Raw genomic sequence first — 72089 nt, forward strand, 5'->3', positions numbered from 1 at the left:
GACGAAAGCACGTGAATATTTACATTATTAGCCTTATTTTTACACCAGTGGTTGCAAAGATGGTGCTCTCCATACATATGTGGAACTATGCTTTCTAGCGCCTGTATTAATTCAGCTTCTCCTTTTTCTTCAAGATTTATTGAAACTCACTTTGCACTGGAAAACAAGCTTGCAATGGAAATTATTTTCTATTGTTAATTGTTCTTTTAAAAAAAAATATTCAGGACAATTAAAATGTAGAGTAAAAATATGTTTGTACATCAGTCCAGAATTGCTTGCCTCTTTATGCAACTGAGCACGAATATCGGGCTCCATAGCTTTTACACGAATTGCTCCATTTTTTTGGCATCTGTGAAGTTGACCATATTTAATTGTTTTCGTGTAAACTTTGATAAGTTTTCACACAGTTATTGTTACTTTCAAACATTACATATGTTGCAACAATATTTGTTACTTATTTATAAACTTGAACCCATATAATAAAACAGTTATTGACTGTTAAGCCATCGGATATGATGTGATATTCAACGGAGGAGGACAATATTGACCTCTTCCAGTGAATACCATAGCATATCCAATGGCTCAAGGGTCAATAATAATATAATTTTCAAAACGAAATTAACATAAATAATTGACAAAAAACTCAATAAAAATATTGCTCTTTTTCACTCTAACTTTTAGAAATTATTAAACTTATATAGCAGTCATAGATAATTATCACTCACACGGGTGTGTTAAATTTACATATATATTATTTTTTTATGTGTATTTATTTTATGTAATAAGTTGCTTTGAAACAAACATAATATTTTGATGGCAAATTTATATTTATAGATAGATTTATTGATAATATTTCTTTAGTGCTGATATTTACGAGATTATCCCATTTTTGTTTTCATGCAAAAATATAGCCAAGGGAGACAAACAGATACTGATTAAGTACGGCTGTTATATACATTCTTATTACAGAAACACAACCTAAATTATAGATTTGTACCAGCATCGTGTTGACTTGTCAGGAAATTATCAGTAGCGCGGTACGGTGACCTCGGAAAAGGGCGCATAACATGCGAGATTGTCGGCTTATATGGAAATTCCAAATGAATTCATATTATTGTTTGTTTTGATTGATAGAATCCTGTTTTACGGCCCTTTCAGTATTTCAGTTATGTCAGGCAGGTAGACAAGCTTACTGCCGCTCATTGGCTGTTTTTTTATTAAAAATATAAGCATTCTTAATTTATTAAGACCTATTATACAGCCATTCTATTCAAACTTATTCTTTCTAAAATACGTGTAAAATAAAAGCTCAGTACATAATCCAGGATCGGGAACGGATTTAGCATCTTTTTGAGTGATCGTTCTCTAGTGATACTGCTAGTTTATATTTGGATCAACATTGCAAACTTTAATATATTTTTTATTGAATTTTAGGAAAGACAATATTGTGAAACAAGCCGCGACGGCATATGGACGAACATTCATCATTCTATATCGTTATGTCGTCATGTAAACGGAAGGGGCATGTCCGTGATGGCATGTTTAAAATTCATAATTTAGTCGTTTCTATTCAGGCTTTTTTCCCCGTCCTGTGCAACAAATAACTAATAACAGAAATATTTAAATGAAATGAGCCGCGCCTTGTGAAAACCAACATACGGTGGCTTTGCAGTCTGGTCAGGATCCATGCTGTTCGCTAACGGTTTCCTAAATTGCAATAGGCTTTAAAAGCGAACAACATAGATCCTGACAAGACTGCGCAAGCTGGTGTGGATCAAAGCTAGTCGCAAAGCCACTTTGTTGGTTTTTTCATGGCGCGGCTCAAATAACATATGTTAAAACAGGTAGAACGGTATCCATTTATGTAAATGTTTTGACGTGTAATCTTTGCAAACAGTACACGGCGGAATCTTAAAATTCATACGTAACATTCGAATTTTAAAATTCCGTTGTACTGCTTGCAAAAGAAAAATAACGTATATATATAAACTGTCAACTTTTAGGACTGCCTACGTGGTCTGATTCACTGAGATATCTCACTGATGGAGGACTGTAAGTTCGAGCCCCGCTACCGAACATGGCTCTTTATGTGAGAACACTTGGTAGTTTGTGTCGGAAGTTAGGGGTTTAGTACTGGTCGTTCCCAGGAACAATGTTTAAGGAAACTACCCGCCATACTGTTGAAACGAGCGTAAAAACTTGATTCAGAAAATTAATCAACTTTTTTAACAGTCTTATTACCGTTTCTATAAATCTGCCTTTAATTGTATCATTAATACAATTTAAACGAAATTCACATTCGGATAGAACTGTGCGGAAAAGGTTCTGTAAAATCATTCTAGGAGTTCGTCCTCAGACTTCCAATGCTGCTGTTCTTGGTGAGCTTGGTCGTTTCCCTCTTTCTGTTATATGTAAGAGCGATCTCTAAAGTATTGGTTAAATATAATGAAAACTCCCCAGTCACTTGTACACAAAATTTTTATAGAACAGTGTGATTTGTTAAATAACAATATTGAATCTACTTGGGCTTCAGCTGTTAAAAGACAACTGGATATCTTAGGATATAGTTATTTGTGGAATAATCAGAACTATGATATTAATTATATGCCAATGTTAAAACAAAGATTACGTGACCAGTATGTACAAGACTGGAATGATGTGATAAGTAACCAGTCCAAATTGTTTTATTATAGAAAGTTTAAAAAGGTGTACAAATTTGAAAAATATTTAGATGTAGTAGGTAACGATTTACATAGAAAAGAAATGTCTCGTTTTAGGCTTTGTTCTCATAATCTTGAAATTGAAAGTGGAAGATTTTCTGGAGTTGAAAGAAACTTACGTGTTTGTAAACTTTGTACACAAATGTAGAATCTGAATATCATTTTCTGGTATGCTGTCCAATTTATAGAAATCTTCGTCAAAAGTATGGTATTGTTCAGTCATTTCCATGTATAAATAAATTTGCAAGGACATTATCTTCAAGTAATAATAAAAATATAAGAAATACAGCCAAATATGTATATTATGCTATGCAATTAAGAAAGGAAAAACTTACAGATATTGCTGCTTCTTAATGATTAATATATATATTTTAGAACCTATAGTTGTTTTTTTACTGTATATTTTGTGATATCTTGGCCATCCTTTTTATTTCTGTAAATGGCCAAAGGTATATTGTATATGCCGATATGCCAATAAATCTGAATCTGAATCTGTATTTTAATTATCCCATGCTTACCTAATGCAGCTGCAACGTTTATTAAATAGGGGTTCCGTAAAATGCCGTGGCATTTTAGATTTTACATTTTAAAATGTAGTACACTATATAGACCATACTTAGTTTTCGGAAAATAGGTTTTTTCCAGTAAAGTCTTTGTTTTGAGTTTAACGCCATTTTTTCAACAGTTTTTCAGTCATATAACGGCGGGCTGTTAACCTAACCAGTTTTCCTGGATTCTGTACCAGTACAAACCTGTTCTCCGCAAGTAACTGCCAACTTCCCCACATGAATCAGAGGTGGAGGACTAATGATATCAGACACAGTGTCGTTCATCAAATAGTCACGGAGAACATACGCCCCGTCCGAGGATCGAACTAGCGACCCCGAGATCCGTAGACCAACGCTCTTACCTATTGAGCTAAGCGGGCGGGCTTCAGTAAAGTCTTTTTCCGCATATTTTGCAACCATTGTCAAATACATTACCAAAATATGCATAATCGACGATTCTTCTATTTTGCTTTTCTCCGTTTTATTATCACTCCCGACACTCCCTTTCTTCAAAAACTTAACTTTTCTAGCCTTCTGAACTGTCCGTATTTATCGCGACTTATTTTAGAGAGCAGCTGAGTTTGAAAAAGGTGCATGAAGTGGCTATTGAAATGAACATCAAGAACTTCTAGTAATTTAAAAGATACGCACTTTTCAATGAAAATATTTTGGAATACTGCATGTTATGAAATGTGTAATATTTTTACGATTAGATTGAAATATTTAATTCATGTCTCATAACTGCTTGTTTATAGGTTTCCAGGTAGAATTATGACAAGCCATTTAAAATAAACACATGTAACGTTACATAACGATTACATGTCTTTTAACGACGCTGCAGTAGTCAAGTTCAAACGGTTTTACTACAAAAACGCTTCGGTGAACTTTTTTCTATTTTGGCATAGATATTAACAACATAATGAATTTTCACATACAAAAATTTGGCAAAAATTCCACGGGCCAATTTTTTGCAAAATGGATCAGAATCGATTTTCTTCCTGAATTTTCTTAAACAACCAAATGTCTGTTTTCGAACCTCCTTCGAAAATTCAGATAGAAAATACCTGTTCATGTTAATAATCACTAAGAAATTGCTTTATTCTGTCGTTTGATATATATCTAATGCATTGACGCCAACAATACGCTTGTAGTATCGAGTTTTATACTATTTTAGTGCTACCATTAACGGACGTAAAAACCGCGAAAACGGGTCATGTTTGCGACGTCATGGTAACGTCATACGAATGTTTATTGCTCTAAAAGATGATGATATCAATTGGAAATATCTTCAAGTTTATTTTGGTATATAAGACAATCAGCAAATCTTAAATTTTGACAAAGTACCATTCCCCCTTAAATAAAATTGATGTTGTTGTAAACTTTTTTGTGATTAACTTGTTCTTTCTGAAATTTTGATGCACAAAATCTGCGATTGAAAAGGGGGTAGGGGAAAATTTTAGACAACACAGCGAAAACAAAGTCGGAGATCCCCGTATTTGTTCGCGCATTTTACAGAAGATAAGTTTATATGATATTTTACTTTTTAAAAACAAATCTATGGGACAGTTTTAACACACTACTTAGTCATTCCGCTCGAAAACAATAATTTCCTAGAAAGATATTTTTGCATAAAGTAAGCATTCCTTCGGCGAATAGTCGGAGAACATATTTGAAAATTACATCACCATATAGGTTTTAACGGGCCTGTTACATTAAATGAAAAATAATTACTTTTTTAATTGAATGGTCGCCTCTAAACTACATTTATCGCTGATAAAACTGCAACGTCACAACTATTTAGGGCTAGGCAAAAACGTGATATTTCGACGCCATTTGCGTAAAAAGTGTGCATTTGACCTTTTTAATAATTGTACATCGGGTGAACATCAGCTTTTGCTATTATTTAAACATGTTGTCAAGGATGCAACTTATTTTTGAAATTCCCGCTCAGTACGCCTTCTTTACCTTAAGGTATTAGGTCACTAATAGTAATGTTTACAAAATGGCTTTTGCTTGGTATATTCTGAAAGGTAACCATGTTTTGCACTATTTTGCAAATTTAAAACAACTTTTACCGTGCCGTTTTTTTATAAATTTTGAATAACTTATGGTATCTCCTCATGCTCAAGTTGAGACAAATTTCAAAGTGATAGCCACTATCCAAAACGTTTGCAGAGAACTCATTTTACCATTAATTTAAATAGAAGAAACATCAAAATATTGGTAAACAATATAAAACACAAAATAAAAATGCCAATATCATTTGTTTCTATGGTGCCTCAAGTAAACGGATTTAATGAGACAGAATTCATACAACAACATTGAAAAAATAAGGTCGAATGATGCGTTTCTGTTTTGGATTTTGCTTACTACATTTAAAAATGACCTTAGGGAAGATTTAAAACCTACCTAAATTTCTTCCACAATATGTAACCTAAGAGTGAAAGCAAAATAGAGAACTTTCACCGCATGTAACTCAATATTTTTTAAAGATGTGTACCTCTACCCCTTCTGTTTAAGAAATTGCTTATAAGATTCACTTTTTTCCATTTTTGTACAAAAAAACATTAATAAGTCTTGAAAGAAGTAAAAACTTACTAGTAAAAAAGGAAAATAAGGGGAAAAAATTTGGTCCCAGTAGGGCTTGAACCTACGCACCCCTAAAAATTGCAGTAAAAGTAGGTTTATGGTAGGAATTGAATACTCTTCAAAAAGGAGGTTCTCTATTAGTGATCTAATACCTTAAAGGTCAATGGCAATCGGGAATACTGTTGCAGTAGTGCTTGTTAAAGAATGATGGCAAACGTCTCTATTGCCTTACATCTTCGTAACGTGTGACGTTATAATCACCAAATCTCACAAAGGGATTGATCGTTGTAAAGGTAAGAGATATTCAGCTTTAGGAATATGATTAAACGGTCAATTCACTGGGTATGATTTTGTTATATTATTTGTTGATATTGAATGGCACGCTTCTCAATTTAACTAGTAACTTGTATTCCCAGTACTGTTATCCCTCAATCCTCCACTTCTGACCAAACTTTCACTTTAATTAGTTCCTGTATGCCCAAACATTACAAACCCTATACAATAATTGCTTTTACAGTCCTTAAACAAGTTATAATCATATCATAGATTCCCTAAATACACCTAACTTCACTTTCATTCCCTCTCCCAGTAATTGTTTTCATTTTCTTACACTTAATGATACATTTCGTAAGGTTTATATGTTTGTTTTACTCTACCTTCTCTCGCACATAAAAAAAAACCTATTTCTATTTTTACATCTGTCAATCTGTCACATCTAATTAAAATTCACAAGAGTTCTTAGTTATCCCTCGTACTCACTTGCATCTACCCATATCCCCCTACACGCACTTTGCTTGCATTTCTTACATTTCTAACACGCACTTATACATTACATTATTTCTTGGATTTTCATTCATCAGCAGCTTCCTGTCCACCCCCACGCCAAACACACTCGTGCCCCCATTTCTCATCTCTTAGACATGCTTATATGTTGCAATAATAAAGTCTCATTGTAAACATTCTCGGCAATTTTTGCTACTTTGCTAAGAATGACTTGATCTTTGAAAATGTATCTTCTTTAAAGAGATAATCAGGAGGTATGTAAAGAATGAAGCAAAGTAGTACCTTATAACTTGAACACCTTATCGGAGACCACTTTTTTAATTTGTTTGTTTCCTTGAGTTTAACGCCGTTTTTCAACAATATTTCAGTAAAATCACTGTTTGAACGAAATCGAAGTAACAAAAGATACCATGTAAAAAAAAAAAAAAACACTTTACTCCTACTTTCAATATAATGTTAATTTCTGAAATATGCAAAGGACATTTTACGGACAATCAAACTTTGATCCTGGTAGTAAACATAAATTATATGCAAAACTATATCTAAAAGTTAAAGAAATTGCTTAATGTGAACATATTGAAACAATTCAACTATATTATTAAACAAAACCATCCTATTAGGCCTCCAGAAGTTTTAAGCCGTTTTACAGTTTCATTATTTTGTGGTGTCCTAAATTCATTCATGGATATCGTTTTTGTTTTGTCAGTTCTGTAGGAATTCAGTGAAACCTAGATTTCTTTCAAATTCAACCTGATAATACTTATTAAGGTATAGCAGAATAATATCATCTCCATATAGGCCTGTCTATCTCTGAATGATAAATTATATTTAATATAAGTATTATTACATTGTCTAAATGTCATTCGCTACTGCATACTTTTTTCTTTGCTATCTGAACATCGAGCTGAGCTGGCAATGTTGACAACAGTCTGTAGACATATGGGCTAATTAAAAAGAGCAGGGTATTGCTTAGAGATAAACGTAGCAACAGCTAGAAACTGTCTGTAAGGAACTAATCTTTTATGTGTCAATTATTTCCGCTTCATTTGATTTACATCATGACTTTTGCCTATTAGCTGTCTCCATATCCGTACCAACTTACAGATTCGTTCTATTCTCTCTGATTATTTAGTACAGATTGAGAGGACAATATAATCTTCATTGCTTACAGTAATTGGATTCACAGTCAAGATATATATAGCTAGTTGCCATCAAATTAAAGCAAAAGATCATTTCTAATTGCCATGTTGTACAAAACTAGACAGTGATAAATGTTGACACTGTCTGTTGTTCAGAACCATACCATATATGGGTGCTACTGGGACGTTGTATTATCGTCATGCCTCAATTAACGAATATAGGAGACTTCGTGTAACATGATTTCAAAATTATAAGTTACGTTAACGTCACATACTAAAGCGTTTTGCATCGAACACTAAACTATTGAAATATCTACAGTATTTGATTATATCTTTATAAGCATATATGTGAGTAATTTGGCAGCCAATGTTGGAAACTAATTGTGCTCCTGATGATGGTATTTCGTACTGTCGGTACACTCTATATTAAAAAAAACACACACACAACTAATTATGTTTGCCTGATATAGGCTTCATAGATACTGATTAACATCATTGGTCATTGTGACGTTCATATATAGTAGCCAGCTCAGCGGTACAAACAGTATCTGGGAGGTAAGTGTACATTATTTTCCAATTTGTGTACTAAACTTGCTTCATTTTCAATTTCAATCATTTTAATTTTAGGACGGCCTAAGGTCTCATAAAGTGTATCGATGTGCTTTGAGCTAATGTCTAAAAAATCCATACGACTGCGGAAAAAGGAAACACTTAAATTTCTGATAGAATTATGAAGGTAGCAGATTGTTTAAACTAGGTTTCTTGTATGATCATTGAGTGTCAATGCAAATACTTATGGTGTGTCTATAGTTTAGACAGTATGTAATATATATACATAAATGTACGTCAAGAACTTGTCTCATCCAACAAAGGCCGTTAAGATGAATATTCGTTATATTTACGATAATTCAAAACCAAACATTTTTGCCTTGCCTCAATTCCATATCAAGTCATTGTTTTATTACAAAAGGTGATAAATACTTCTATTTTGCACTATAGTACACGTCGATTTGTGGGAATATGGGCCGCCATGAGAAAAATATTGAGAAATATAGAGACCTATACCACATTGTAGATTGAAGTGAGTTATCGTTATTTCCCATGTATGTCTTGCCAGACAGGCGACTGGAAAAAGCTATGACGTCATAAATATGGCGGCTAAAGAGAAAAAAATAAAGGCAGAAAATGTATGATTACTGAATAATTACAGGTGACAACGTCTTTGAAAACTATGTTATGATTGTAAAACTGATATATTTATTGAAGGTAATGTTTACTCTAGCAGATAGAACACTTTTATGAAAAATAAGCTGGAATTAATTTTGCTTAAAATGAAACAATATCCATTACTATCAGAAAATGACGAAAGTGACTAAATAACGATATTAAATGAGCAAATGTCTGTTAAATGGCACAGTATGCTCGATTAAAAATTTAAATAGTCTAGTTCTCTATCACTTTCATAGTCAAATAACATAATTATATATATCTATACACCCTTGTTATCTGTATGAGTGTGTCAGATCGGCTTAACGCCCCGACAATGTGGTCAGAACGCAAAATAAAAAAAAATATATGTTATATGGTGCAATCTTAAAAATGTTGTTTCTAATGATATAACAGCTTTTAAACGTAAACTATTTGATAGTGTAGATTCTTCTATTAAAACTGATAAATCCAATTAATACATACTTCCCCGTAAACCTGAGTTAAAGACATCTACATGTTCGAAAGGAATCATTAGAAGATTTCTCTATGTACGTTTAAGTCCAGTATACTAGATGTCTATGATGTCATCGTCGTTTAACGCCTATAGTATATTTACGTTTTACGCAAGGACATTTATAGTATTTAAACCTACAACTTGAGTCCTTCTAATGAGCAGGATTTGGCCACTAATCACATCTCTGAAGTTTGCATTACTTTTTCAAAGTTCACATAGATGATCAGCAAGATTATGATGGATTCCTTAATTGCATATACAATCACATTAAGCTCGTTTCATAGATAATGTAACCTCTTTTACATTTACCAATACTAATTTATCATGTCTAACTGATAATTTACCCCGCGTGAAACAATATTGCAACTAAGTATATGCAAACTCTGAAAATAAAATTCCTAGAAAAATTTAAATCCAACAATTACAAGGTGTGCTGTTAGTTGTTTCATATGATTTCTTTACTTTTTATACCTATTTACCTAATAATCTAATGAATGACAAAGGGACTGCTTAAATTAAACGCATTTTAAGATAATTCACGCATTCTTGATGATGCTTTCAAATACGGACAATCAGTTGTTGCTCGAATAGTTGACATTTTATGCCAGGGAGGTACAGTTATTAAATGTAGACTACAATACTGCATCGCTTGGGACTGACATACATGTATCTCCATATTTAAAACTGATTTAAGTACACTGATTTACCCAAGCTTTTATACTATTTAGATGGGTGGGGGATGTTTCCCATACAATCTTTTGAAATATATCGGACCAGGTAGATATCAGTAACTAGGTGCGTGGTTTGTCTCACCATAGCTGTAGGTCATGTTGTCTGTCGGTTATATGCGACGTTTAATAAGTACCTTTTCCTTTACCTTTATGTAATCGTCATATCTTTGCAAGAGCGACTTTCAAGAATTCAATGAACGTTATCAATTTGTCCTTTTACAGAAATACAGCTATTATCAACTGCGAGAATATTCTATCAAATGTCAGTATCGTAATTCAGTGGTTTTTTTTACATTTAATAGCAATTTAAAACACTTCGGTTCCTAAGTGTATCAAAACAATAGTTATTTATCAAATTCAATGGAAATATTCCAAAATGTATTTGGTAAAATTATGAAATGTTTTATCATATGCGGTTTTGACCTACTTACTCCGAGATTGCATATTTGGTGTTCAGTCCTTTGTCAGCTGGATGCTAGATTTTCCTATTTGATCGTGTCTAACGAAAGAGGTAGACGACGCCATGATAGTTCTTAAAGCCCACTAATACTGAGCTGATTCGTCGGATCCTTAATAATATTCTGCTGTTGTTCTGCCTTCTGCAACGGCATGGAGAACATGCGTAAATGGTTTGTTTAAAGCTTCAAGAAGATCCCTTAGAAGTGTAGACACAACTAATCAAAATAAATAGACTCGGTTCGACTAAGTTTGTTCATGAGACGTTTTGAAAGGTGAAATACCCTCACGCTCTTTAGCACCAGCTTAAGCGGAATCTTATTGTGATAATATTAAATGAACCCCATAAAACTAAAGGACCAGAGGTTTTACTTATAAATATTTACCCAATCATTTTTGTTTCTCACATAACGTACCTTTAGTTTCTCTTTCGTGAATAAGACATTCAGCAGTCGAGGGCTTAATTTTATGTATACTGTTCTATCACATATGATGGGGATATAGAGTGTGAGCACTGTTGCCCAAATACTGTTTTACGCACGCCAGCGTTGTTTTACAACTGACTGTTCCAAGGCCTTGTCGCACTGCGTTCTTTTTCTTTATTTTACGTTTTGAGCTTTCTGTCTATATGCTTTACTTTGTTCATGTATTTATCATGTTCTAAACTATACATGCACTGCTGCAGTGTTAAGGTTTAAAGAGGCGTTGCAGAGTATATCACATATTGGATCTTTTGAGAAATACATTCAGTTGCAGAGAAGGAATGATGAAAAAAAGACAATGAAATGACTACCCCATAGCCCTGATGCCCTTCCTTCTGCAAATAGCTGAAGAGGTAATGAATAATACTGTTTGTAGATAGCTTTGTTATCGCAGGGCTGAAGACGAATTATTGTATGTTATATTTCTTGTAACTTTCGGATATTAACTTATTTCATATTCAACACCATAAGAATAGTCGAAAATAGTTAGTATCAAGAGGTAGAAGCGACGTGTAAAAATGCATTGTTAATTAAGTGGGTGGGGTACAAATTAAACAGTTAAAATAAATTGAATATATTGTTTCCTGAGAAAGTGTAAATAGATATTTGAAATGTCCCACTGGCTTGTTTAATGACATGATATTCGATATTATAAGCAATTTTACTGATCTTTTTTCAGAAATTATTCAGCAGTATTATTTTCGTAATCGGCCGCCATATTGATGACGTCATTTCCGGATCCAGTCGCGGTCCCCATAAGAGATACATACATATTGTTTTTGTCTTAGACCAAGGAATAATTTGGTATATGTGGCTATATTTCTCAACTACTTTCGAGCGGGATTACAAATGGCCGTGGACAACTATGTTTGTTGAAAAAATACCCAATGGTTAGCATTCATTTTTCTCGTTGTGAAAATATTGCTCTTGAAAATAGCAGTAGTACACATCCGTATTATTCAAAAGTCCCTTTATGATGTTTCCTGTTTTTAGATCACTTGTCACGTAGTGACAGGATGAGCTTTTGTGATCGCTCTCCTCCGTCGTTCGTTCACAACAGAGACCACATTTTGCGATTTTAATCAAACTTGCACACAACTATAGTATTGGCATAATATATCGGCTCCTTTCGAAAGCTGGTCAGATACCCTCATGGGTTTCAGAGTTATGACCCCTTAAAGGCCCAAAATGTGCTATTTTGGCTTTTAACCACGATAGAGACCACATTTTGCAATTGATTTTAATCAAACTTGCACACAAGTTTTTGAAAACGGACCAGATCCCTTCAGGGGTATACAGTTATAGTTTTTCAGCCATGTAGAGGTTTCATTTATGCTTTGATTTGATACAAACTTGCACAGAATATTTTATCTTGATAATCCTTCCCAGGCAAGATTGCAACTGGAATCATATGGGTTGTTCAAAAACGCTAGGTCAACCGAGTCAAATCCAAAAGAAAACTTGTTAACGACTCCTAGAGACCACGAACTTTAATTGAGACTTTATGCTTCTATGAAACACTTAGTCAGAATGTTTATCTTGATGATTCATAGGTCAAGTTCGAAACTGGGTCATGTGGGATCATAAACTAGGTCACCTGCTCAAATAAAAGGAAAAGCTTGTTAACACTGTAGAGGCCATATTTATGGCCCTATCTGAATGAAACTTGATCCGAATGTTTATCTTCATGATTCCAAGGCCAAGTTAACAGGTGAACGATATAGGATCATCTTTACCCTCTTGTTTTATTTGTTCACGACTTTCTTTTTGTCCTATATCAACGGACTGTTTTGACAAGAATTAGACATGTTTATGTGTTTAAGTAATGAGATAAAGGTGGTAACGTTCCATTTGTGAAAGAAGAATGCTCAGTTTTACAAATATTTTCTTAAGAAGTGCGCAGAGAGACTTCGTTCAATATAATTTCCTAGATCAAGTCTATGAAACGTTAATAAATAATAAGTAAATAGAGAAAAGTGGAAACTTCACAGGTCGCTCAACACGACAAAAACGAAAATGTTGCAGGCTCGGTTTGATTGAGCCTGTTCATGGACGGTAGTGGAAATGCATGCTACCGTCCACGCCCTATAGCCCCGGGTTGAGCAGAACTCAACACATGCAAAAAGTACAAAAAGCAATTTAGATACATCCGCAGATGTATTCAAACGGCGGTGAACATGGAACTTTCAATGATACACGTGTTGAGGCGTGTAATTCCATGAAGAGCGGCGTTTGGTCCCCAGATAAAGTAAAGGGTTTGCCCCAAACGAGAAAACAATGGGCAGAACTAAACAAATTGGAATTTAGGAAGGGGATCCGAGGTTATGGAGCCTGCGTATCACAGGAACTGTTAAAAGACAAAATTAAAAAGCAGGCACCATATCCAAGGGGTGATGAAACAATACCCAAGGCTATGAAAGCGGGAGTATTGGAACCACCCAGGCCGAAATGATCATGTTGAGAAACTAAACAGTACCAATAACACGACATAAAACTCGTGCTGAACGATCTGAGAAGATCGAAAAATAACAGCCCGGATTGAATGTACGGGGAGACTTTTTACGGCCGCCACACAGCACAAACAACGCTGCCGTGATAACAACAATTGTTTAGGAGGAAAAATGACTTTCGGTTACATGTGGATAAAATTGCAAAAAGCACTAAAACTGTCGGTGTTCATCTTAACTTTTTGCAGTGTCTCCTTTACATCAATCTTAATTGTTCATCTATTTTAAACAATAAAATGTTCAAAAATTTACATATAAAAATTGTTGTAAAACTATTGTAGGATGTGCATTTAAAAACTAGTACTACGACAGAAAAGGAAAGGCCGCACGAATATGTAACGGAGACAATTTCTAGTGAAGAAAATAGCATTTGAAGGTAAAAATAAAATACAAATGTACATGTAGTTCGAAGAAGATGAATATAAATTGATTGACCAACAAAGACCTGATATTCCTGTCTTTCAAAAAAGTCACATAAACAAATATGATTTAGAGAAGTCTTTACATCGCAACCATTGCCAGCTAGGATAATGAAGACTGGACTGGGTAGAGGCAAAGTTACAGAGGACACTATAGAAACAGAAATAAAGGATGCATCTGAAGAAAGTAAGAAAAATGAAGATGATAAGGAAAAGCGCCGTCACTAGACAGGAAGAGTTTAAAAGTGATTAGTAGTAAGGATATAAGCAGGTGTTGGGACGCTTGTAATCCAAAGGCGGGAAGAAATCCTGATGACAAAAGTGAAGAATCTAGTTTCTAAGAAGTTTTTTTGTTGGGTTTAACATCGCTGCGGCACAATTATAGGTCATATGGCGACTTTCCAGCTTTGATGGTGGAGGAAGACCCCAGGTGCCCCTCCATGCATTATTTCATCACCAGCGGGCACCTTGGTAGAACCACCAACATTCCCTAAGCAAGCTGGATGGCTTCCTCACATGAAGAATTCAACGCCCCGAGTGAGACTTGAACCCACATCGATGAGGAGCAAGTGATTTGAAATCAGCGACCCTAACCACTTGGCCACGGAGGCAAGAAGTTGCAGGGGATATAGACATTGAAGACGCAGAAGATGAAAGGACAGATGTTAATGGTGAAAGTGGTTTACATTCTCATTAAGATGAAGACATCAAAACAGAGGAACAAAAACTTCAGAGATAACTAGAGGAACAAAATAAAACACTTAACAAGTTGTTGGTCAGATTTTGAAGCAGATATATCTAGAGAAGATGAAACAGAAATCACAGAAACGAGTGATTTAAAGAAGCGAATATATCATGCCAATAGACAGAAGAAACAAATGATAAACCCGAGCAAAATGATGTAACAAAAGCGCCAGTTAAGAAAAACATCAATTACCTAGACGGCCAACCAGAGAAAAGAAACTACCAATTTGAAAGCATTTCAAAGAATTCCGCATGAATAGGATGGTTGCTCAGCCAGAAAATACAACAGTACATGCCCTGGACGTACTGATGAAGCCAGGTGCTTTAAATGAGATAGACAGCGACACAGCACATCGTATTCTTTCACTTATTAAGTAATGTATTGTATCTGTAGTGCTAATACGTAAACAAACACGATATGACAAATGTGACATCTTTAGAGCTGTGTGCTCACAGTTTTCTTGTGCAGGGGGACAAAAAGTATAAATTAAATTATGATTACATTGTTTCACTTTTTAATTTGTGTAATGTTATAGTCATATCATCAACCAAGTACTGTTCATATTACCAGGTTTGCAAGGGCAATAACTCTTGATATTAGGTTCAAGTTTTTTTTGCTGTATGTATCTGTTAACTTATATGTTTACATGCTAATATTAAGAGACTTACCCTAAGCACTCTTTACACAAGGGAAACAATCTGTTTATATAGTGAAATTGTATAGTGAACACCGTTTGTTAATCCTAATCCAGTCAATGTTATATCATTGCAATGGAAATGTAATCTATCTATGTTAAATGCTATATGCATGATAAGACTTCATGCATCTAACGGTCCTGGAATTGATTTCTTTGATTTTCTCATATTTCTAGATGTTTTCCCATACTTAGACGCATATATATGGGTAGTAGAGATTCTTCTCTTTCCAGCAAAAAAATCGTCTTTTTGTTGAATGAATGAATGAATGAATGAGTTGGGTTTTACGGCGAATCGACACAAAAAGGTCATATATCGCCGAGAAAAGGTTAAATGTATTACGTTAATTGTAAAGCATATATAAAACTATTAAAGTAAAAACGTATATACATATATAGTGTAAAAAGACAATTGCAAACATAAAAATGTAAAAAATGTAAATAAAAATCAAATAAGATTCAGATTTTATGATATATGCCTATTTGTTCCAAAAATTGCAAAATTTTGTAGGCAGGAATTTGTTCAAACAACTCTTTTAACGATTCAACATCATAGTATGAATTGCGCTGTGGATCGAAGTCAGCACAGTTGATTAAAAAATATGTTTAATAGAAAGCGGTGTTTGACATGGTACACATTCAGGTTGATCTTCATTGTTAAGAAAGTACGAATGAGTCAACCGAGTATGACCTATTCGACAACGAGAAAGAACAACTTCCGCCCTGCGAACAGATCTATTTCCTTGGTGCCATTCACCTAAGGTAGGTTTAATTTCACGAAGTTTATTGAACGAAGCATTGTTCCATGAAGACTGCCATTTAGTTAAAATGTATTTGTTGATATTTGACCTAAAATCATATATGGTAATTTCAATTTAGATTGCTTTAATGAAAGTGATTTCTTTGCTGCGGTATCAGCATCTTTATTTCCATAAATACCAACATGACTAGGAATCCAACAGAATATGATTGACTTTTTAAACAATAGCTCATGAACCCTGAGAAGAATATTTTGAATAAGAGGATTTTCTGTATTACGGTTGTGTATTGATTGTAATACAGAAAGTGAGTCGGAAAAGATGATAAACTTTTCTTTATTATGTTCTGAAATAAAATTAAGGGCCAAATCAATAGCTTTTGCCTCGGATGAAAAAATTGTAGCGTTATTAGGCAAACGTAATTTTGATTGATGCAGATGGCTAACGGCGGCACATTCAACCTTTGAATCATCTTTTGAACCATCTGTATAAATTGAAAAATGATCTTTGTTAGTCGACTTGATTTCGTTATAGTTGGACTTGAATATTTCAGGGTTTGTTTCAGACTTTTTCACGGCGGTTTTCACATCAAAAAAAAAAAAAAAAAAAACTTTTGGAGAAGTAAGAGTCCACGGTGGTGTATTCAGAACTAAGTTTTCTTTTATATCATCAAATTCAAAATCAGTTTCCTTCATAGAATTGCTGATGCGAAACCAAAAGTTTTAATTTGTTTTGGTTTATTGTCATACGAATCGTGGTACTTGGGTTTAAATATGATTTTATGAGCAGGATTGGATTTGTTGGCAGCTACCCTCAGAGCATATTTCAATGACAGTTTTTCACGTCTCGTCTAAAGGGCGGGTTCGTTTGCTTCAACATACAAACTTTCAACAGGCGATGTTCTAAATGCGCCATGAGCAATACGAAGACCTTGATTATGGATAGTATCCAACATTTGTAAATACGATTTCCTGGCTGAACCATAAACAACACAACCGTAATCTAGCTTGGATCCAATTAAAGCTCTATAAAGTCTTAACAAAACCTTGCGATCTGCTCCCCAATCAGTATTTGAAATTACCTTTAAAAGATTCAACGATTTCAAACATTTGCCTTTCAGGTATTTTATGTGTTGTATAAAAGAAAGCTTTTTATCAAAAATAACACCAAGAAATTTTGCTTCGTCAACAACGGGTATTTTTGTACCATTTAGAAAAAGCTCAGGGTCACAATGTTGTTTCCGTAATTGACAAAAGTGGACACACTGAGTTTTTGATTGGGAAAATTTAAAACCATTTTCCATGGCCCAAGATTGAACTTGATTCAAACACTGCTGTAATTGGCGCTCAATTGTACGCATATTTTTTGAACGATAACATATAATGAACAATCTGTCCCTGGTAACAAACATTTCACTACATGTATATTGTTCATTTTGATGCTAAAAAGTGTAACAGATAAAATAGAACCTTGTGGAACTCCCTGTTCTTGCTCAAATGAGACAGACAGGGTAGAACCAACACGTACTTTAAAATTGCGATCAGATAAAAATTGTGATATAAATGTTGGAAGACGACCTTTTAAACCTAAGTCATTAAGATCATTCATAATACCATACTTCCATGTAGTGTCATAAGCTTTTTCAAAATCGAAAAAGACAGACACTAGATGCTCTATTTTAACAAATGCATCACGAATAAAATTTTCCAGTCGAACAAGATGATCAGTTGTGCTGCGCTGCTTGCGAAAACCACTTTGAAAGTTAGTAATTAGGTCTTGAGATTCAAGACACCAAACTAGTCTAGAATTGATCATACGTTCTAAAGTTTTACATAAACAACTAGTTAGGGCAATCGGTCTATAATTACTGGGGTTCGTGCTATCTTTCCCGGGTTTTGGTATTGGAATAACAGTAGCTTCTCTCAAAGAATCTGGAAAAATGCCAGTTTTCCATGTAATATTATAAATTTCAAGTAGGAGGTCCAATAATTCTTGTGGTAAATGTTTTAAAAGTTGATAATGAATTTGGTCTGGACCAGCTGCAGTATCATGACATTTGTCTAAAGTGTCAAGCAATTCTGTGAGCGAGAAGGGTATATTATAATCTTCATCATTATTTGAATCAAAATTTAATCAAATCAAGCGATGAAAAGTAACCTGTTGCAGGATGAAGATACGTTTTGGATTTATCACTTAATAAACAGAGGGCATTTCTGTCAATTGAAGTTTCAATAATTTGACCTCTAGTGTTGCTGTCAGAACAGCCTCAAAATTCATGATGACCATTAAAATCTCCCATACGCATAAATAGTTGTGGTAATTGTTTTATAAGATCATCAAGTCCTTCAAGATTTAGTTTAAACTTGGGAAGTATATAATTCGAACAGATAGTAATTGGTCGATGCAATGTAACGTTTATTGCAACTGGCTGAATATTTGTATTTAGAACAATTTGTCTGTGCGGACATGCAATATTAATGATAATAGATTGTCCGTTTCCTTTAAAAATGTTTCACTAAGGCACATAAGTGAAGGATTATATTTCGATAAGAGAAGGAGAATTTCATTATAATTTGCTTTAAGTCCACGGCAGTTCCACTGGATAATTTTACTTTCCATTTACATTCTAATATTTATTTAAAATGGTAAACAAAAATTGAACGACTGGAAATTTAAACGAAAGATTAATGCTGCATTGACTCAGGAGGTGGGACCCTGATCTTCACCTCCTTTGTGTTAGTTAAACTGGACGGAGCAGACAATGGCGGATCGTCATCATCCTCCCCCGTCAACCGGTTCAGATCAAGAGGGAACTGGTTATGGGTTTGAATGTGATCATTTTTCCCTTTCCAAACCCATCAGTTTTCAAGTCAATTTTTGTCTGGGTTTTTGACTCACACCACGTTGATTAGAATTCAAATTAACATTTTGCTTTGACGATTGCGAATTTGCGTAGTTTGGAACATTTTGTACAGCTGGTGGCAGCCTTGGTTTAGCAGCTGCATTTTGAACTACTGGTTTCTGAACAGGTTTTGCTGCAATATTTGGTTTTTCGGTTTGAACATCTGGGACACGCACAGAATCAGTTTGCGTAGACGCATCAATACATTTAGTTGACTTGTTTGAGTTAGATTTTGTTATGGAAGAATATGTCGATGTCAGTGATGGAGATACGAATTTAGCATTGGCAATTTGTCTAGCTTCAGGAAATCCAATGCCCTATGTGAATTTGACATGGAGAACTTCCTTTTCGATCTTCCAGGTCTTGCAGTCTCGAGACTTTGCTGAATGCGGCTCGCCGCAATTCACACAACGCAGTTGATATCTGCAGGTGTCATGTTCATGAGAATAGCCATCTTGGCAGCACTTTGGGAAGATGTGATCAGCTTTACAGTTGTTTTCATTGTGGCCAAACTTGAAACAATTATAACATTGAAGAGGATTTGGAATGTATGTGGACACTTTTGTACGAAGATAGCCAATGTTGATAACAGAAGGAAGAAATGGAACGCCAAATGTTAGAATGATAGTGTTCGTTTGGATTTCTTTGCCTAATTTTCTTATTTTGGTGCGTCTAGCAGTAGTAACATGTTGTGCCGTAAGTTCTCGCACAATTTCTTTCTCCGATACTCCTGCAAGATCAGGACAACGAATGACCCCCCTTGAGGAGTTCAGAGAACGGTGTGGAATACACCTGCATGGGTGGTTAAAAAATTACGTCATGCCTCGTAAATTATGTGCATGCGCTGCTTTGTCAACCTCCTCGAGCAGGTCCCCTGTACGTACCGTATAGCGGGTTATTTCTGCGGTCAAAGTATTCTGCGTTTTGGCTCCGAAAATTGCTGAATAAATTTTTGCTTGTTTTATTTCTGCGTTTTCACATAAAAGGAAGAGAAAATTCTGCGTTTCCGATGCAAAGAAGGAGGCAATTCCACGCATAATGCGTCGTCGTGAGAATGACAAGTGCGTGAAAAACAATAAACTAATGAGTTCAGCAGAGTATATTCCAATGCTAGCGCGGTCAGATGGTGTGTATGATGGATATTTGTCCCTAGAGTTAAGGGTCCTTGCAGTTCCAGAAGTTCCCGGGGGGGACAGGGAAGTGATTACATTCCGTAATTTATCATTTACTTCCTGAAGCACACTATCGCCATTCAAATCCGTTAGCCGACTATCATTTTCAGTATCTATCGTAAGATACTCATTCTACCTTTTTAAGGCCTACAAAATTTGTACAAAATACAACTGCAAACTACAGTATATCCGGTATAAAGGTTATATAAAGGTTTCTAAAGTATAGGAAGAAATATCTTCACAAGGCACTATTTTGAACAATTTATGTGAAATTCACTCAGTTTATTTCATTCACGTTTTTTGTTGGATTAACAGTTAGCACTTTAATTGACCATCACACTCAATTATATCATTACCGATAATTGATAGATGACGATAGATGGCGATGGTAATTTTCAATAATTAGAAGTGAACTTCTGATTATATCTGGTAACAAAGCATGAACAAATGGCGAGAAAAGTGCAGATTGTTTTTCGGTTTAAATTTTTGCTTGATAAATATTCTGCTGGAAATATTTTTGCGATTATACCGAGAGACCGCAGAAACGCAGAAATAACACACCCGTAGAATAACCCGCTATACGGTAGTTTCTTAACTGATTTTGGAGCACCAGCGACACTCTCGAGTGTTTTCTCAATCACAAAAGGAGAGATACTTGACATTTTAAATGTTTCGTCGATGGACTGAATCAGCAGAAATCTAGGGTAAATAGTGTTTGAGCCAAATGATCGGTGAGAAGAATTCTCACCTTCCTTGCCGCCAGAGTCTGTTTCCGTTTGCGGTCGTTCATCTTTATTTATATTTTCCATATTTAAATGATTCAAATTCATCAATCGCAGCCCCTACCCGCCGCGGAGTCCAACAAGGGAACATGTGAACAAAGCGGATATCCAGTTTATACATGTTAGGGATACTGTAGTGATATACTCGGCCAGGTATTTTGCAATCTTATTTATATCACCAGCTGTACTGCATAAATGCAATAAGGGGGTTCGTGGGATTGCTACTTTACCCAACCAATTGACCATAAGCCACCGCCTTCTAGGAAATTGAAATTAAAATGTATATTGCAATAAAGTGTTCAATGAATTTGTGTGAACACACTATGAATTTTGCTGAACGCCGTAGAATATGACATGAGAAGGAAAGAACATTCGATGATGTGTAACGTCAGTTTGACAAGAAATAGTCCACGGCCATTTGTAATCCCGCTCGAAAGTAGTTGAGAAATATAGCCACATATACCAAATTATTCCTTGGTCTAAGACAAAAACAATATGTATGTATCTCAAATGGGGACCGCGACTGGATCCGGAAATGACGTCATCAATATGGCGGCAGATTACGAAAATAATACTGCTGAATAATTTCTGAAAAAAAGATCAGTAAAATTGCTTATAATATCGAATATCATGTCATTAAACAAGCCAATGGGACATTTCAAATATCTGTTTACACTTTCTCAGGAAACAATATATTCTTATACATAATTATTATTTATTTTAACTGTTTAATTTGTACCCCACCCACTTAATTTACAATGCATTTTTACACGTCGCTTCTACCTCTTGATACTAACTATTTTCAACTATTCTTATGGTGTTGAATATGAAATAAGTTAATTTCCGAAAGTTACAAGAAATATAACATACAATAAGGAAATATATGTTACCAATATTTGCTTTTAATAAGTACACAGAAGGAAAGGAATTTGAAATACAGTACAAATCAATGTCGGCACAAATAGTTGTCTATGCTCTTATTATAAGATTATGTGCAAATTACATGCATTGTTTGCAAGTTCATTTTGATTAGATTTAAGCATGATCAAGACGATTATGCCAGTAGAAGTTTAACAGATTTTTTTTTAATTAATGCAAGTATTAAATTCATGACAGTCTTCTTAATTACTCTGAGTTACTGGTTAATTATATTCATTAAGACTTGACATCAACACTGAAAGTGTTCCATAATTCGTCTTCAGCCCTGCGATAACAAAGCTATCTACAAACAGTATTATTCATTACCTCTGCATTTAAAACGTTCTGAGTTTAATATGGGCTTTCCGCAATTACGTTCAGCTATTTGCAGAAGGAAGGGCATCAGGGCTATGGGGTAGTCATTTCATTGTCTTTTTTTCATCATTCCTTCTCTGCAACTGAATGTATTTCTCAAAAGATCCAATATGTGATATACTCTGCAACGCCTCTTTAAACCTTAACACTGCAGCAGTGCATGTATAGTTTAGAACATGATAAATACATGAACAAAGTAAAGCATATAGACAGAAAGCTCAAAACGTAAAATAAAGAAAAAGAACGCAGTGCGACAAGGCCTTGGAACAGTCAGTTGTAAAACAACGCTGGCGTGCGTAAAACAGTATTTGGGCAACAGTGCTCACACTCTATATCCCCACCATATGTGATAGAACAGTATAAATAAAATTAAGCCCTCGACTGCTGAATGTCTTATTCACGAAAGAGAAACTAAAGGTACGTTATGTGAAAAACAAAAATGATTGGGTAAATATCTATAAGAAAAACCTCTGGTCCTTTAGTTTTATGGGGTTCATTTAATATTATCACAATAAGATTCCGCTTAAGCTGGTGCTAAAGAGCGTGAGGGTATTTCACCTTTCAAAACGTCTCATGAACAAACTTACTCGAACCGAGTCTATTTATTTTGATAAGTTGTGTCTATACTTCTAAGGGATCTTCTTGAAGCTTTAAACAAACCATTTACGCATGTTCTCCATGCCGTTGCAGAAGGCAGAACAACAGCAGAATATTATTAAGGATCCGACGAATCAGCTCAGTATTAGTGGGCTTTAAGAACTATCATGGCGTCGTCTACCTCTTTCGTTAGACACGATCAAATAGGAAAATCTAGCATCCAGCTGACAAAGGACTGAACACCAAATATGCAATCTCGGAGTAAGTAGGTCAAAACCGCATATGATAAATCATTTCATAATTTTATCAAATACATTTGGAAATATTTCCATTGAATTTGATAAATAACTGTTGTTTTGATACACTTTGGAACAGAAGTGTTTTAAATTGCTATTAAATGTAGGAAAAAAAAAACAACACTGAATTACGATACTGACATTTGATAGAATATTCTCGCAGTTGATAATAGCTGTATTTCTGTAAAAGGACAAATTGATAACGTTCATTGAATTCTTGAAAGTCGCTCTTGCAAAGATATGACGATTACATAAAGGTAAAGGAAAAGGTATTTATTAAACGTCGCATATAACCGACAGACAACATGACCTACAGCTATGGTGAGACAAACCACGCACCTAGTTACTGATACCTACCTGGTCCGATATATTTCAAAAGATTGTATTGGAAACATCCCCCACCCATCTAAATAGTATAAAAGCTTGGGTAAATCAGTGTACTTAAATCAATTTTAAATATGGAGATACATGTATGTCAGTCCCAAGCGATGCAGTATTGTAGTCTACATTTAATAACTGTACCTCCCTGGCATAAAATGTCAGCTATTCGAGCAACAACTGATTGTCCGTATTTGAAAGCATCAACAAGAATGCGTGAATTATCTTAAAATGCGTTTAATTTAAGCAGTCCCTTTGTCATTCATTACATTATTAGGTAAATAGGTATAAAAAGTAAAGAAATCATATGAAACAACTAACAGCACACCTTGTAATTGTTGGATTTTAATTTTTCTAGGAATTTTATTTTCAGAGTTTGCATATACTTAGTCGCAATATTGTTTCACGCGGGGTAAAATATCAGTTAGACATGATAAATTAGTATTGGTAAATGTAAAAGAGGTTACATTATCTATGAAACGAGCTTAATGTGATTGTATATGCAATTAAGAAATCCATCATAATCTTGCTGATCATCTATGTGAACTTTGAAAAAGTAGTACAAACTTCAGAGATGTGATTAGTGGCCAAATCCTGTTCATCAGAAGGACTCAAGTTGTAGGTTTAAATACTATAAATGTCCTTACGTAAAACGTAAATATACTATAGGCGTTAAACGACGATGACATCATAGACATCTAGTATACTGGACTAAAACGTACATAGAGAAGTCTTCTAATGATTCCTATCGTACATGTAGATGTCTTTAACTCAGGTTTACGGGAAAGTATGTATTAATTGGATTTATCAGTTTTAATAGGAGAATCTACACTATCAAATAGTTTACGTTTTAAAGCTGTGATATCATTAGAAACAACATTTTTAAGATTGCACCATATAACATATTTTTTTTTATTTTGCGTTCTGACCACATTGTCGGGGCGTTAAGCCGATCTGACACATTCATACAGATAACAAGGGTGTATAGATATATATAATTATGTTATTTGACTATGGAAGGGATAGAGTATTAGACTATTCAAATTTTTAATCGAGCATACTGCGCCATTTAACAGAAATTTGCTCATTTAATATCGTTTTTTAGTCACTGTCGTCATTTTCTGATAGTTATGGATATTTTTTCATTTTAAGCAAAATTAATTCCAGCTTATTTTTCATAAAAGTGTTCTATCTGCTAGAGTAAACATTACCTTCAATAAATATATCCGTTTTACAATCATAACATAGTTTTCAAAGACGTTGTCACCTGTAATTATTCAGTAGTCATACATTTTCTGCCTTTATTATTTTCTCTTTAGCCGCCATATTTATGACGTCATAACTTTTTCCAGTTGCATGTCTGGAAAGAGATACATGGGAAATTACGATAACTCACTTCAATCTACAATGTGGTATAGGTCTCTATATTTCTCAATATTTTTCTCACGGCGGCCCATATTCCCACAAATCGACATGAACTAAAATAACAGAAATTGTGCAATGTAGAACAGAAAACATATAGATGCAGTTTAACGTGAAAAATATTAAGATGTAAGCGTAATTAAAGTGAGATTTCCTAGGGCTTGGCATGACTAGCCGATTGATCGTATCGGACCAATACGACCGCCAAAACATCTTCACCGAATTAGAGGCCAAAGATGTGTATTGATATCCACATCCCGGGAAGAGGATGTGAACATTAAAACAAGCACGCATCATCTCCCCGGGATGCTATGGGGCACTTCAACATCCTCCTCTTCGGCTTACGGGCCGCCACCCACGGCAAACAGGTGGCTGCATTTTCGGGGGAGTCGTACCCCTCTGCATGGAGATACAGCCGGCATTTTCTATTCCCCCACCGGCAAGGGGCGCGTCTGTTTGTTGACAAATTTCACCACAGAAAATGTCACACTTACCCCAGGGCATTTACTAATTTGATCTGTACACAGTTTTCTATTCAGATTGCTAATCACTGTGGCAATTATGCATGCTTTTTCGCTGCCTAGAGGTAAAAAGTGCATATTTTGCATGGGGTACTAGGTCAATAGCCACCTAAGCCTACAGTTAAGTCAAAGCGGAGTTGTCTCCATTTTCCAAGTATTTTTCCTGGGATTATTTTTTTCAGCTCAAATAACTTTTTTTCCGAAAATGATATCTAAAATATTTTTTTTTAGTCTTCATACTTTGATGCAGTTAGCTACACAAATATCTTAAATAGATAGTTCCTACTTGAAGTTTGTCTTTTTAGTTACACTGCCTATAATATTAGTAGACTATTTATAATAAAAAGCCATTTTGATAATTTAAGTTGATTGGTGTGAATTTCGATCGGGAAAACGTTGTAGTGTGATCAGCTGTTAAATGTGTTTATTTCAGTTTTTATTAAGGCAAATAGAAATGGTTCTCAAGTTAGTCACTGGATTAATGTTCGGTTGTTTGTATTGGGTTTTTCTTTATTCGTCTTGAAATAGAGCGTTTGTAATTTGGCGTTTGTAATTAGTATGTCATATGTTTTCGCGAATGACCACAATAACAGCAGTCACTTTCCTTACTTCTTTTGTAAAGAAATATCTAATGTTTTCATATCTTATGTTGTTTGCAATATCCTAATTTTCAATTGACCACACATACACTGGGGAGAACGACACAGAGATGTGAGTGAGAGCCATTCAGTACCACAAATTTGTAAGAATAACTTGTCTCACTTTTGTCATTTTATTGCTACTTTGTATTATATATTTTGTAATTATGTAGAGACTGACATAAACATACTGCTAATGTTTATATCAACTGATCTTACAGAACCGGTAAATGAGATAATTGTCGCTAGAACGACATTCATTATGTTATGTTATGTTAAAAAAAACAGCTTTGAGTATGATGTATCGCCGAGGATACGATATTATGCATTAAATTTAATTTAAAAGTGACAAAATATATTTGTACGGTTTTCCAGTAGTCATGAAGATATAAACGGGAAAGGTTATGGTAAGTATACAACCACCGATTGTTTTAACTGAATATGTTCAAAGGCTGAAGGACCAATATTTACAAAATATTAGAAATCAATCAAATCAGCATTAGAACCGTTTTCCGAGGCCCCGGATTCGAGTCCCTGTCTGACTGCACATTTTTCTCACCCTGTAACATTTGGCGTCCAACGTGGGGCCTTCATGGCATTGCACTGGTTAGTCTCCGACGCATGTAATTGCTTGATTTATAAAGTATCCGTTAAAATTCGAGGACGAATTTCAAAATGGTGGGGAAATATTTCACGGTAAAGAACTTGAATATTGAAACGGGGAGAAAATGTGTAGGCGGTCAGGTAGCTCAGTCCGTAGATTATCAGAACGGTATTCCGAGGCTCCAGGTTCGAGTCTCGGTCTGGCTTCACATTTTTCTCACCCTGTGACAGAATGGATGAGTGTATATCCACCTCATCCTCTACCACCACCCCTAATGGTTTGTGCCTATAGATAGGATTTGGATTGATAAATTTGCATAAATTTTATGCCCCTTTATGTATTTTCATTTATTCCGTAATGATAGGGACGATTATGGAATATTGCCAATCATAACTGACTAACTGACAAAAATCAAGATACCTAGTTAATAGTGAATATGTGGATGGCAGTAGTGGGCACTAACAAGCAGTTTTGTCCTGTTAAGATACTTAACTTAATTGGATAACAAGCAGTTCTGTCACTTGCCATATAATAACTCAACAAGTGACATTTTTACGAAACATTTCGAGATAAATAAGTGGATATGTGGTTGGCAGAAATATGCCACCATAGAAAAGAGATCTACATAGCTTGTGTCGATATTATTGAATATAGACAGTGTTTAACTGCATTTAGATTTTCATCTCACATCTCATAGTCTTATGACAGCGCAAGAGAGATAATATATTCCAGCGAAAGATTGATTTTGCTTTTACTGTAAATGTATTGTAGAGGATGAGTTACATTTTGTCTTAATGCATAATATGTCCTTCGTATAATGATCCAAGTAATTTGAAGTCAGCGACCTTAACCACTCGGCCCTACACATTGCATTAACCTTAAATACAAAGGATATGATTGAGTTCATGTAAACAAAGAGTTATATTCTTTGAACAAGGTATACAATAAGTAGACTATGTAAGTATATTATTTTCTTTTAGGAGACCTTTCAAGGCATTAGATTTACAAATGCCGATTTTTTTTCTCGAGAGTACGTATATAACCTGTGGAAGTCTATTTGATATAACGTTTGTCAGATCAAAATAGAAATACATCAAAGTAATCAGGTTCCGCTTCAAAAAGATCTCTCTATATCTTTAGACACATGTATTACTGACAGAAAAGTGTATAAAATTGCAATAGATATCAGAAATACGACACATATAGCACTTAAAACGTCAATATAAAACAAATATACTAAGTAACCGTTAACTTGTACTTTGAAGAACTTTAATATAAAATGAGTGGTCGTCATGAACATATGGTGCCATTGAATACTAGAAAAATTACATTTACCAAAGCATATTATGTGATATTAGGGCTGTCATCGATAGAAACGATATCGATGTATCAACGATATTTTTGGTCGATCGATTATCGATTCCCATTTTTAAAAATCGATATTTTACACAGAGAAAAAAAAACTATCCAGATAAACACTCAGACCCTTTAAAACAACTTTTCTGCCTGCAAAAATGCGCCTAAGTAACGGAAGTTGTCAATAAAGGTCATGTCTAATCTTGTACCGTAGCAGTCTTTTTCCAACTAGTCGGCACTACCTGTATGGGGAAATACATAAATACAAATAAAACACATGAAAAGCATGCAATTAAACTAAAAATAACATTAACAAGAAGGTATATAGCATGTACATGAACAAATAGGTTGTTACACTAACTTAATAATCGATGTATCGTCGATTCTGTCTTCCGATATATCAGTATCGTCGATATGACAAAGACCCAATCAATGACAGTCCTATGTGATATATATAATATAATACTTATCAATGTAACATTAACATCCGTGTTGAATTGTATTGACATGTCGTAAAATTATATTCAGTGCTTTGAGATACATTATCCAATCTATAGTAAGTCCAAACGGAAAGGATCAATACAAATGAGGACTTCAAACACATGTCCGCAAAACAATAATGTTTGTTTTTCAGATCATCGATATTATGCAAAATATTTAGTGCACAAGCAAAATATAATACAGTTAAGTACCACTTACCAACTAATCTGAAAATAAGACACTTCCGCTAATAAATTTATAAAGAACCGAGCATTCTCATATATTTGAGTGGTAAGGACCGAGATGAGACCTATTCGCTATTAGGTTACACGACCTCGTTTTGCATATTCAACTTGTCAAAATGTGTTGTTGTTTTAGGTCTCGATAATGCAACAGCAAGAGTCTGATTTAATAACTATACATGCGTGTCAACTAATTTGCTGTATATAAACGGACGTACCTTATTTTAAGACACAAATATGAATAGATTTACCATACTAAAAGTCGAAGTAGTTTTTAAAAAAAAAGAATCCTAGAGAGGCCCTGAGTTATATCGAGACATAGAACAAAACAGTTTCCCTGTTGCAGATCACTGTGACCTATTAGGGGTCATAGTCACTGTGACCATGACCTAATGACCTCAAAATTAATAAGACATCTTCAGGTTATGATCAACCACCGCCAATCCGAGGACTGTAGGCCCAAGCATTTCCTAGATACTGAATTTCATTTTAAAATGTTCAAAAGCTACTACTGCAATAATTGTACAGGGAACTTGGCCCTGGTGAGAACCTCACCTGACATGTTTGTTTGTCAACTGCCCCGTTCGTTTGGGCCCAAGAGAATAGCTTCGAGAAGCTTCAAAACATCTTAAAAAGAAAATCCCAATCGAACGGACGTCTGCCGGAAGTGAAAAATAAATATATTCTTTTTTTAAATGTATTTCTTCATAGATTTTTATTTCTAATTAATGTGCTATTTGAAAAAGAAATTCTAAACATTTTGTTTGTTCTAGTTTATTACTCAGTTTGTAAGGTTTATATGTAGATTTGCCGCCTTAATTTGATCACGTGATTAACATCTCCGGCTATCGAAGCTCGGAAGAACTCTTCTTATTCCAGCAGATCTTCCGAACGGGACAAACGAACCCGCCATTTAAACAATAAATTCATTTAATTGAACGAAATACATTTTAACGTGATTCAATTTATATGCATATCCTTGAAAACTGCGAACAAAGAATAGTAAATATATATCTATATATTTTTTGTTGTAAATAACTGAACCGTTTCCAACATTTGTAACAATAGTATTACACTATATTTCTTTATTTTAAACGAACAATTATTTTCGACTTCGAGGACTTCAAAACTTACATGTGTGCAAGCGCATTGGGTCATTTTAGACTGGCACACCGTAGTTTGCGCTAGAAAGTGAAATCTAACGCCGTAAAATTATTCTCATTAAGCCGAAAACAGAAGACGGGTTCAATTATGTAAATATGATTTAATTTATAAACATGTAAGACAAATTAAAGTCAAAAATCATAAAGGAGCCAGAGATTACCCAGAACAGATGTTAAAGTATTTGGTTAAAGAAGCATCACATAAAGCCATCATAGGTCCTTTTAAAGAAAACCCTTTTGAAGAAGACATTCATATTTCTCCACTCAACACAGTACCAAAGTCTGATCCTTCTCAACGTAGAGTGATTTTAGATCTTAGTTTTCCTAAGGGTTGGTTCAGCTATTTATGATTATATAAGTAAAGACAGTTTTTTGAATGAGGAAGTTCATTTTCAAGATCCGACTGCTACAACTACGTGTCGACAACTGTGAAGATATTTGGTAAGAAAAACGTTCGTAACTATAGTGCGTAGTAATTTGTAAACAAGTACAAAACTAACCAATCAGAAAACAGTTTAGGAAACCACTAGCATGATGTCATGTGAAAACAAGGACCAACAGAAAAGAGCTTTTCATTCTAATAATTAAATAGTTTTATTGTTGATAAAATGTAATAAATTAGTAGATGAGTCTAAATCCTCCTAGTTTGAAAGCCAACACTATGGAGAGGTGTTGATAGACCTCTCCAAAGAGTGGAAATAGTTTTGCTGATTTGGATTAAGTAAATTGGATTTCTTAATTACATGTGGAAAAATAGATAGATGTATATAACTATAAACTCTGGGCTGAAATTTTTTGATTATGAATAAATAAATAAGACAGCTTGATTTACAGTTTTAATTGTACCGAGTTTCGGATACACTCGGTATTAAATCCAAATGGTTTTGAGCAAGATGAAATGGAGTAAATCAGATATGACAGTGCAAGATTGCTCAGGAAACATCACAAATATTCTGAAATATTTCATTGTTTTGCATTTGTCAGAATGTTGCATAATTAATTAAAATACATCATTTAAATCAAACTAATTATTTCTTTGTTTTTTCCAGTGCTCAAGATGAATTATAAACAGTTAGTCCACCTATTCCAGTACAACTGAATGCAATATTGGTAGGGTTTCGACAACAAGAACGACTCGATATTAAGTCTACTTTTTGCAATTTCCTCTTTGTTCTAAATAGCGGAACTTTATTGTACATTCAAACGCTTTCAAAACGCACAATTGACATAACACAGAGTGACTCAAGTTTGAAGTATTGGTTTTAACTGTGAATCAAAGACACATGCGCAAAAATTGTTCACGTTGTAAGTTTTAAACAACACATATGCTGCAACCGATACACACTTTGTGTGCAGAAAACGTAACTTATTTATACAATTTTCTTGGGGGAAAAACTGGTTCGTTTCATTTAAAAAAAGAGCAAGATTTATTGCCACTTCATCTGAACAAACGATCAATATTTGCGAAGAAGTAGCTGGTAGCAAAATAAATATATCATTTTCTTTCCTTTCTCAAAGGTCATCCAAGCAACACAGACTTGTGCCTCTGGAAATAATAAAAGTCGAGAAAGGAAGAGAATAAATCACTCACATCACAACATCCGCACTGCAGGACAGGAGTACATCTATGTTATTACTCGATTTGTGGTTGAGCACTATAGTTATTTCTTTTAGTTTCTTAACACTTTTTATTGTAACTATAAGAAATTACGCAATCAGAGTACTCATACTGCATACGTTGATTGACATTGAATACTATTATATAAATGATCTCATTACAAATTTCCACATTGTACGCAGTCGGTGGATTTAGCCTTTGTGCTTTTGATACGCAATAATTAAACTACAAATTTCCACATTGTACGCAGTCGGTGGATTAGCCTTTGTGCTTTTGATACGCAATAATTAAACTACAGGGAATATTAATCTGTTTATCCGATATTTTCTTATTTAGTCATCGAAAAGAAATAAATATACTGTCGATATAAGGATACACCAAAGCTATACAAACTACGGAATAAAAAAACTATCTCCTTTTCTTTATTTAATGGTAGCTGATTTCTGCCAATTTCGTTCTGCCATTCATAGGCCAGCCGCAAGAAAACAAAAAGTGCGAAATACGAAGACTGTTCCGCGTAAATCCACCCTTTCTTTTTGCAACCGCTTAGAACAAAACAAAAAAAATGAAAATCATTTCGTTTTGCGTGTGATTTCGCTTACGACACAACTGAATTACTAAGTGCTCCGTCACTTGATGCCTTTTTCTCACGCGATGAAACTTTTATATTTTGGTTCTTCTGTGTTTGTGTTTCATGAAATCAAACAGATTTACCACCTTTAGTTCCTGAAAGACTACAGCATAAAGCCATTTCTTGGATATAAGCTCCTAAATCAAAACATTTATAATGCATGTGTATTAGCGTTGCCACCAAATTAAACATTACAATTATGCTTTTTTTTTATCTTAATCATAAAAGTCCAATGTTCAAAGGTGCAATGTCAAAATATTTCATATCTGTGTATGAATGTTTAAACGAAATTTTAAATAATGTTGTAAGGTATTGGACCCCTAAAAGTAATATTTAAAAAAATGGCACTTGCCTCGTATATTCTTAAAGTTGACCGTGTTTCGCTCTGTGTTGCAATTTTTAAACAACTGTTACCATGCCGTTTTTTTAATTTTGTATAATTTATGGTATTTCCTGAAGCTCAAGCAGAGACAAATTTCAAAGTGATGGCCGCTGTCCAAAACGTTTGCAGAAACTTTATTATACCATTAATTAAGTTTGATAAAAGAAACATCAAACTACTGGTAAACAATTACAAAATACAAATAAAACTGTAAATATAATTGTTTCTATGTGCCTCAAGTAAACGGATTTAATGAGACAGAATTCTAACACCAACATTGAAAAATTAAGGTCGAGTCCTGAGATACTGTTTTAAATTTTGCTCACTCCATTCAAAAATAACCTTGGGGCAGAAGTAAAACCTGCCTGCATTTCTTTCACAATATATAACCTAAAGAGTAAAAGCAAAACAGAGAACTCTTCCCCCTTCTTTTTCAGAGGTCAATTCACGTTGAACAGCAAGAAATCGCCCATCAAATGAAAAATTTACACTTTACAATAATAATAAGTCTTGAAAAAAAGTAAAACTTACTAGCAAAAAAAAAGGAAGATAAGGAAAGGAAATTGGTCCCAGTGGGGCTACAAACATTCAAATCACTCCTTTATTTTTTCTTTCCTCTTTCTAGTTCCAAAAGAATAGAGCATGCTGTCTCTCTGAAGAAATAACAAGTACCGATAGCCACATATTGTGTGTAATTTTAAACAAACTATGAAAACCGTTTCTTTCTGTATTATACAGGTAACTTGCAATACATAAGGGAAACGAAGTTCTGTGAATCGGATTAATTTGTTTAATTGTTTGTTCATGGATCACATGGGAAATAACTTAATAAATCATTAACGGTTCATAAATGATTATAACTGTATACAACAATATAGATTGTCTCAAAACTTTAGAAAATGATTTCCGTCAAATATTTCGAATTCGTATTAGTATAAAGCTTTATTTGTACAGGAATGCACGTGTCGGGGTTAGTCGTTTTATTATTTCATCCAAAAACCTGTCAGTATTATTTCATTTAATGTTGGGAGTACATATTTCAGTGGTTCTTAATATTGTCCTGCTAGTGCCTGAACACAACATAATTACATGCAGTCACATACTGTTCACCCATTAAACACAATATTACATGTTTTGTATATAAGATGTAATGATATCTTGCCAATTTCTGGATAACCTGTTTTAATTCAATTTTGCAAGAACATCATCTTTTTTTATCTGAATAACCAGGGCACTAATGACATTTAAATTGACGATGAAAAACAGATTAATTTGCATAACAAAATACGCATGGGAACAATCTGAGCGGTACATCTCCTTTTCGAATGTTCTTTAATCCCTCCGGAAATGATTTCACAAAAATTTGACTTGAAGATAATCTTTATTTCTACATCTTCTGAAATATCAGGAATTGGTAAAAAGAATCACGACTTTTTTTCTCAGCGTATGCATACAAAATATTCATTATGATAAAATATAATAGCTAATTTGTGAATAGTTGTAAATAAATATAATTATAAACATGTATAAGTACCATTATAATGAACTGCGTATCTGTACGTGAATATGACTTTTTGTCTTTTTTATATATATACTAGTAGTATATTTTTTGTACTATGTGTTGAGGCTTCAGACCATAAACATAATTGCAGAATTATCTCCCCTGAACATTTTCATTGCGGAATCTGTTTTTCCTATGTTTCTTTTTATATCTTACATTTAACTCATTTGTATGTGTGTATTGATAAAATATAATAGCTGGTTCACTAACTCGATGGGAAAAATATACAGACGTCAAGGACTGTTTCGTTATGTCTACGCTGACTCGCTACGTTCCTAACTTGCAAGTAAAGCATTGCATAAATTGAGGTTTGCTAGCCGATATGATATTGTTGACAATATTGTTCACATCTACGCATTTAACTCCTGATTTTCGCACGAAATATCTGGGAAGTCTTCGACAGAACACCAGGCCTGTATATACATGCACCTAACTCTACGTAATGAAATCTGAAAAGTAGATCCCTCGGAAGCACCGAGACCAAGGCAAACAGCCATATAAGATTAACTTTACTGACATTACCAAATCTCATTTAAAGGCCTTGATCTTGGTAGTGGCCCAACGGAATTTTGTCTTCATCAGCACAGTTGGGGGGTAATGACCTAATAGGCTACAGGCTACCAATAACCCTCTCCCTCATAGAGAATTTTCTACACTTTTTCCGAAAGCACTTTGTCTGTGGGATAGTTTCTTGTTTTCTAAGATATGGACAGTGTCCGTAACAGCCATTTTACAACTAACTTGAATTACAAAACATACAAACTAAAATTTCTTTACCGCAAACATTCTTGTAAAGTTTGAAAAGTTATTACGTATAATTTAAATTTATCATTCATAATCATATCAACAAAATCCAGATTCCTATATGCGATAATTTTTTCATAGACGCGTGTTGATGAGATGAGAATTAGAGTGGCACGAACAGGATTCCGTAATTTTCACCAGAGAAATGAAAACAGTTTGGTAATCTGTTATTTAAGGTCAGCTCCTCCTAATGCTATGAGCTATAGCTTTCATGACTTTGAAATGCCTGCAACATTTTCATTTATGTCGTGTTAGGCGGCCTGTAATTTTCCACTTCATTTTATTTTTTGAAACTAGTCAATAGTTAAATCTAATAAAATGCCGCTTTCAGACACACAAAATAATACTTTATGACCTTTGGGGTATTCATAATTGCGCACGGCAGCCGCTGTAGTAATATACTAATTTAGAATTACAATTAAACAGAACGGGACGCATCAATGCACTAGTTTAATTTCTTGTCGTTACAGACACAAATACATTGAGTTTTGGTCCAATACGTGTAAAAGTAGAAAATAAATTGGAACTCGGAGTACTTATTTGCAGCCAATCAGTCTAAATAACACTGGCATCTTAAAGTCATCTAGGTAATATTCGTATCAGCATGAGGTAATTGATTTTGTTTGTTTATGATATCATTACTGTACCAGGCTGAGCATGATATGGTAATATAAAAAGTGGAAACTTCATAGGTCACCCAACACGACAAAAATGAAAATGTTGCAGGTGTGGCTTGATATTAAATATTTTCAAGTAAAATTTTGCGAAGCAGGAAAACAAAGATTTGAACTGGCTGAAATATGTCTCAATGAGACAGCAAGTAAAGAGCACTATTCCTTTCCGAAGACACACATGACTTGTTGTTATCTCTCAAACCACACACATTCATTTTTCTATTTTTAAGGTAATACTCAAATTAATATTGTCAATAACAATTATCACAGTACTTATATGAAATAAGGCACCGCCTCAATCAGGAATCGATCCGACTTCAGCTCATCCCATAACATTTGAAAGGAACTGTCTAATAGCGGCACAGACCATAGTACATATTTTGCAAGTCGACAGTAAATATCTCATTCGGTATATCGCATGTTACCCTAGAGGGATCGATCCCGATTTTCGTTGCTTCGCGCAGAATCAATTCCCTATCAATTTGAAGGTAGATTTTGGAATAAAAACAACACTGGCCATTTTTGTACTGACGTGCAAGACGTTGCGGTTCGGACAGGTTATGTGGACGCATATTAGGCACAAGGAATAAGCGTATTCTTCCAAAAAATCCGACGTCAGACGCTCTGTGCACGTGCCGGAAGTACACATTGTTCAATTCGATAGTATATGTCTCATTCGGTATATTACATGTTACCGTAGAGGGATTGATCCTTCGCGACAAAAATCGGTAGGATCTAATAACAAAAGGTAATATAATTGTTGACCTGATTTATGCTGTGGGGTGCAGGAACACTACGTCTGTATCTTGTCACTACGTCTGTATCGTCGGCTGTTCAGGCCTTATTAAACTTACCATGAGAATATGTTTATGTAAATTATTGAACTCAGTTCAGTTTTATTTTTCTGATCCTTTTTGATCACGGAGACCACACAACGTAAAAGGTTTGCTTAAGCCGTTGGTGGGGGCGTGTTTATGTTATGTGTCTCATTCTTTTGACAATGGAATCCATTCAATGTACCTTCACATGGTAATAAAATTCTGCTTACGCTGGTGCTGGGCATTATTAGGGATGTTGCACGTTACATTACCACTTTGCTAGTACAATAATTGTATGTGCTCTTTTCAAGGGATTTTCTGAAGATCTTATTATCCATATAACAACAAATAATTTCAGTCAGTCTTGAATAGTGACATAGGTCTAGAATTAACAAGCATTTTTATATCATTGTTCATTATGACAACACGGAATAGTAATTTATTCTCACTTTTATTTTTATAAATGCTAATGTCAGATCATATTAGATCGACAGAAGTCTTTGTTGGGATGGTGGTATTTTGCAGTAAGTACTTCACCTTGCCATAATCGACACAGCATAAATGAGACAGGCAGTATTTAGCGATGAAATTACAAGCATAAATGATTCATTTGTACGCCGCCACCTCTTTGTACTGTCTTGCTGGGAATAGAGTATAAAACAGCCATTTAACGAGATATTAAAAACATTAATTCAGCATTATTACAATTTCTGGGGTTTCATTGCAATATCAGTTCGTCCTAATGTTTCATTTATTCTTAGTTTGACATACAAACTTGATACTCAGTCTTCTAAATCAAAGACACAGCCCAGTCTTGATAACCTTTAGCTTGCTGGCACCAGTGATTCTGCCTTTTTGGCCCGGAAATCTACTTAGCTGAACATATACTCAGTTTAAAGCTTGATGGCGGACAATGAAGACTGAAGGTGATACTCCTTTCTCTTGTTGATATACATAATAAAATTTAGTGCATAATATAATGTATTTTACTAACGAATTCTGACATATCGACATAAAAGCCTTGTTAAAAGCATGCAAGTTGGAGAAAAAAGATAGCTACCAAAGCATTATTTCAGAAACGAAACTACCAGTCTGCTTATTATACCGTAATATTTCATAAATATAGCTTTTGTTATATATGCAACAAAGCGAAAACGCGAAATAATGAATGACAAAAAGAACACATCATACTATATCTGGACGGATATTTCACTATATCCTTTACAAGTCGTTTAGAATCGTACGTAAAGGGGACGTTAGATAAAGTTACTTAATTAAGCTTCTAAATATTTGCTCTCGCACATTGTATATCGCGTGCAAAATACTTTGCAATCATGCACACTGATTACTCAAAATAGAGAAGATAGATTTTGTACGATATATTGCACCCTAAACAATAATTATCTTGAAAATTAAACCTTTTGTAGGTTGAAATATTGTTACAAATCGTCAGGTATCACGCATATAGTATTAATGAAGCTGTAGCTTTCACTTTCAGAATTTTCCATTACGTAAGAAGAGGTCGACTGATCAACTTACATTCGGTGTACATATTGTTAATGAGGGATTTTGTTGAGTTTCAGATTGTCTCCCTATTGGATTATGTCCAAGATAATAAAATTGTAAGTAGGTCCCATCATTTGGAATCCTCTGTCTTTATCGCTGTTTTGCCTATGAGATATGTCAGTTCTAAGGTATGAGATTTCTTGCATTTTTGTTAAATAAAAGGTCTGGAATGTCACTTGAGTGTTTATAGAAGATGTAGTTGAAGGCATCAACAGTCATGATGATCAATAACTTAGCTTCATTTACATCATATTGTTACAAATAACATAGCGATAACAACAGAGTAATCCAAATGAAAGGACCTACTTACTTTAATAGAGTATGAAAGGAAGATAACTGACCAAAGTCTCCCATTATTCTCATAATAACCAATAAGATAAGACGCAGCATTAAACCTTGTCATAACAACAAATCATAAATGCATTAAAATATCACCAACAGTTCAATAGAGCTGTCTAATGAAAGGTATACACAATAAAATTATGGAAGAAAAATTAAAATAACCAAATCATTTAAATCATTTAAAGATAACATTTTCTCATATTACTGAATTAGAAACATTATGTCTTACTTTGAGGATGTGATTGCTACATTTTCTTGTTTTTCCTAACATGATTGTTAGAATTTTAGAATAACACCTACACAATGATATAAAATGCTACATACCGTTTTCATTCTTGCTGTTACTTTTTACCATGGACAAGGTTATATAAATGGAGTCTGAAAATCCTTTTTATTGAATTATTTGTCATGTTTCCGCGACTACACACAGTGAATAGCAATTACTACAAGATAATTAATAATTCGAAACGGGGGCCTTCGTGGCCGAGTGGTTATGGTTGTTTAAGCCTCACTCGGGACATTGAATACTTCATATCAGGAAGCCATCCAGCTGGCTTTGGTGCGTGGCATTCCCTGTTTGATATGTTTCTTTGTTTTTTACGGAAGATCGGTGGTTCTGGTGTCTTCCTTAAAGCTGGATTGTCCCCATATGACCTATAGCTCTGTCGGTGTGACGTTAAACCCATCAAAATCAAAACGAAACAAATAATTCGACAAAAGAGCAAGTTAGTAATTAAAATTTAATAACATAGAATAATCAAAGCATGAATCTATTTCTGAAAAATAAATATCCGAGTATCCCTTTAACTAAATCGCACCGGTGTCAGTATAATGTGACTGGGTGGGGTATCATGCCACGTGTCTACGGCGTGATATTCCAGTGAGGCAGCACTATAAAGTTGGGCATTGTGCTAAATGATCCCATTAACCGCTACAACCGGTTTGAACATCTAGCAATAGATGTAGATATGGAGGAGGATGATGGACGTTCCTCTAAACCTTCGATGGAGAAAAGGATTACTAAGATCCCTTCTCCTGAGAAGACTGATTAATGTGATTACCATATTTCCAGATAAAATATTTTTTATGGCAAATACAATAATCCAATGGAAGCGTTAATCGACTGTGTGGACTTTGCTCAACAACGCAGTACATACTATGATGTTCAGTCTTTGAAAGAGTTATTTGAAAAAGTTTCAGTCGGAAATATTTTATCGTTTTTAAAGAAGATAGGAATTTTATTAAAGATCTGAACATTTCATATTTGTATTCACATCTTTTGCAATATTATTATGTTTGCAGCTGACATTTTAACACATACGTGTATACATTTTTACATAAATGATTTTAGATCTATTTAAATTTTTACATAAATGATTTTATATATGCTTTACTTTTTTACATAAATGAGTTTACATTTTTACATAAATGATTTTATATATGCTTTACATGTTTACATAAATGATTTCAAGTATGCTTTACAATTGGCGTTTTCAATATAACTTCTTCTCGGCGATATCGGTTCGCCGTAAAACCCAACTCACTGCTACAAGTAGACACCGTCGTTTATATGACTGAAAAAATGTTGAAAAAGACGCTAAACCCGAACACACGCACACTACTTGTTACATTAGTGTACATACAATTGTATATTCCGTTTTCAAGATCCTGCTTTTGTCCTTATAACTCGCTTAATTATCTCTATATCAAGGGCGTATGATCGAATCCTAGGCGATACATGGTTCCTCCAAGCCAATAGTCCGTGGTAATTCGTCCTCAATATGCACATTAGGACATTGATTGCAATGTTTGGAGAATATGTTGAAACTGGTGAGAAATTCATGAGTGCTAGACATAAATATTTTGCTGCAATATTTTTGCGAAACGGTGTTTGACTCAACAAAACAAACAAGCAACTATTTCCTAGATATTTGACTCCTAGCTTTGTTCACTTGTAGTTATATTTGTTTGATATTAGTGCTATATAATGTGTGAACTATGTGTACTCATGTGTAATACTGTTTTGTTGGTACCCTAACTTCGCCAAATCAGCAAAGGGCCAGGGTAGGACAGTATGATGGTAGGATAGTATGATGAGTGATGATAGGATAGTGACAGCGTGACGATAGGATGATTATATGATATATTATGCCACTGTCCTGCTATCGCTATCCTTCCATAACTATCCTAACATCCTTCAGTCCTACCATTCTATTATCCTACCGTCCTATCATCTCTTTCCATCTTACTATTCTGCCATCGTTGCGTTAAAATATAAGTGGCTATTGCCCTACTACAGTCTGCATTCATGCTAGTGTCATCGCTAATCATTAGTGCACACTCAGCTGGAATACAGTGAGAAAAGGGTGGTTCTAGCGCATGGTATTTGTCGGAACGGGAATGCAGTATAGGTCCGTTAATAGGCCGTATATCATTTTTCTTTATTGAGGCTGGTGTTATGAGTTCTACACACGTAAGTGTGAGCTATCATTAGTACATTTTGAGCGGACATTTCAAGGATGATTTTAAAGGTACTTTAAATGTATCTAGCCACAAGGATGATTCTTTGGTATAATGAACAATTCTGTACCTTAAATAATATGTAAATAAACATAAAATGTATAGATTCGAGATATTTTCCAAGGATTAAAGAGATCCGCGCATTTTGGGCAACTTTAAGACATTTCTTGGAATTATTTATCGTGTCAGATATTTTGATTTTATATTTTAACTTTAGAAAGATGTCAACGTTACCGTTGTGACAAAAAACCTCTCCAGCTGCCATTAATTCATAAAATGTTTTTCACAGCCGTACGCCGAATTCAGGCTTTAGTCTACGTTTTCCCGATAAATGACGTTTCGCCGTTACTTCCGGCTTATCAAACGTGCAGAACCATCTTACGTTGGTTTAGTTGGCATGACGGGTGTTGCACATTTCATTACCTTTCATGACCGAGTCTAAACATTATATAACTTTGTTCCATTCATTGCTCCCAAAGGATCTTTTCACAGATTTTTTTACATGCAATGACTTAAGGGCAAGTAGTGTTTAGAGAAAAGAAAATATATGACTTAGATATTACAGGTTGAAACTGTTTTCAACTGTACGTTACCTTGCTGGAACATACTAATCACATCAAAACTATTATTTAAAACATTCATAAATAGGTTTCAAACTAGAAGATGCTTTTGTAGAAAAGCGCATGTCTCCCCCAATGCATAGTCGTATAGGCAAGAAGTCAATAGGGGACAGGAGCGAAAGTCAAAGAGACACTGCTAGTTGGCTGCAATAGGGATCATCTACTTGGCATGTCCAGTCATACCACTAAGTTTTAACATTCTGGGCCTAGTCGTTCTCAAGTTATGAATTGGAAACGGTTTTTCATGTTCAGGCCCCTGTGACCTTGACCTTTGATCAAGTGACCCCAAAATCAATAGAGATCATATACTCTGCATGTCCAATCATCCTATTAAGTTTCAATGTTCTAAGTCAAGTGGTTCTCAAGTTATTGAATGGAAAGAGTTATATATGTTCAGCCCCCAACAAGTGACCCCAACAACAATAGGGACCATTTACTCTGTAAAAAAAACAAAGAAAAGTATCAAACAGGGAATGCCACGCACCAAAAACGTAGTCTCCTCAAAACGAAACCCCCAGCACGCAGACGCGTGCACCACACACACACACACACACACACACACACACACACACACACCCAAAGCCAACACATAAGGACAAAACGAACAACACAAATGCACACAAAGCCAACACATAAGACGAAACGAACAAACAAAGGAACACAGTGGGGCACCGCCTTGGAACGGTCAGTGGCAAAAACACCACTGGGGAGCTTAAACCGGTTTATGGTGCACCTAACCTCACTCTTACCCCCACCATGTTCCAAAGACATGGGACAGTGTAAATAAAAGTAATACCCTCCAGGTGAATCTCTTACACACGTAATGGAAACAAAAAGGCATGGCATGTAAAACACAAAAATGCTCGTGTATAAATATATAAAAAACAAACCTTAAGAACCAAAAACGTATGTACTCAATGCCTTTTCAGAAGACAGAGGAACAAGAGAAACACCCTTAAGGGCCCGACGAAACAGGCCAGAAGACAAATATCAAAACAGTTCAGTCCTGCTAGGATTTAAAAACTGCTTATCATAGAGTCCTCCCCCTCTTCCGTCAGACGCAATCAAAGAGGGAAGCGTAGTGTCCAACTGTAAACGGGTTGAACAATAAACATGCGGTATGTCTCAAAACAGTTGGGTCGTAACCTCTTTTAATAAAACGTTTGATAATCTTTCCAAATACATTTGGAAAATTACCGTGACCCAAGATCTTACGAAATTTGTAAACCACATCCACATAAAAAACGGGTTTAGAAATACCTTCTCGCAGAAGTGTCTTTAAATTGCTATTGAATTTTAAAACTAAATCAGAATTACGATAATAAAATTTAGCAAAATATTTACGCAATTTGTAATAACGGTAGCCTTGCTGAAGAAGTTTACCTGTAATATATTGATTACGTTCATTGAAATGCTTGACATGACTACACGCTCTGGCAAACCGAATTAATTGAGAAATATATACCCCATAAGATGTAGCCTGAGGTACTTCCCCATCCAAATGGGGAAAATTTACAATACTAAAATTAAAATCATCCCTCTTGTCATAAATTTTGGTATGTATAAAATTGTCATAAATAGAGAGATGTAAATCTAAAAATGAAGCACCAGTATCCGAATTGTTAGTTTTAATTAACTGAAGCTCCCTAGGATAAATAGTACCCACCAATTGACCAAAAAACGGATTATCCATATTAAGAATATCATCAAGCCCTATCACCCTATGAAGTTTGAAGGGTCTAGGTCAAATCGTTCTCAAGTTATTGACCAGAAATGGATTCCTAGTTTCTGTCCGCTGCGACCTTGACCTTTAATAGAGTGACCCAAAAGTCAACAGAGGTCATCTACTCTGCATGTCCAATCATCCTATGAAGATTCAACATTCTGGATCAAGTACTAGTAGTTCTCAAGTTACTGACCGGAAACCGTTTTCCATGTTCAGGCCCCTGTGACCTTGACCTGAAATAGAGTGACCCAAAAATCAATAGACGTCATCTACTCTGCATGTCCAATCATCCTAGGAAGATTCAACATTCTGGGTCAAGTGGTTCTCAAGTTATTGGTTGGAAATGGCTTTCAATGTTCAGGCCCCTGTGACCTTGACCTTTCATAAAGTGATCCCAGAATCGATAGGGGTCATCTACTATACATGACCAATCATCCTATGAAGTTTTAACATTCTGGGTTAAGTGGTTCTCAAGTTACTGATTGGAAATTGTTTTCGATGTTCAGGCCCCTGTGACCTTGACATTTAACAGTGACTTCAATATCAATAGATGTCATTTACTGTACATGACCAATCATCCTATGAAGTTTCAACATTCTGGGTCAAGTGGTTCTCAAGTTATTGACCGAAAATGGTTTTCCATTTTCAGGTCCCTGTGACCTTGACCTTTGATGGAGTGACCCCAAAAACAATAGGGGTCGTCTACTCCAGCAGCCCTGCTACCCTATGAAGTTTGAAGGTTCTAAGTCAAATTGTTCTCCAGTTATTGATCGGAAATGAAGTGTGACGGACGGACAGGTCAAAAACAACATAATAAAGGCGTAAAGAGTTTTGCCACCCTGAGCTTTTGTTAAATATTTACTTAATGTATCAGTATATTGGATTGACGTCAATTAGAATTAAGTTCTTATTTTCTTTTCCAGCAGTGTTTAAGTATTACTAATGTATTTGTACCTGTTTTGTTGAAATCGTCTGATAGTTGCTACTAGAGTGCAATCAGGAATTTGGTAGCAAAATTGAAGAAACTATTCATCAATTGTTGCGTACACACTTTTCTCGCATTACACAATGTTTTATTGATCTCTGGCATATCTCATTCCAAGTGACTTATTCATTTAATGTTGTAACTTAATGACATCTCGGTACATGTTAATAAGACATTCCAATATTTCTTGCACATATTAAGACAATTTGTATGAGAAATATTTCCATTCCAATATCAGATAGTGCCTGGACTTGTTCCGTTTTTATCCAGTACTCGCAAGTCTGCCTGGGCATGTTTATGAATTACGCAGTGGAAAGATTATGTTGACTTTATGTGTTTTGTATATTTTGTTTTATCCTTTGATGGCTTGTTCCTTATAAATCAAAATTATTTATTCTGCTAAGCATATCAGGTAAACAAGCTGTTTAATCCTAAATAATACAGTTTGTAGGAATTAAAAGGAGGACACAAATTGCGGTGTTTTGTCCGTGTCAATCCTTTCTTAGTCTTAAAAAACAGACAGGAAAGGTGTTCTGAAAAAAAAAGAATTTTTTTCAAGCAACAAAGAACAAAACAGCGAGAATGACATTCCAAACAACATCGAAAAAAACAAATTGGCAAACTAACTATGACAGAATACTTGGTAGATCAGATCACGTTCCGTATTATTTTTAAATTAGTAGTTTTTTTTTCTTGTAAGGTTATGCTCTAGTAATCTCAGGTCTTTATTCTCCACAATAAAAGCTTTGTTTAACATACAGCAAATCAAATAACGGACTTCGAATGAGAGATTACCTTGTTTTTTACTAAACTGATCAGAAGAAAAAGTCATGATATCAAGACCTCTCTGTTTGGTGGCGCCAGTTTACAACTACTACACCAATGTTTTTTTGTGATTTTTTTTTCAATAGTACGGCGGTCAGTTAACCTAAACAAGTGTTCTTAGATTCTCTACCAGTATCAGCCTGTTCTTCGCAAGTAATTGCTAATTTTTCCACATGAATCAGAGGTGGTTGACAAATGAGTTCAGACACAATGTCTTTTATCCAATCTTCACGGAGAACATGCGCCTCGCCGAGGAATCGAACTCACGGCCCGTAGATCTGCGCTCTCCCTATTGAGCTTAGCAGACGGGCTCCTACCAAAGCAATAGTTTAATAACACAATCAAGGCGTGTTCATATTCTAGCTTTAGTAAGCTTCTACAAGATTCCTTCTACTGACTTATGTTTCATTTAAATCATGACCACTAGAGAGCGGGACTACTGTTTCCCATATGGATACTTTGTTCTCTGAAAGCAATGTTGCTTAGGAGACCTTCAAATCATTCCTTTTAATTGAGAAAATGGCCGCCATGGAGCGGAGCTAGTTTTGTCCGCTATAGCTGTATTTAAATAATTACACAGCAATGTTTGTTTGTTTGCCCTCTACTACAATCCTTTAATTTATATATAATTTTTTTTTCTGCTTTGTACTAATAGCTTGCCCATGATGCTTGTTTAATTATGATATAGCTTACATATACCTGAATATGCTCGTTCGACTGTGACAAAGATTCAAGGTTGGTCAAAAGCTTTGAAAAGAATACATACTAGTAGGATTTACTGCCAATTTCAACCCAAGAGGCCAGAATACCAAATAATACAAAGGTGACAATGTTCCATTAAAAAAAGAAAGAAACGACCACATGAAGCTGGATGTTTTATCAAATTATCTGTATACAAATTGCACGTATGAACTGTTCTCCATAAATGCTGTTTCGTTTTAAATTGTAATGGTACTAATGCTGATGATAATTTACTTCTAAAGAGTATCTAAAACGTACTAACTGAACATGGGATAGTACCTAAATTTTCATTATGAAAAACTATTAAAACCTAACGTTGACACCTTATAAACAACATGTTAGACCAAGTATAATACTTGAAGTCTTGATCTGATAGCTTTTCTGAAACTTCTTATTTAATTTTCATGTATACTCTCTCGCAAATAGTCCTACCAATCAAGTCACTGATAAATATTTATTCTTAAGTCATAACTGGACCACTGCTTGAAGAATTTATCTGACTGTAAAACTGTTGTCAAATGCATGTATTTTGTATAATAACAAACAATGTTTCAGGTGATATAAAATAAATACAGATCAACTATTTAAGTTGAAATTTTGACAATGTTATTTATACCATATCACCCACCATATATAAAAACAAGAAAACACTCTTTAGTATTTCCCTTGAAAATTGACATTTTTACAATGAAGTGCATTATTCGTACTGACTGGTGTCGTACAGGAGTTATAGGGGCAGGATTATCATCTGTGTCATCGATTAACCTTTAGCACTGTATCTAGAACATGCCTTCCAAAGTCTTTCATGTACTAGAACAAAGACATTCAATTACATATTTGCGCTACTTAAATGCGTAACATCGCCTACTTATTTTTCATGGCTTCGCAATGCCCCCTTTCATCATTAATTGCATGGAGTCTTGAGGATGAAAACTGGCGAAGTACTTAATCATTCGTTGTATTCTCATTTTGTGAGATCATTTTATCCCAACAGGACAATGTCTTCAGAAACATTTAGAGCTCAACCAGACAATACATTAATCGCATTACTTGTTCTAGATGGCGTTAATAAAGTCCCCATTTCATTGCGTGTGGACTGTTTTGGAAATAAATTATGGCCTATATTCCGCGACAGAATGCATAGAAGTACGACAGTAAATGGAATTTACATTTTAACGTATCATTTACCATAGCTTACAAGAAAATATACAGTGTAGTATGATGTATTTGGCCGTTTGTGTATAACAACAATAAAATATGTTGCAGGTTATATGCTCATCGAGGCAGAATTTGAGAAAAAGTTTACAATTTTCAAAAACAATCAATATTTTTGCTGAAAGCGCAATCACAAAATACAAAAAGTTGAGACTCGACAGGTCTCCCAACATGATCAAAATGAAAAAGTTGCTGGTTCGGTTCATTGACGTGAATGGAAACGTATGTTCTTTTCATGCCCTCTAACCTCTGGCTGAATAGAACTTAAGATCTTACCAATAACCAATACTAATAACCAAAAAAAAAAAAAAAGAAACATAACAAAAAAGACAATTTAAAGACATCCGTAGAAGTGGACATACGGCGGTGTACATTGAACATTGAATGATACAAATTCAAATTCCATGAAGTGCGGGGTATGGTCCCTGGTTTAAAGAAGGTGCTTGTTACCTTAACGAAAACTATGTGTGAGCTGAACAAACTGTAACTGAGAGAAGGGATCTGAGATTATGGAACCTGTGCCAAAGGACACAATTAACAAGCAAGTACAATATCGGGGGACTAAACAGTATCTAGTTAAAGCTGCAACACGGAATAAACAACACTGCTGTGATAATATAATAGAACAAATTGAAACTCCACAAGTCACCCAACACGATGAACTTGCATTTAGCGATATGTGCAATGTGTTCCGCTTCAGTTACATGATGGTAGACAGACCACTGTAAAATGTTCTCGCATCTAAGTATTTTTTGAATCAACATATGAAATATTTTCAATAATCCTTCTGTAATAACCATAGAAAATAAGCAGTATGCATATTTCGACTGAGCAGTAATAGCTTGTTCTATTTAGGTAATTGCTGACCTAACAGTTGCTTAACAGACATTCTGCTTTGTTATTCAACTTAAAATAATGTCGTTTAAACTGTATCTGTAATCCAGTTAAACGATTTTCTTCTCTTGATTTCCTTCATTCAGTTTAATGCTATCCATCGCTCTTTTTAAGTGGAGAACAATTTTCTGGTAGTAATTCGACAGTACTTATCGTGAATTCGATTTGCGTTGTTTTTGAATGCATTGTTTGATAAGGAAAAATATTTATAAAACTAGAAAATCATTTTTTTTCATTTATAATATCAATAAATCATTTAAATATATCAAACAGTTTTTCGTGGTGTCATAATACTCTAAATGCGATTCATGGATATCAATATGTCGGAAACAATGTTGTTATTATATGATTTCTACTTAAAAGTAGAAATGATATAATAACACCATTGTTTCCGACATTTTTTAAGTAGAAATCATATAATAACACCATTGTTTCCGACATTTTTTAAGTAGAAATCATATAATAACATAAACTCATCATCTTAACAGCTTAAAGACTTTAGTATTAATTGATAGTCGTGACTTTTGTTCCCATCGTGGCTAATATATTACTGCATAAACATGGCAAAAATATGGTCCAATAAACAAGTGCAGGAATAGTAGTATCTATTTGGCAGTTTTGTTCTAACTTAATAGTAACTGATGTCCGCCCGTTAGCTGTGAGCTTATAAATAAAAATTATGATCCACAAAATTAGCTTGCGTTTAAATGGCTTTTGATACAGCGGCTGTATCGCAAAAATCCAAGCTCATTTCCTAGGTTGGCAACTAGATCAGCATTAAATGGTTGGCGTTCGACTGGCCTTCACTTATTATTGGTGTTAAGGGCGTGCGTTCTTAACCATTAGAGAGGGCCTTGACCTAAATGGTCGGCCGTTCAACAGTGTTCCTCGAAGTGACTGTATCTTATTTAGAACAGGATTTACAACTCTTCGGCCAATTGATCATAGATCCGTCGAAAGTTGTTAAAAATACATTGTACTTGTTGTTTCCTTTAAATACATTATCATTATGTCGAGAATTCGTTGAGCACATTGGCCTCGGATTTTCGGTAGCTGGATTTGCTAGCACAATGCATTCTCCTTCCATTGTCTAGTACATGTGTGCTTATCATAAATAGAGCTTCAGCATCATAGCGTTGTCTATTTTGTTTCTATGCATTTTGGCTAGAAATCTATCAATTCATTTCAAGATACTTCTATCTCATACAATATGCCATGATATTTCATTAATTTTCTGTAATGATATTATAATAATAAAAGTCACATTTGTTATTTATTGTCAATAGCCAGAAGCGACAGGCCGCTCTTACTGATATACGGTTTAAATCTAGGTCAGTTCTCATCATGGTTAAAACAACATGCCTCTCAGAGTGCGGGCGAGTCTGTAGCTTCTTATATGCATATCTTACTGATAAAATAATGGTATGTATACCTGTATTTAATTGTACGTAAAAACACACCGATCGAGTCCCCAGATCCTTATAATGTGCCCGTCATGGTAATTCTTTATGTCTCAAGCGGGCATTTTAGTTTCAACTAAATTTATATATAATTCCTGTTCGTCTTAAAGCAAGCAATTTCCTCAAATCGAGTTGTAAAATTAAACCTTTCGTACAAAATTTTGTTTGACAAAATGACGTCCGATTAAGGGGCATGCTAGCAGTTACCTATTATAATATCGAAGTACTTACAAGCACTATAATAGCCTTTAAAATATCAAAATATTGCGAAATAGTATCTGTTAAATTGATATATGAATTGCAGCTAAATTCATCACAAGGGGTTGGTTTTGTAAATGAACTTCAGTTCAATTTCTTCTGTCCTACCGCGAAACCATTGCGTTTTTGCAAATACATGTAATATTCCATAATTGGAACTGCTAATTAAATTAGATTTCACTTTGTGCTCAGGTGAGCTATTATGTATTATAATTAAAGCATTCCGATGTATCAAAAACATGGCCATCAGATGACACACACCTGTTAAAATCATTTTGATTTGACAAACAAACAAACAAACAAAAAACAAAACAAAAAGGAAAAAAAAAAGAAAAAAAGAAACGCGGCTGCCAGGAGTTTTCACAGTTTTGAAAATCTTCTCATCTGAATCTGCATGCCACTTTTCAAAGTTATTCAGTAGACAATTTTCTTGTAAAACTTGTTTGGGTTGTGAAACTCTGATGTGCGATATTGGACAAACATTGGCTCAATTGTCATTTACATTTACAAGCAAGTTAAACTATACTAATGGAATCTTCTAAAGTCCCGCACCGCCTTCCCGATACTGCTGGCAGTACTTTTCATATTTATAAACTTAATTTTCTTACACATTTAGACACAATTTTTATAACATAATTGAGGAAAAACTGTGTAGTTGAACAACATTATTTACAAAATTTTAATGTTTTCATTTTTAAAGTCACGAAAGTACAAATGAACATTTCTGTTTTATTTAATAAGTAAATGTTAAGGGTGCAGTTTTTGAATTTTAACTGACATATAAATCAAACAATGAAACCAATTTCAAATCCAAGATATGCTTGGGTAAATATGTAATCTTGTTTTTATGATTTTTGTGTTTTATAACAGAATTCGCTCGTTTGTAAATTTTAGATATTTAAAGTAGTAGGTAGCTACTCCGTATGCAATTTCCGGCATTTACCGAAAGTTATGAGCGCGTTGTTCTATTCTCTTCCAAATAATGCAGAATAAACTTAAGAGAATACGGTATTACAGGGAAAACACATGTTTGTGTTTTAACGTCTGCATGAAACCGCGAGAATGTATGTGCCCAAGACCGAAGGTCAAAGTCAAAAGGACTAACAAATTACGTAAAAAAACGTGTTATCCCTATAATGACGTATATTATCGTTATTCTTGCATAAAAATATGACATAAGACTAAATGTACTATATATTATGTGATAACTTTACGATTCCGATACAATTTTTGATTCCGAATCTGTTGTTTTTGAAAAATATAACATGTTTTAGATATCCATAACCGGGGCCCAAAAATCAACAACACTACCAAAAGCGTGTAATGAATATTTTTTAACGATTTTGTTTCATTTCCTGTTTTTACAAACATGAAATTACCAATAAGTTTGCATATTTCTTAAAAATTCGACAAAAATGAACACAATTGCAAGAATAATGATTATTCATTCGAGTTATTTTGAGTACGAACACTTATTAAGTGTACGGATTAGTACGACAAGCTATCAAGATTTATATGAATTCTGTGAGAATTTAAGTAAAAATATACCGACTGATACTTCCCCAAATCATTGTTATGATTCCTAAAAACAAACAATCGCACAAGTAACCGCGATCAAAATACATTGACTTTTATCAACAAAAACTGAACGACGCCGAGTTCAAAAGGGAATAAACAGAGGGAGAAGCTAGTAAGCACATTGTTGACCCTGAAGTGGAGAGGGCGGTGCGTTTGGGGTTGAAAACTGATATAGCAAAGCATTCCATGGATTAGATTGCATCTTTTATGCTACAAACAGAAGGTATTATGGAAGGAAAATGACGCAGATACCAAACGTCGATCTGTCATGATCTCAGCAGTAATGCTTATACGTCCCCGGCAAAACATTGCAGTATTAACAACACGTGAATTGCCTTGTTTGCACACAATTTATGTCCAGTTATTAAATGTGTGGATCCACTGAAAATAGTAAATGTATAAGACATTTTCGATTGTCATTACAGGTCTACTACATTATGTATAATTTTGTTAGTGTGGGCGCGACGCGGTATTGCTCGACATTGTTAAAGGTTTCGCGTGTTATTAACGACAGCGTCATATTTGTGAGAAATTAAAAATAAATATGTACTATATTAGTAACATGAAAGTTATTGCTAATATGTCGAGGGGGCGTTAAAAGTTTCTTTAATTTAAAATATAGTATGAAATTAACTTTCTGAATTTTAAAAATCTGAAGGCGTTTCATTTTATAAGACCCATTGCAGCCAAGACAAATATAATTACTGTTTCGATTTTTTGAAAGCTTGCAAATCGTTATTCCTTTGAGCGCTTCTCGTGCTGGACGATATCTTTTTCCTTTCATAAGTGTTTGTCACCTCGATGCAACGTATTGTACACAGCCTTGTTAAAATCCCGTACTTCCAATACTATATCAAATTGTAAAAAAACCCTATATTCGTCAATGTTCTATTTTTGCAGCTTAACAAGAGAGGCTATGTAAACATGCACTATGTACTCATAGTTTGAAATCACAAGCGCAAGCTGAATTAAAAATAACAACAAACAAACCTACTAGTATTTTGTTACCAAACCGCGTTCGTACACTTTTTAGGTTAATACGCTCAATGCAAACACATTCAACAAATAAGAACCTTGTGGTAAAATAACAAAATTCACCACTGAACCATAATGCAAATGTGTAGCACAATTGTAATTATTATTCAAAAATTTATTTACATCGATTTAAATTTTATTCAAACTTAATAAATATCCTTTACGTCTGAGGGTTAGCAAAATGTGTTTCCTAGTATGACAGAGGATTACATATGCATCAAATACCACTCTTCTAAATACCTTGAAATACCCTCTATAGACAGGATTATTTTGTAACTTTGACAGCTGTATATGCGTAGGCAGTATGCAATACATTGGTTTTCTGTAAGTGTTCTTCTTAAGGTATTAGGCCCATAATAGAATACATCCTTTTTGAAGAGTATTCAATTCCTACCATAAACTACCTTGACAGCAATTTTCAGGGGGGCGTAGGTTCAAGCACTACTGGGACCAAATTTTTTTTTCCTTATTTTCCTTTTTTTCTAGTAAGTTTTTACTTCTTTTAAGACTTGTTATTGATTTATTGTACAAAAGTGGAAAAAAAATCATTTGATATGCGATTTCTTGCTGTTAAAAGTGAATTTACCTCTAAAGCAGAAGGGGTAGAGTTAGACATCTTAAAAAATACTGAGTTACATGCGGTAAAAGTTCTCTATTTTGCTTTCATTCTTTAGATTACATATTGTGGAAGAAATGTAGGTAGGTTTTACCTCTGCCCCAAGGTTATTTTTGAATGAAGTGAGCAAAATTCAAAACAGACCCGCAGGATTCGACCATAATTTTCAATATTGGAGTTTGAATTCTGTCTGATTAAATCCGTTTACTCGAGGCGCCTTAGAAAAAATGATATTGACAGTTTTTATCTTAAGTGTTATGATTGTTTACCAATAGTTTGATGTTTCTTTCATAAAAAATAATGGAATAATGAATTCTCTGAAAACGTTTTAGATAAAGGCCACCACTTTGAAATTTGTCTCAACTTGAGCTTTAGGAAATACCATAAATTACACAAAATTTATAAAAAACGGCACGGTAAATGTTTTTAAAAATTTGCATACAAGTGCGAAGCACGGTCAACTGTAAGAATATACCAAGCAAATGCCATTTTGTAAACATTACTATTAGGAGCCTAATACCTTAAAGGTCTTTATTGGTTTTAGGCAGCTGCAAATGTTTCAGGTTTTTACATCAGAATATGCTCCTCCAAATGCAGATTCAATTCAATTAGAGACCAACTACTGGTATTTGTTAGCTGCAAAAGATTTTCCCATTTACTTTCCAAGACTTGCCAATCTTCCTATATTTCTACAAAAACAAATTAATGAAGGCATTCAGAAAGGGCATCAATTTGATCTAAAACAGTTTAACGGCGCCTGATAGACTGAGTTAGATTTATTTATATTACATTGGTGTCCAGGGGATCTTGTAGGCATAATATTGTTGCCAAGTAAGAGATTATTGTAGTCAATAAAAGAAATCATACATTAATCCGATTTGTGTGCTTGTGTCTGTAAAACATTACTTAAGTATCACACGCTGAGAATTGTCTTTTGCTGTGCAAATTCAAGAATTCTCGCCTAACTGAAACTACGGGGTAAAATAAAGATTTAAATGCTGTGTTTGGATACTGGTAAGTCATCGAGAGAGTGAGTTGGATTTTATGGCGAATCGATACAAAAAGGTCAAATATCGCCGAAAAGAAGTCGCATTGAAAATGTAAACAGTAAAGACCTCTAAAGCATTTATGTAAAAATGTGTATGCATGTAAAGGGTGAAAATATTTGTGGCAAACAACAATATTGCAGAACGTGTAAATAAAAATATATGATGTTCAGATTTTGTGATATAATTCCTGATTTAAAAAGGACAAACCATAGCCGATTAAAACTTTTACAAACAACTCTGTCAAAGATTGCACGTCGTAGTATGTACTTCGCTGTGGAGTAAATTCCACACAGTCAAATTAAAATATGTTTACTAGTAAGCGAAGTCCACGCAGTCAATTAAAACATGTTTAATAGTACGCGATGTTTGTCATGGTACAAATTCCAGTTGATCTTTGTTCAGAAGATAAGAATGCGTAAAACGAGTATGACCTATTCGACATTTATTAATTACCTCCTCGTTTAGATGGTAATCGGGACAGGAGACGAAAAAAAAAAGAATGTTCTAAATTTTGTATGTTCTTCAAGACAAAATCTGTTTGAAGAAATCGGTGACTATGAGCTTCCAACTTTTTTGGTCTAATATACAGAAAGGATCTTAAATATTAACTTTTCAGTAAATTTTCCAAATAATTTCCACTCAAAATGGAATCTTCTGGCTCTATTCTTATACATGTGCAGTCGGCAACCCTCTCAAAATCAGTGTCGGTTTATGATTTTAGGTGTTACTTTTCTTACTAATAACAATAAATAACACCCTTCATTGAACAAAATACTGTTTTCAACTGGTATTTTGAACAATATTATATGAATATACGATTTTACTTTAAAGGTTTTAGATATGCTTTACAATTAACTTCAAATTAACTTTCAATTTAATTTTTTCTCGGCGATATATGACCTTCTTGTGTCGGTTCGCCGTAAAACCCAACTCATTCATTAAACAAAATTGGTAATGCTCATATTGTAGTTGCATCAAACTAGGCGTTTATCAAAATAATAATAGAACAGCATGATGCGTGTCAGTTATCTCCAAATAGCAAAAATGATGACGTCAATTTCCGTTGATTTAACGCTTTTAAGAATCTTAATTTAAATGTGGTGAAAATACGTAAGAAATTTATTCGGTTTTGTCGCATTTGTTAAATACCTACACCTACACATCTACAGCACTAGTGTTTAATCACTGTACAAAGATTTTCAATAATGCTGTCAAGACAGTTGATTAATGTCTGCTATATGATTAGAAGACTCTGAAAGCTATATAAATAAAATTTTAGGAAACTGTCATCATAGTTGATGGGAGGATATTTATTCTTGTTTTTTTTTTGTTTCTGTTGATGATTTTAACAGATGAAAGATTCCTAAGGTTATACAAAACACATACTTTTCTGGTAGCTGAATCCCTACGACCGAGTCATTTATTTAGATATACAACGATATGATATCAATTTGATTTCAAATTTTCTTGAAGTATTAAGTGTATACGTAGCTTTAGTAGAGACAGAGTTTGGGATCGTCATTGGGTTCAGTGGAAACAAGGTTAATGTCAATGTTACTAAACATAGAGGACAAAACGTTTCATCTCAGTCGATCTAAAGTTTTAATTAAACTTTGCCTTTAGAAAACTTATAGAAAAAAAACAAAGACAAATATCAAACAGGGAATGCCACGTACCAAAAACGCAGCCTCCTCAAAACGAAACCCCCAGCACGCAGACGCGTGCACCACACGCACACGCACACACACACAAGGACAAAACGAACAAACAAAACCTACGTTGTATATAGGGTCAGAGGTGTCAAGATTCAAGATCTTAATGTGCATACTTTGAAATTTTCACCCATTCACTGTGGGCTGAAGCATTGATCTATTGTACCTATCACAAAGTTGAACGGATGGGTAGCAGTTCAAATCCTTGTCTGGGCCTAACTTTTTATTGATAACAAAAACAAAAAATGTCATTTAGATGTAATAGAGTTAAGATCACAATTACTAAAATAGAAAATGTCATTGTGATCATCAAAAAGTATATGGTTTCCAGTAATTATTGACTTAGTGTCAACACAATTGGTATGAAACAAGCTCACATAAAGAATTGGCTTTGAACTGTATTTTGGTAGCTGTTACTAATTTAAAATAGAAAAATGGTTTCCACTCAATCTGTTTCGTCTGTGTACATATTTGCAGATTTATTATAAAGACAATTTTTATCTACTAAAATGTTAAGAATTATTTTGGGTCACTCAGAGCAAGGTCACTGTTACAACAGAAAACTGATTAATTGGGAATGGGAATGAATTAATCTGCATACTTTGAATTTCAAGTTCAAACTTTGCGCAGTGTGCAAGAGAAAGGCAACGGTACAACCATACGTTTTAAATTTGTAATAAAAAAGAGACATTGAACTGTCGTAGGGTTAAGGTCAAAGGTACTAAAAATATATCATCTTTTTTCCCTGTGATTACCATATAGACCTCACGATTAGATTACTGCAATGCTCTTTTGTACGGCGTGCCAAAAGTAACAACGAGCACACTGCAAAATGTCCAAAACACAGCTGCACGTCTTATTACGAAAACAACCCGTTTTGAACATATAACACCAATCCTTAAAGATCTTCATTGGCTCAAATACAAGATAGAATCAAATACAAAATTCTCATTCAAACATTCAAGGCCTTGCATGGACAGTCGCCGGTGTATATGAGAGACTTACTGGAGATGTACGTGCCAACTAGAAATCTGAGGTCTGCAAATGCAGGAACAACCCTTGTGCCACAAAAACGTCGACTGGTTACCTACGGGGATAGAAGTTTCAGGGTTGCCGCCGCAAAACTATGGAACTCTCTCCCTGACAATCTCAGAAAAGATTCATCACTTAATTCATTCAAAAGAGCTCTCAAAACACACCTTTTCAAAATTTTCTACAACACATATATACCAACTGTGACTGTTTCTATTCATAATAAAAAAATATGCCATTGTTATTTTTGTAATACAGAACTACAGCAAGTCATTCGTCGCAGACGAAGATCTCTTAACTGTACAATTCATCATATAATTAACTAAATTGACAACCCATCTTTTATTTCATCATGTCATATTTTAAGGGTTATGACGTTCTAGGTATTGGCAATAGGGGTAAAACGACCTCGGGGTGGGGGGTGCGGTCATGGCTGTTTGTTCGCTAAGGCTGTAAATATTATCATTGTTCATATATGATATTGTTGTTATAACTATTATTTCTTATTATTATGTATAACGCCATTGAAAATATCATTTATAAAAAAGGCGTTTAATCAAATTGTTCTGTTTCAGTTTTGTGATTGCATATGTCATGTTATGTTATTTTCCTACATATCTGCGATGTGTCACATGTTTAATTGTAAAGCGCCTTTGAACGTATATTACATATGAAAAGGGCGCTCAACAAATCTGGTATAATTATAATAATAGATGGTTTTCGTTTAAAGGACAATAAATTAATTTTATATGAAAGTCATCCTCAATTCTTTCATAACGAAATATTTTTTAAAGTCGGACAACTATTGAAAAATATATGGCAGTTTGAAATTGAAGAAAATGGCTGATCATGGAGGCAGCCATTTTAGTGTGTTTATGACGTCATTTACACACTGCTGAAATCTTTATTTAGCAAATGACATTTCAAATAGAATAATGTCTTATGTTTATTGAGTGCAAGATTTAAAACATGGTAATTTCTTTCATTATAGCTGAAAAAAGTAGTAAAATTGTTTTACACAAGTAAGTAAATACTGTTCAAACATGTATCTAGAGATTAAATAATTCCGTCATTGTGTTCTTGTTGCCATGGAAACAAAATGGCCGTCATTTTAATCAAATATTTAAATGCTCATAACTCTCATTTGTAAGCCAATTTTGAAAATTCTTTCACTTCTTTAAATAATATATGAACAACATTGCCTTTCGCTTCAGTTATAATTTAATCATTACAATCACTGAACGTAGCGTATAGCGAGCTTACATAAAGAACTGGCTTTGGGTTGTATTATGGGGTCACTGTTCCTAACAATAGAAAATATATGGGTAAAACAATTGCCTGCGAGTTTGATTTTGTACATAGCTTTTATCGTGACTACACCGGGATTGTATTTGGGGTCACTTGGGGTGAGAGAGTGAGTTAGATTTTACGGCGAACCGACACAAAAAGGCCATATATCGCCGAAAACAAGCGCTTTGAAAACGTAAATTGTCAAGCATCTCTAAAAAAATATGTAAAAATGTATAAACATATAAAATGTAAAGTAAATTGTAAAGCACGTCTAAAAACATTTATGCAAAAACGTATATATAAAGGGTTAAAATATATATTAGTGGAAAACAACAATATTGCAAAATGTGTAAAGAAAAATATATGATTTCAGATTTTGTGATAAATGCCTATCTGCTTTTAAAAGGACAAAATATTGCTGACTGAAATGTTTTCAAACAACTCCCTCAAAGATTGAACGTCATAGTATGTACTGCGCTGTGAAACGAAGTCCACACAGTCGACTAAAATATGTTTGGGTCTAGGTCAAGGTAATTCTTACTAAAAGCAATCGTTTCCACAATTTCTAGTTTGCATAGACCTACTTGTATTGTTACCAAACATGATGTGTAGATTGTCTTTTATCGAGACCAAATGTTGGCATTGTAATTCGCCTACTCGTGTCGAGTGCTAAATATATCTTCTTATCCTTTATTAGATATTCGCTCAAAAGGACTGGCTAGGATGTACACATTTATTTTGAAAAAAAAGCCGGGGTAAAATAATAAGAACTCACACTGTAAAACAATAACAAACAAGGCAATCGGTAGCACCGATGGATGCTCCCTGAAACAAATATCCAAAATGGGGGGGGGGGGGGAGCAATTCAACAACAGGGTCATATAGAGATATGGTTCTTAGTTACTGCACTTCCTCTGAAATACCTTAATAAATGAGTTAGGTATAAAGTCAATCCTTTATATATATTTCAAACTATTGTCAGGACAATCTTTTATACATAAGGGAGGTTATATAAAATAGATTAATCTAAAGTTATTGTTCATATATATTGCATTCCCCCTCAATGTTTAAATAAGAATTTAAAGTTTGAAGAAAGTATCTCTTATAGTTATAAGGAGAGATGCTCTAGACAAAGTTTTTTACACAAAGGGATGTAACTGAAAAATAAGGCCAGCTAGATTTATGGTTATATGATTTATATAATTTTTAATTAATACACTGGAAAGGTGTTCATACATAAAGAGAGATAATTCAAAAACAAGGTAAGCTAGAGCTATTATTCTTTGCAACTGCACTCCCTTTCACTGATGTCTATAAATATGTGAAGTATTAAGTTAATCCCTCATATAGTTTTCAAGTTATGCTTTGGACAAGCATTTTTTACATTAGGGGAGATAATTCAAAAATGGTGTCAGTAAGTGTTATGGTTGTTTAAAACTGCACTTTCTCTCACTGACCTCTATCAATATGTAAAGTATCAAGTCAATCCCTTCCAAAGTTTTGTAATTAGGCTCCGGACAAGCTTTTTACAATATGGGAGATAATTAAAAAATGGGACCACCTAGAGTTATGGTTCCTTACAAATGTATCACTGCACTTCCTATCAATGAGCTCTGTCATTGTGTGAAGTTACAACTTAATATCTTCAATACTTTTTGAGTGAAGTGTGACAGACGGACGTTCCTACATACGGGTACTTATAGAGTAATAATTACTGGAAACCATATACTTTTTGATGATCACAATGACATTTTCTAGTTTTAGTAATTGTGATCTTAACTCTACTGTTTTGTTCTCTCTATTGTTCGTTTAGCCACGTTAAAGACAAAGAGCCTCATAAAAGCTTACGGAATGTATGTCATGAAAAAAAAAACGTACAGTTACCTATTGTTCCCATAGCTACCTAGGTATGCAAATGTGGACTCGACTCGACAGACGGACGGACGGTCGGATCAGGTGGCGACTACATGCACCCCCTCCCTTCGGGGAATATACCAAGTGTAATGCCACTTGCAATTACATCGAGCCAGTTATCAATGGATTTCTTTGTTTCTTTTTACAGATTTTATTATTTACTATTTATTAACGCCATGGATCTATATTTGCTCAGCAGCAGCTTGCCGTCTTCTGATGTTCTGTTTAAGTGTGTGTAGTGTTTTTGATAAATTTATTTCGCCTGAACGATCTATAGATTTGAGACGGTAATTTGTGCCATTTTCTATGAACAATTTCATTTACTTCTTTTACATTTTGGAAAATGAGGAAAAAGATGAGTTAATACCTTTAACATTGTGGTTGTATAACTGAAATGTCTAAATAAAAAATATATCTTTTTTATTTGACAGACGTTCCGAATGACCTTTGAGTAAGATTTGAGGGTTTATGTAATCATATGGTTTCAAATAGAATACATTAATTGTAGATTTCCCATTTTCTCCCGTGTAAGGTCATCTGGGCCATGCTATTGTATAATCATCTCCTACATCTACGGAATGTTATTTATCTTTCTTTTTCACCGCATTGTATCTTAGTTTATCGTTATAATATCAATAAATAAAAATGACTCTTTCGACATTATGCTGTCTAAAATTCTAGTAACTGTTCCATAAAATGGGCATTGGCCTATGTTCCGCTTCGACCCATTTAACGTAGTTCTGAAATTCATATCTTGGCGTCAGTGCTTTTATTTTTTTGTATTGTTTTTAAGCATTTCAGTGGTTTTATGCGATATCTGTCGTTTATTTTTATAAGCAACCCAAGTTAATATCCTGCTTCGAATCACTGTCCCCTCATCTCTTTTTGTTCGAACATGACTTGGTGTAAATAATTCTTTCAGGAAGTACTTCAAAAGTGCATGGGTCTTCTTCCAAAACAAAAAGCTGAGAATTCACCATGACCTATAATTGTGTGTGGGGGTGACATTAAACCAAACCAAACAAACAAAACGAAAACATATAAAAGATACAATTAATTAAACGTGAAAATATCTCGTTGAAACAGAGCGTACAGATTACACTAGAAGCTTTCCAGTATTGTGACAGAAGCGATAATCATCAGTCAAAGGCGTCAGTCTTATTACAAATAATTTGTCTTCGGCAAAATAACAACCCTTACTGAGATGTTTTTTTTAATGTTGTTGTTTTGTTTTGTTATGATGGTTTTAACGTGACACTGACACATTTATAGGTCATATGGCGACTTCTTACTGAGATGTTTTAGTTACTTAGTGACTGAAAACAGACAAAGTAGCACAGTACACGAATGTTTTAGATATTTGATACTGTCGAGTAAAGACACTAAGTCTTTTGTAATACAATTGCAATCATAAGAACTTGAATTGTCGTTTTTAAAAACTGGGTGCCAATATACTATTTACTCACTATTTATATATACCATAAATCAATTTGTGATGTCCTTGATTATTAAATTTATGTAGCAGTGTCATTTTTTAACAAATTTCATTATATTATTTATTTCATGTTTTTACTCATATTTCAGATTTGTTGACATGGGCATTTAAACCTTTTATTTATTAGTTAACATAGGGCCTTTAAAGTATAGAAAGGTGAGATGTTGCCACCATTTCCACGAACTGATTATTTTTAGATTGGCTAGTTTCATTTTGTTTCGACCAATGAGATTGGAGTATTGGTTGTTTTGTGGTCATATGATCTTGGTTTGCGGTAGAGACCGTCATGTTTAATTTCTACAAGGCTTAGTGGTTGATAAGTTCTGGAATTGTTTTTACATTTTAAAAGTTAATAGATATATTTGGATAAAGTAATTGTGTTCGTATAATGCTAATACATTGCATCGATGGATATGTATTGTTCCTGGTTCGGTTGATATTGTTGTATTCGTTCATTTTACGCGTTTTGTCTGTGATTCTGGAGTCCGCGTAAAGTTCTGTAATCGCAGGTCTACAACTGACATTTACTTCTGTTTTAACATCTAGCATGAATATCATAATATTCACATTACAGCACAGTTACAGCTCTTGGTACACTGGTACACGAAGCACAGTTTGAGCAGACTGGACTGTGTGGGTAACAAAGTACTAGTTGGTGTTTACTCTACAAATAAGGTATGCTATAGTGTCAATATTCTATTGCTTTTATATACATGTGCTTTAATAGGAAGGAAGAGAGTGATTGAAGTCAAGATCAGTGAAGATTGCCAGTTACGTGAAACACTACAGATTAGCTACTATGCAGACCACTAGATATCAATGGTGTGATATATGTTTTATACTGTGTTTTAAATATTAAATCATTTATATAATCTGTTGTGTAATTTATGTATTACCGGTAACTTCTAAATAAACAACAGATAGATTAATGGATCTACTTTATATAAAATAATTGTTCAAGTAAAGCGGTATGATTTGATAGTGTAATTGATATCTGTTGTACGATATCTATTGTATGTATGGTATATGATTATCTGTAATATACATATCTTTTATTATTGTTATTATGTGTTTTAGACCCAGACATGTTAACCTTGAGCGGTTTGACACATCTACTGGTATACAGTTCAGTTTGAGACATTCCAAGATTGTATGTATATCTGCAGACATTTAGAAAGACTACCATAACTGTGATAAGATACATGATGGATGATATCTAGAGACTATGATAGTTTATCATGTTATTAAAGCAGAATATTTAACAGCAGAAACCCCGAAATGAGTAGTTTTGTCTCTACTAGATTAATTCTGTGATACTTGTTAGATTAAAATATAGTGTATTTACCATTTATAACAATTGAGAAATAAATATATAGCACTAATACATGGATATCCTGAAGGATTTTAATGATATCATAAAATAGTCTAAGGATTTCACAAAATCGAATATTGGAGAAAACGAAGTACGAATATGTTTTATATATATTTTATTCGATGCAATGATATCCTTCATCTGGGAAAATTAGACCCATCGATTTTTGCACGAGAGAAAACATTTCAAACAGCACAAAGAAGGAGTCTTGTACATTATTTAGATTTATAGGTATTTAAGCTTTGCAAACGATGTGATAATATTCAATCTATTGTACTTCTTATGAATATTCAATTTTTCAAATGAATTTAGAAGAAAATGGTCTTTTTGCGTACACTCTAAGTCTGTCTATTCAGAATTAGATAATTAGTAAAATATTGATGATTTGCTAATTATTATTATTATTATATCATATTTATAGAGCACTCTTTTCATGCACATGTACACGTTCAAAAGTGCTTTACAGAATAAATTCCAAAAATACAAACAAATACGCATACAAAAAAAAAACATCAACAATGCATTCCACATTAACAAAAATTATGAATGTAAAACGTATAGATTAAACAAGATAAACATACATATATATTTATTGCTAAAACTATTTCTGTTCCACAAAGAATAAATAGTTTATTATTTGGCTTTTATGACCGTTGCAAACGGCCAAGTAATCTGTTTTCATTTCACTATTCTTACGTAATTAACATCAGTTTCCTAGCTGAAGAAGAAGATGGTCTTTTAAGCATCTTGTAGATGAGTATAGGTATTTTATCGTTATCGGCAAGACTCAAATATTCTCGTATATATTAAATCTTATTAAGATTTCTTCTCACCCGTTCAATTGCGCAAATATACGGATTGACCTATTAGTAGCCCCATGTGGTTCTGGGACGAGCTATGTATGAAAGGAATTAGAACCACTGCCGTACCCTTGCATGATCGTAAGAGGCGACTAATAGGGTCTTCACACGTGGTTTTGCTGTAACTCTGTGTTTCCAGCAGGTATGCAAATTCTGATTCCAAAACTCATGTTTTCAGTTTGGTGCAAATGAGATGTGAAACCAAAATTTGTAGTCCTGTTTGGCGCCATATAACCTATACTGTGTTGGTGCGCCGTAAAACCCAAACAAATAATAAATGACCTATTAGTGAACAGTCCATAATCTGATTTTGTTTAGTTGAACGCCAGTTTTAAAACAGCTTCAGAATCGAAATTAAAATTTTCATAATTATATAAAAGTTCACTTCAACTTTAGATCTGAATGGTTAGCTCGAAACTAAAATTTTTAGTGTTAAATTGAAGCGCGCTTTGAACTTGGAGTCTGTTGAAAATGTAAATCTAAGGATTGAACTGATTTTTTATACTGTAAAGAAAGAAATTAGGAAGTTTTAAAACGTCGAATTTTGAGACAGCATATTTTGTGCAAGCTAGAAGATCGAAATTCGAATAAATGTTTGAAAGGATGACGCAGAATTTCGCTTAAATTGAATTTCCAGCAAACTTGGAGAATAAAATTAAAATCAAAAGAAAATACCAAATTTCGAGCTAGAACTGAAAACGGAGCCAATTTATATATTTCGAGGTAGTATGAATACCAACATTAAATCGTCCCTATTGTATTGTATCATGAATTTCTAGTCTTGGCATTTTGAAAAGTTAAACTACGATCTTCAAGCTTGCTCTAAATTCAACACGTGTTTGATATTCAAACTGAAAATTTAATGTTTGAGGTTTGAGCTGGTTCGACATACAGTGCTAGATTGTTGTAACGTCGAGCCGGCTCGAAATCAAATTCAGTGCAAGCTCGAAATTCACAGTCAATCCTAGCTTTAATTTGGATTGTTTTTTTTTTAATCGAGCAGGCTTGAAATATAACAAGAGCTCGTCAAACACGAAATGCCTCCTTGATGCATTCAGTAAATTGACCTTTGACCTACTGACCTCAAAGTTAATAGGGGCATCTGCTGGTCATGACTATCCTCCCTATTAAGTTTCGTGATAATAGGCCCAAGCATTCTAAAGTTATAGTCCGGAAACAGTGTAATTGTTCCGGGTCACTGTGTCCTTGACCTTTGGCAGACCGACATCAAAATCAATAGGGGTCATCAGCTGGCCATGACCATCCTCCCTATAAACTTTCATGATCCTAGGTCCAAGCGTTCTTCAGTTATCATCTGGAATCCATTTAAAACTGTGACCTTGACTTATGACCTATTGACCTCTAGGGGTCATCTGCTGGTCATAACCAACCTCCCTATCCATTTTCATGATCCTAGGCTCAAGCATTCTTGAATTATCATCCGGAAACCATTTAATTGTTCCAGGTCAATGTGACCTTGACCTTTGACAAACTGACCTCAAAGTCAATAGGGGTCATCTACTGGTCATGACCAACCGTCCTATCAACTTTCGTCATCCAAGGCCCAAGCGGACCAACCTCCCTATCAACTTTCATCATCCTAAGTCCAAGCGTTCTTGAGTTATCATCCGGAAACCGTTTAATTGTTCAAAGTCACTGTGACCTTGACCTTTGAGCAACTGACTTCAAAATCAATAGGGGTCATCTGCTGGTTATGACCAACCTGCCTATTAACTTTCATGATCCTAGGCCCAAGTGTTCTTGAGTTATCCCCCCGCCAAAGGCGAAGGGGATATTAGAAATGCTCTCTGTCCGTGCGTGCGTGCGTGCGTCCGTCCGCAACGATCTTTGTCCGGAGCATAACTCCCAAAGTATTGGAGGGATTTTCTTCAAACTTCATACGCTGATAGAACACATTGGGAGGAAGTGCAGTGTGCAAGAACAATAACTCTACCTTGCCTATTTTTTGAGTTATTCCCCTTTATCATATTTTCTTAAAAAATTTTGTCCGGAACATAACTCCAAAAGTACTGGAGGAATTTTCTTCAAACCTCATACACTGATAGAACACATTGGGAGGAAGTGCAGTGTGCAAGAACAATAACTCTACCTTGCCTATTTTTTGAGTTATTCCCCTTTATCATATTTTCTTTAAAATTTTTGTCTGGAGCATAACTCCAAAAGTACTGGAGGGATTTTCTTCAATCTTCATACACTGATAGAACACATTGGGAGAAAGTGCAATGTGCAAAAACAATAATTCTACCTTGCCTACTTTTTGAGTTATTCCCCTTTATCATATTTTCTTAAAAAAAAATTGTCTGTAGCATATCTTTTTCATGCATGGACGGATTTTGATATATCTTGGCACAAATGTTCACCACCACGAGATGGAGTGTCATGCGCAAGAACCAGGTCACTAGTTCTAAGGTCAAGGTCACACTTAGAGGTCAAAGGATACAAGAATGAAAACCTTGTCCGGAGCACTTCTTCTTCATGCATAGAGGGATTTTGATATAACTTGGCACAAATGTTCACCACCACAAGACAGAGTGTCATGCGCAAGATCCAGGTCCCTATGTCTAAGGTCAAGGTCACACTTAGAGGCCAAAGGTCAGATACAAGAATGACTTTGTCTGAAGCATTTCTTCTTCATGCATGGAGGGATTTTGATGTAACTTGGCACAATTATACACCATCATGAGACGAAGTGTCCTGCGCTGTTCCCTACTTTAGAATTACTTCCCTTTGTTGTTACTTTAAATAGCTTTTATTGTAACGTTTTCATTACTAGTCGTAGGGAAAAAAACGAGACCACTTTTCAGTAGTACAACGTGCATGCTACATCCAATTTTGAGGTGTATTTTGACCAATCTCTACCTAATAAAGATAATATTGTGGACTTACATTTTTTTTTTTTTAAAGATTAACTTCCATTAGTTGTTACTATAAATAACTTACGTTGTAACATTTTTATAATTGACCACAGGGAAAAAACAAGACCAAGTAAGGAGATTTTTTGTGGACTTAGAAAAACAAAAGACTTACAATGATTACTACAAAATTAAAATTCCATTTGCAAATACAGCTGCTAGTGTAAAGAAATTTGCTGTGACGGGCATATATTGTGACAGTCTGGCACTCTTGTTCCCTGTTAGCTTTTTATTACTCCTTTTTACAGTAGCCATATAGAAAAACATCATACAACTATACTGTTCATGAAAATTAATAAAATATAGCAGTAAACCATCTCACTGCTGAATAATTCTTTCTTCCACATCTTTAAAACCCCTGATGTGGACCACAACTAAACGGTTTTTCAAAGCTTCTCCCAAAATGAATACTTTCAGACACTAACTTGCCAGGAAATTTAGCCATCAATTATAATATGCCCCGCGGGGGGATTGGCCATGTCTAACATGGCTCTTGTTTTAACTTGAAACTATGACCTTGATCTTCATAATAAATGTGCAACCACAGTTATTTGATTTCACACAGAACTATTCAAAACCGTAATTTCATTATTATGATTATCAAATAAAGTATAACAAGAAACGTGGAAATTCCACGAAAACCAGGTTTTCATTGCATCACGCCAAGAGGTTCTTAAAAAATTGTCAGATTCTATTCTACATATCTGACTGCATCCAGGCATGCCATTCAGAAGTACAGGTATAAAAAAGTACATGTGTCATTTCTCTATGTGATTTATGACTCTTTAATAAAAGCTACGTAAACTCAAAGTCTGCTGACAATAGGTGCTCCCAAACTAATGATATTGAGCAACTAAGCATAGACCATTTTTATTTATTAACAGTGGCCCAAAATACAACCTAAAGCCATTTCTTATATTTGAAGTTATAAACTCGAAACCAGCATTTTGATGATCAGTCTGAAAATAAAAACTACTTTATTTATTATAACTATTACCATGTTTTTCTATTTTAGTTACCCAACGGCATTAAAATGACCTTTTTGTCACAAAAAAAAAACGAAAAAAGAAAAAAAACAAGAGGGCCATGAAGGCCCTGTATCGCTCACCTGACCTACTGACCTAAAGATCATCAACATTTACATCATAAATGTGGCTTATACAGTGTTAGCTAGCTTTTCCTTTGATTTGACCTGGTGACCTAGTTTTTGGCCCAATCTGACCAAGATTTAAAGTTGACCTAAAGATCATCAAGATTAACATTCTGACCAAGTTTCATTAAGATATGATCATAATCTGACCTCTAGAGTGTTAACTAGCTTTTCCTTTGATTTGACCTGGTGACCTAGTTTTTGACCCTACATGACCCAGATACATACTGGACCTAAAAATCATCACGATTAACATTCTGACCAAGTTTCATGAAGATAGTCATAAATGTGGCCTCTACAGAGTCAACAAGCTTTTCCTTTGATTTGACCTGGTGACCTTGTTTTTGACCCCAGATGACCGAATACCAAATTCATCAAATATTTTTTTGAGGGTAACATTCTGACCAAGTTTCATTAAGATTGGGCCAAAATTGTGACCTATAGAATGTTAACAAGCTTTTCCTTTAGTTTGACCTGGTGACCTAGTTTTTGACCCCAGATGACCCGATATCGAACTTGTCCAAGATTTTATTGAGGGAAACATTCTGACTAAGTTTCTTAAGATTGGGCCAAAATTGTGACCTCTAGAGTGTTAACAAGCTTTTCCTTTATTTTGACCTGGTGACCTAGTTGTTGACCCCAGATGACCCAATATCGAACTCGTCCAAGATTTTATTGAGGGTAACATTCTGATCAAGTTTAATAAAGATTGGGCCAAAATTGTGACCTCTAGAGTGTTAACAGTCAAAATGTTGTCGACGGACGGACAGACGACGACGGACACAGGGCGATCACAAAAGCTCATACTGACAATAAGTGTACCAAAAGGAAAGATATTGTTAGCTCATCTGATTTTTTGAAAAAAAAAATGATGAGTTATTGTCATCACTTGAGCGGTTGTCGGCGACTGCGTCGGCGTTGCCTGGTTAAGTTTTATGTTTAGGTCAGCTTTTCTCCTAAACTATAAAAGCTATTGCTTTGAAACTTGGAATACTTGTTCACCATCATAAGCTGACCCTGTATAGCAAGAAACATAACTCCATCTTCCTTTTTGCAAGATTTACGGCCCTTTTTATACTTAGAAAATATCAGATTTCTTGGTTAAGTTTTATGTTTAGGTCAACTTTTCTCCTAAACTATCAAAGCTATTGCTTTGAAACTTGGAATACTTGTTCACCATCATAAGCAGACCCTGTACATAAAGACACATAACTCCATCTTGCTTTTTGCAAAATTTATTGCCCCTTTTGGACTTAGAAAATCCGTTTTCTTGGTAAAGTTTTATGTTTAGGTCAGCTTTTATCCTAAACTATCAAAGCTATTGCTTTAAAACTTGCAACACTTGTTCACAAACATAAGTTGACCCTGTACAGCAAGAAACATAATTCCATCCTGCTTTTTGCAAGATTTATGGCCCCTTTTGGACTTAGAAAATATCAGATTTCTTGGTTAAGTTTTATGTTTAGGTCAATTTTTTCTCTTAAACTATCAAAGCTATTGCTTTGAAACTTGCAACACTTGTTCACCATCATAAGCTGACCCTGTACAGCCAGCAACATAACTCCATCCTGCTTTTTGCAATAATAATTGCCCCTTTTGGACTTAGAAAATCATTTTCTTGGTTGAGTATTATGTTTAAGTCAACTTTTCTCATAAACTATCAAAGCTATTGCTTTAAAACTTGCAACAGTTTTTCAGCATCATAAATGGACACTGTACATCAAGAAACATAACTCTATCCTGCTTTTTGCAAGAATGATGGCCCTTTTTAGACTTAGAAAATCATGGGTAGGACAATATTTCTATTACACAAAAAAAATCAGATGAGCGTCAGCACCCGCAAGGCGGTGCTCTTGTTTTTTAGTAACAGTGACCCCAAATATCATTCAAAGCTCATAATAATTTTCAGATAAGCTTGCTGTACACAAATTTTGCGGGCAGTAAGTATGTCCAAACTAAAATTATAAAGCAGAAACCACCTTTTTCATTATCACACTGAGAAAAAAATCTATCTGTAGACAAAAAAAATCTATTTTTAGTAACTGTGACCCTGTCTTGACCAAATGGCATTACAATGACCTTGTCTATCACAAAAAAGAAAGAAAAAGTTTTGGATTTCAGTAGGTTTTGAACCGACACCCTTCCGTCCAACTGACGACTAAAAAGTAGCTTTGGCCCAACGCTCTAGACCATTGCGCTAACGTGGAATTTTCTAAGTATGAAGATTAAATAAGTTATCCTGACCTTGAACTGGACCCCAATGACCCAATATACAATCCCAACTTTGGTTTTTCTATAAGCTACCTATAGGCCAAGTTTAATTTCAAATCATAAATGCAAACTAAGTTATTAAGCAGAAATCATGCTTTCTACTTTTAGCCACAGCGACCTTGACCTTGACCCAAATGCCATCCCAACCTTTGTCTCCTTACCATCTATCTACAGACCAGGTTTGGTGTCTTTACCTCGCTCCAAACTAAAGATACTGTAGTAATAAAAATTTGAATATTTAAGTCAAACCAAGTTTGACACTCGCCCGCCCACCGACATACCCCCATCTAAAAAACTGGTTTTCTCGGAATCCTGATTAATAATAGCGAGTTTCTGTCTGGTCGTAAGATAAGAAATTATTTTTCCGTTGTCAAGACTCTCAAGTGATTTGTTTGTTGAGAATACCGTTATAAAGGTATTCTTATTAATCCACCAAATAACCTTTATGTTCCAATTTGTTGACAAATGTATCATACGTCCGTTTAAAAAAAAGAAAAAAAAAAACAGAGAAAAAAACGGACGTACTATGTGATGGTGCGTGCGTCTGTCTGTATGCCGTCTGTCATAATTCGTGTCCGGAGCATAACTTGTTAACCATTCAAGGTATTGACTTCAGATTGGAGATGTAGGTAGGTAGCAATGTCATGATGTGCAGCATGCATGAACCAGGGTGGTAGGTCAAAAGTTAAAGTTACAGCAAGGTTAAATCCGTCTATCATATTTTGTGTGTCAAGAGCATAATTTAAAAAGTATTAATGGTATTGACTTGAAACTTGGAATATAGGCTGGTGGTGATGAGACGATGCGCAGACCGCAACCATCTACATGACACCTCCCCCCACCTACGAAAAATCCTGTCATCACCATCGCACCCCTAATCCCCAACGAACCACCTATACCCCATCCATACACCGCCCACCCCCACCAAAAAAAAAAACAAAAACCAAAAAGAAAAAAAAAACACACACACACACACGTACCCTTCCTGCTCCCGCATCCCCTCGCCCGTTCTTTTTAATCTAGTTTCTAGCTATTTGATATCTATCAGACATTCAGCTGTAAATAGACCTTTACAAAGTTGTGATTTACTAGGCATCTGGAATATGGCTTTTTGTCTTTGTTTAAATGTGGAGTTCTACTTTACATTTTTTTTATCAATACTTTGGAGTAACAGCTTTTTTCCTCACTTAAACGCCCGCTCTTCAGAACAGGCCAGAGTGTACAAAAATGCGCAGGCATTACCATTAAATTTTATTTGTTAGAATAACTTCACAACGACAAAATTATCAGTCGGATTCTTCCAAAGGAGGAAAACCCAATTTGCCCCTCCAAGCATTATTTCAGGCGCGGGCGGGAACCGGGTTAGAAATTCTACACTTTATGTCATTTTTCGAATAAGTAGAGCAAAGGTCGCCCAGGCATGGTAAAATGTTGTTGGGTTTAATGCGACACCGACATAAATATAGGTCATATGGCGACTTTCTAGCCTTGAAGGTGGAGGAAGACCCCAGGTGCCCCTCTGTGCATTATTTCATCTCGAACGGGCACCTGTGTAGAACCACCGTCCCTCCGTAAGCCAGCTGAATGGCTTCCTCACATAAGGAATTCAACGCCCCGAGTGAGGCGACTTGAACCACTCGGCCAGGGAGGCCAAGGCATGGTAAAAAGTCAAACTACTGATACACACTACAAGGTATAGACAAATAGCGTCCTGATTAACAAAGTCTCAGTGTATCGTAATTGGTCTTCCTAACTCAGACAGTCACTTACTGAGACATTTACGAAAAAAAAAAAAAAAAAAACAAAAAAACAAATGACGCTAGCTGCAAATTATCTCCAGGAGAAACAAAACAAGTAAATATATTTGTTTTTCAATTCCGTACAAGTCCACACTTTATTCGTAATCACTCATTCTAATTACCGCATTGTGTTAGATCTACATCTACAACAGGAGTAAATAATTATATTTCACAAACATTTACCGAAAACTTCTCACTTAATT

The sequence above is a fragment of the Mercenaria mercenaria genome, chromosome 4 (assembly GCF_021730395.1).
Source record: "Mercenaria mercenaria strain notata chromosome 4, MADL_Memer_1, whole genome shotgun sequence".
Lineage (NCBI taxonomy): Eukaryota > Metazoa > Mollusca > Bivalvia > Venerida > Veneridae > Mercenaria > Mercenaria mercenaria.